Source organism: Gordionus sp. m RMFG-2023, chromosome 3 (assembly GCF_954871325.1).
Source record: "Gordionus sp. m RMFG-2023 chromosome 3, tfGorSpeb1-WG-v2, whole genome shotgun sequence".
NCBI classification, from domain to species: Eukaryota; Metazoa; Nematomorpha; class Gordioida; order Chordodea; family Parachordodidae; genus Gordionus; species Gordionus sp. m RMFG-2023.
In genome coordinates, this window is record NC_088777.1 from 6,831,009 (window position 1) to 6,891,323 (window position 60,315).

Consider the following 60,315-nt stretch of genomic DNA (forward strand, 5'->3'; position numbering starts at 1 on the left):
ATTTTTAATGATTATAACTGGGTAGAGAGATTCGAACCGATATATAGGAAAGAAACTTTTCTAATTGTTTGAATCTTAATTTTAATAAAACCTTTATACGCTGAACTAACCGAACCTTTTGTTTTATATATGAAAATTAAAACTCAGACAATAATATTTGATAACTTTCAATTTACTTTTCTCTTTTTTTAAAATTAATATTATAATGATATTTTTTTTCAAATTTTTAGTCTAATCTAATATTTTTAAATAATAAATTTATAATGTAAATCGAATAATAATAAATTTATAATATAGATAAATATTTAACCTAAAAAAATCTTTATAATTTTCTAAGCCCTTAATCGAACCTGAACCTTTCTATATAAGGTTTACGGATTCTTGATTATAACCAATCAATGTTTATTGTAATTTCTATCCTATATTATGATGCTTGAAATCATCTTGATGGAGGTTATAACTAGTGGCTCAATTAATGTGGAAAATATTTTGAAATATTTTTCAAAATAACATCCATCAAATTTACAATTGAATATGGGCCTGGAAGGTCAACAATTTATCAAATTTTTTGTCATTTAGACACTGTTGGGAATAATCTCTATCAAACAACTCAATATCTAACTAGACCTATATAATTTTATAAAAGAATCCTACTCCAGCAAAGTTTTGAAAATTTAATGATTTTGTAATTGTTCCTTTTATCAAAGACTTTCAAATAACGAGTTAGAAAAATAATCGAGATCTGTTTTGGATATAAAAATATTTTAAGAAAGTTAAACTCTCTAATTGCGATATGAATGCTACGCTTATACTGACCTAAATTTAGTCTTATTTTACATAAAATAAAGATTTCACAATTCATAAATTTGATAAAACAGCTTCCATGGAAATCTCTAATTATCTATATTTAGTGGTCAAAATATAATCAATTAAAATTATATATATTATATATATTTTTTTTAAATTACTAAAACACTTTTTCCCTATAATATTAAATTTTTAAAATGATAATTTTTAATTTAAAATATAATTAAAATGGTATGCCAATAGACGTAGTCTTAGGAAATAATAAAATAAATATTTTGAATTATAATATGTCGTATTAGGATATGGATTTCATAGTATTGAAATATCTCAATTTTGTAATTTTTTGTAGATTTTAACGGAAGAATAGATTAGATTGCAAATGTATTATTACAGCATTTGCTATGAATATCAGACAATTTTGTTGTAAAATTTATTTTTCATTTATATAAAAAAAATGAGTGTAAATTAAAAAGTAGTTCTGAAGTTCGGGACAAAATTTTCTGAAATTACAGCCTGGGACTCTAAAGATGCTGGAATTAATTTTTAACCAATCTGTGAAATCAAATTAAAAAATCGCCCTCAATATTTAAAATTGTGAGATCAAATCTCCAAGGAATTCCATATCCCAATTCCCAATACGACCTATATAAAGTAATCCTATTATTGCATCGCTTGAAAATCCATTTTTTTTAAAAAATAAATAAAATTTGAATTTGGTTTTATTAAACACAATCATATTGATATTTAGTAATTAAAGATATTAGCAATTAAAATATTACTAGCAAAAAAATTTAATATCATATTGGTCTTTAGCACTATGGTCAAAAAGCCCAATTTCGGTATCTATAAAAATGGCCCTATTAAAATTTTAGCCAAAATAATATTATGTAAGGTTGGAGGTATTACTCATAGATGGCAAACAAGGTTTGGACCTCTACATGGCAAATCTCGAGACTTACTCAATATTATTTTGAAAAATATTTTAATCAGGTCGTTTTTAAAAATCGAGCCAAATCGGGACTTTAACAACACTAAAAATGAAATAGGATATATATAAGAAAAAATTAATACTCACTCAAGGAGGTTCCTATGTAAAATAATATTTGAAATAAAATATTCGACTACATCGTAATTGTAATAAGGGGAATTTTTTATTATATATATTCATTAGATATTGTAGAGCCAATAAGACTGAGTAGGGGAGACCAGTGATTGTGTTATCCTAGGCCAGGTTTTGAAACTACTAAACTTAGATATTTGAAATTTATGCCATAAATATATTTCAATACGTCACTTCAATGGTTTTTTTAAAAAATATAAAACTTTAGGTATGATTCTAATAAATTACTTATTAACATTTATTTTTAAAATTAAAGTTTCCTTGTTATTTTTATATGTAGCTTTCTAAAATTACTCCGCGAAATCTTTATTTAAATGTATATTCATTTTATATAAAAAAAATACCTTTATTTTTCTATTTGCAATTTAAATTTAGTCATTTAAAGAACAGATTTGATTCACTCTTCGATATATTGGATGGTTATGTGAAAAGAAGGCTGTAAAATCTTAAGTTAATTTAAGGCGCTTAATTGCTTTAATTACCTGTAATTTATAATAAATGGACCGATATATATTCTTTAAAACATCAAAAAGATTTCAAGTGGTTAAGTTTCAGGGAATACGATGGGAGATGCATTATATTTTGGTTAATTTTGAATAGGCACGAGTGCGATGGAAAAAAGCATTGTTATGAGTGGATTGCATGACAAAATATAACAATTCATTCAGGTACTTTCGAGAGAGAAAGTTTAACTAATGGCCTCTTACCCCTAAGGTACCCCATCTATAGTGCAAAACAAAGTGTAAATTGAACCCTATTTTATTTAAAAGGAATTTTTGAAATTTTGAAATGGCATGTTAATCATTTTTAAGCACTGAAAGAATCTAATCATTAATGTTAGATGTTACAAACCTGAACTATAACACGCATCGCAAATGACCAAAAGGTACCCTGAGTTATTTTCATTTTTCTTAAACTTTCATTTTTTAAATTATATATTAATAAAAAACTAAAGGTTTTTTTTCTTAAATATTAATTTCTACCGTAATATGTAGGAAAAATAAAACTCTTAGATATTTTGGGAAATTTGCTTTATATATTTTTTATAGCATCTAAATTTTTTATGAATGCTAAAAACCCTGGTCTCCCCTATACCATAAAGAACAAATAAAATCAATAATGTACCACTATAATTTTATTTAAGAAGTTACGAATTAAGCTAGGAAAAAATTTATTTTTTAACAGTTTTTATAAAGCTCTTAATGATATAATATTGCAAAACAAAGCGAAATAATGAATCACTTTGCTTAGGATGATAATTTCCTGAAATGTATTAGAAAAATAAAATTGATTATCTAAGAATTATTTATTTAAAAAATTATAACTTAGAACTTTAAGGAGGAAAAAAATAAATTATAGAGTTATAATATAATTTGAAATAACAAAATGAGTCTAAAATGCTTTATAGATTAAGAATAATCAACTGTAAATTTAGAAATAAAAAACGAATTAATTGTATATAAATAGATAGTAAAATAAGTACAAATTTTTCTATATGAATGAGAAAGAGATTATCGCGAAAGAAAGAGAAAAGATAATTTTTTGACTTGGATGAAAATCTTTCCAGGAATCATCTGTTTTAACAAAGATGGTTTACCCAATTCTTTTATTAAGATAGGGAAATTTTTTAATAAGTAAATAAAGAAGAGTTAGCTATCCGGTTGTGGTTGTAAGCAATGATTAATAATTATACTTAAATATAATTGGAACTTATATTGAAAATGGTATAATTGGATGAACAAGGAAATCGACATTCGAGATTTTAATGTAGGGAAATAAGTTAAATAATAGGCCCCCAAGAGAAGCGAAGAGAATATTATAGTCAAATTGCTGAGTAGAATGTATATATTGCTGAAGAACAAATACAGTAATAAATTATACCAATATTTGTCTCTAGAAAATCCGATTTGCCTTCTAAGAATCAAAATCGGGGATAATATATTGACGAATAAATTGTTTAAAACATAATTTCTATCCGGCAAAGTTATCCATTAGTATAAAAAAAAACTATTTAAACGAATATATATGTTTTAAAACTTTTATTTTAAATTTGCTTTAAAGTAAATCGGTATTCTACTAACGAAGAGGCATTGGGTAGCATTTTTTTTGAAGTATTTTTTATTTAAAATTAGATAAAATTCTAGTCAATAGTTTTTGAAATTTAGTTTTAGGATATATAAATTTTTTTCATATTAAGATTACCTCTAGGCGCTTGAAAAAAAAAATCATTATTTGTGAGATAAAATGCATGTATAAGAATGTATAGTATCATGTTTGTAAAGTAAAATTGAAAGTATATTGTTTAGAATATTTGTCGTTTATCTTGTACTAATTTAATATTGTATCAGGTTGCTTAGTTCTTTTTTTCATGATTACCAAATTTGGTCTCTCGGTTTTTCTTTGCTATTTTGCACTTGAATCTAATTAACTCTCTCTCTATCTCTTTCCATTACACTGTTTACTTTTAAAAAAAGTTGACATAAATTTAAATCATTTTTTCTTTATAGAATAAATTTTAATTTTATATAAAATTATTCCTTATTATTACCTTATATTAAAAACCATTTGTTTTTTTTTTAACTTTTTTATGTTTTCAATTTTTGGAAAAGTATTAACTGCAACAATCCAATGGTTAAGTAACAATAATTCAAAAATCCGTTTTTTTCCGAATTTATAAATTATTATATTTAAATTTCTAAGGAAATGTTTGAAGTAAAAAACACTTGTTCAGATTGCTGAACTGAATATAGGTGTTGTTGAAGAATAACGCAGTTAATTTATTATATTAAAAATAGATTTGTCTTTAATTACGATTTAAGAGCTTAATGCGAGGATAATATATTGACGAATATATGGCCTAGAACCATGATTTAGGTGTGGGGGGGGGGAGGCAATCTTATCCATAAGTATGAAGTGTTGATTAAACTAATATTCATGATTTAAAGCATTTATATAAAATTTGTTTTATAGTGAATTATATTTTTCCTTTAAATTCATAGTTGAATTAAAACCAGTGTGGCAAATCAGTCAATTGACCGGTAAAATTCAGTCTCGTGACTATAGGATTATTAGACCTGGTCAGATATGGTCAAATACTCTAAAAAAATCTAAAGAAAAAAAAATATGTTTGGAAAACGAAAAAACGATAAATACATGTGATGTAATGTTGCTTATTTTGGAGCTTCAATATTAAGGAAAATATCTTATTAATAGTAAATTTAAAACATGTAATATAAAGAATTAGGCATTTTATAAGGTGATTATGATAAATATTTTGTGATATAATAAATTTTTAGAAGTAAAAGCTGCATAATTAATAGCAAAATATGTTATAAGCACTGACTTCCATAGGAAACTATCAGATTTTGGCCCCAGCGTTGGGTTTTGTTCACCTTGGCAAATAAAAAAAATGGCATTTCACCAACAATTCCTAGTACTTCTTCAGAAATAAATTGGTCGATTTGGGTTAATATTCATATGAAAAACAGAAATCGATTGAAGACCTCGACAACAGGAAAATTGATTTAAATATAAAAATGATAATATTTGATGAGGAGGGGGGAAGCACTATTAGATAAATTTTTTCCCAATAAATTTTATTGGAGATCTTTAGGTCCACTAATTGAGTCTTTTGGCTATATTAAATTTTTATAAAAATAATTTTGGGTTTTCGCTTTTTTAAAATTAAAATGGTTTTTTTCTAAAAATTTTGAATTATCGTCATTATTTTAAAAAGTAATTAATTTTTACTAATTTCGAATTCTTCCTTGTAATGGTATATTGTTATGTATTTTTGGGAAGAGGGGGTGGGGGTGGGGGTGGGGGTAGGTATTTGTAAAGGGTAAACTTTTATTAGCTCAAATATTTACGAGAACTGGCAAATTTGTGATGGAGAGAATGGGGGGGGGTTCCCTTTCCCCTAATGGTTATGCGCCTGGAACAAACTATACCACGGAGAGGTAAATATTAAATATAGAATGACAATGAATTTAAAAAAATATTATAATATCAATATTACAAATACATTTTTATACAAAATAAATTCAATATTGTCTTAAAAAATATTTGCATGAATATAATCATATTTGACCATTTGACGATATTTGATCAATCAAATATATAAATTGACCGAATCGTATATGACCGGTCAAATACATACCCCCTGATTAAAATTAAAGATTTTTAGGTTTAGAAAAAATGAATATACAATGATTTGTCATCCGCAGAAAGGATGTTAATAACACCTCAATTTTGACAAATCTCTATAGAAAACCACCAAAGAAGGATGAAATTTAGATACACGTATAGACAAACATAAAGAAAACGAAATCGAAAAAATTATAGAAATTTCAGAATAACCTGTATTAATAATTTGCTAATTTCGGAAAAGCGGATGCGACAATTAAGTAAAAATCAATATCAAAATTTAAATAAGTCCTTATTACAGCCGTTAGATTGTTGAAAATCGTAGACTAATTTAATTAATTAATTGGGACTGTTATGTTTGCATAAAGATTTTTCCACTAACGAAGATGTCATGTGTATCATCTTTGAAATGAAATAAACATATCAATAGTTTTAAAGATTAGTCTTTTAGACTTGAGATTCGATATTATTATATTTTTTTGTTCATCTATAATTTTTTATGTTTACTTGGAACCTCTTGAAATATAATAATTTGTTAAAATAATCCGTATAATATGCGTATAGTATCATATTTGAAAAAATAAAAAGAAAGTGATGCTTTAAGTATTTATTATTGTATTACTAATTTGATATTATGTTTGTAACTGGTTGCTGAGTTCTCTCTTTTTGGTGGTGAAAGATATTCATAGCTAGGTGACTAACCATCTCAATATATTATTGCATGAGTTGTCAAACGGCTCAATCACTTAATCCAGTTTTTAGACAAAATAATATTTTCCAAGCATAGAGATTTCGTTTATAGATGTCTAAACCTTTTATTATGATATCTCTGAACAAAATCTTCAGACTTGTAATATTTTGTTGAATAAGTTATTGGGTTGGCCGTTTTTAAAAGTTTAGCCGTTTAAAAACAAATCATTATCCATGTATAATTTATTTATTTATTAAACACTAATGTTCCAATTTTATTAAAATCAAACTTCCTATAATTAATCAAATTTGAAAACAAAACAGAAGCCGCAACTTTATTCCGTATTAGAATACTCCAGATATTAAATATATCATATAAAATTATAAATATGATTATTGAAATATTAAAATTTACAAATTAAAAAAAAAAACCAAATTTCAGGAAGTGAAAAACAAAACAAAAAAAAATATATCTAAATATTTTTTTAAAAAAAAAACCAGCACAATTTAGTGAAATAAGTCTAATCAATAAAATTTAAATGTGGAGAAAAAAAAGGAAATTCAGAGAATAAATAAATAATGAATTAATTATAACCTATCCAACCATTATTCTTTTCAGCTAAAAATGTATAATAAGATTAATGACGTATAATACATACCTAGTTAATGATTTCATTAAAATACATTTTTGAAGTGTAGTTAAATATAAATTAGCTAGTGGTATGCCATTTTGGGTTCACATATAATAAATCTTATACATTGCAAGAAATGAAATTCTGAAGAAAAAATTTTTAAAGTGGCGTATCACCCTCCGATTTGTAATGGTACACAATTAAATGAATAAATCTATATGTGATTGATTAAGATAATAACTGCCCTATAAAAGAAATTTATTCATTTTTACATTGTGCTGATATTGTAAATGAATGATTTGTGGATTAAAATATATCAATGATCTGAATATATTATATAGTCAAAAGAAATAATTTTCTCGGTCTCTAAAAGCAACCGACAACTTCAATGAAATATCATATTGCGGATCGCTTTGAACCGGTTTTAATGACATTGTTGCATCTTAATACATCATTACTTAAGAAGAGTAAGGTCACATTAAAATAATAAAACATTACGTCTTCGTGTCCTAGGAAGGACTAAAAGAAATGTTATACAATATTTTAATAGATTAGAGTAAAAATAGAATCTCGATAATATATAATATTAAAAACTAATTTAATCTAAATAATACTTTCAATAAATCATTTTAATAATTTTTTTTTTTTCATATTTAAAATTGTAAGTTTAAATACTATTATCTTGGCATTCATTTGCTAGTAGTAATAATGAATAATCAATTAAATAAATATAATAGTATTGAGAATATTGCAAATGATAAGAACAAATAAGGAATAATCTATCTCAAAAAGGATTTTAATTATAATCACTGAATAAAATTCTTTAATTAGTGCTAGATAATGTGCTTATAAATCTCATTAAAAACTAATAATATATATATTCTTTAATTGTTCTTAAATTTTATAAAAACTTCTAAACGTAGTTTTTTTTCCTATATTTTTAAATGTTATTTATACTAGTCTATGGGTCAGAATAAAAATTTTTTTTAAAGAAATTACCATTACAATCATAATCTATAAAAAAATATTGGTTAAACTTTAAGATGATCTGAAAATATTATATAGTAAAAATTTTTCCAATAGTTAGATATTATAACTTAGAAAAATAATTAAATATTTTGAATAAGTTAAATATCTAATCCTTTCTTATTACTACTTAACAGTGGTCTGCGACCCATAGTCAGGGCCGAGTAGGCGTACTTCTGAAAATATTTTTGGGTCAGACCGGGAAAAAAAATAAACGGGCCGGGTTAAATTTGGCAAATTTATATCTATATTTGATGTGAATTCTTATATTTCATGGAAGCGGTAATTGTGTAGTATTTTTAATTTATACACTCCCCAAGATTATAAATAATTATTTATTTTGGTGTTCAATAGCATATATTCTGGTTAAGAATCTTATATATAAAATAATTAAAAATTCTTGTCGGACGGGGTCGGATAACATAAAAAAAATTGTCTGAGGCGCGCTTTACAAAAACCAAATTTCCACAGATCCGGACTTGAGAATATCATTTGCAGTCAACTGCATCATAACATGATTTTATATATATTTTTTTTTAAATTTGCATTTATTTCAATAATTATTAAGAATATTATAAAAAGATAACTATAATACAAATAAAATTAATTTAATATACCTAAATGACCATCTATTTAAAAAATATTTAAAAAAAAAATTAGATGTCTTTAGTTTCTAATTACTAATCTTGTAATGACTAGGTAATTAACGCTATTATTGAGCATAATGCATACAGTCCTGTATGTTATATCTACTATCATATCTCCATTCCATGCCATAGAAAAAGTATTTTAATATATTTTAAACAGATTTTATATGATTTTATAACATTTAGAACAATTGATTACTCTTAATCAAAAAATTTTAAAGAAACTTTTATTTGATACTCATATCAAATATTAATATTAAAAAATGTGTAAAAAAAATAAATCATTCCTTAGTACAAGAATTATTTATTACCAAAGACATACATTGGCTCACTCAATATGGTTCAGACTAAAATTTTATATATCTGATTATCTCATTGCGGTCCTCTAATGTAAAATATAAAAAACAAGTATACTATTTGAAAGATATCCATGAATGATTGGTAGAATAGTGATTAATAAAAAGTAATTAAATAACATAACTTTATTTATTATTAAAAAAAAAATTAATATAAAAATTTCTTTTTAATTTTATTAACAAAAGTATATTTCTAAATTATTTTTACAAAAGTTAAAAAATATTAAGGTCTTTATATAATTTTTATTGGTGGTTCATGTTTTTATCCATACATTTTAAATTAACCTTAAACTTGTACTATTTATTTGAATTTTATTTTTTACTAATAGCGATTGAGATATATGTATATTCGAGATTTTGTTTTTGTTATCTATCTTTTATAGTTGAACTTTAAATTTATAAATGTACTTCTTTAAAATCTTAATTAAAAGTTAAATTATTCCTCTGAATATTTTTTTTTAGTAAATATACATTTATAATATCAATTAATACGATTGAGGTAGGAATATTTCGAGATTTTGTTTTTGTTATATCTATCTTTTATAGTTGAACTTTAAACTTTTAAGTATACTTGTTTAAAATATTTAAAAATCAATTTGTTTTTCTGAATTTTCTTTTTAGTAATCAAGACATTTATATTAATTTATATTGGTATAAATATTAATAATATAATAATTTTAAAAAATTAACTAAAAACATAAAAAAATTTTTTTTTAAATACGAACGTTTAAAAATTATAATTGAACTTTATACTTATTTTAGTAGGTATTTATTGAACATCATTAAATTCTTTTTATAAACATTTTTACATTGGTAGATTTTAATAATAATATTTATAATTAATTTTAAAAAACTAATATCAAAGAAATATGACGCCGTTAAATTACTAACGCCCAAAATTTTAGAATCAGTGTGTAAAATGATAGCCAGCATTCCGCTGAGAAGGATAGGTAGTGATTTCTCTAAATATACCTTATCAAGGATGTCCAAATTGTAATAATGAGTTATAACATTTTGCGAGCATAGATTTTTTTATGGCTCTATTTAAAATATAGATATTGCCTAGATTTATAAAAATATTATTTTTAAATTTTATTTAAATAGAATAGCGGAAAACAAAATTTATTAAATATATTATTGAGTTCTAAAATTGTTATTTAAATTTAAATGGTATGCGATTTATTTTGTAATAATATGTTTGTATAGATACAAGTATAGGTTTGTAAATCTCAGAGTAATATTATTTCGCTTCACCTTAACAATTACATAAATCTGGTTAAATTTTTGTTCAATATTATCTATAGGTTTTCTAGGTTTTAATATAATATTAGCGATTCTCAACATAACTTCCACCAAATCCATATCATTATTTTTTTTAAAAATGTTGCATAAAAGTGTTGTCTAATAATAATTTCTTAATACATTTTAATGTAAAAAATAAATTTGGATGAAGAATTACATATTATAATTTCTGAAAAATGTTTTGGGTTATATACTTTATTAAATTATATTATTATTAGGTTTTTTTGGTTGATAAAATTTTCTTATATCCATCGGTTTAAGGTTCAAAAAGATGTAAGAAAATTATTAATAAAAAATAAAAAAATATTTAAATTATAACTTCTTAATAAAATTTAAAATCAATGTGATAAAGTCGCGCGTGATAAAATGTCTCTTGATAAAGTGTCGCGTAATAATCGCTAGGCGAATATAATTTATATATTAATTTAAATATATTATCAAAATATATTATAATTTTTCATTTAATTATTATTTTTTTTTAGATAAAAATATCAACTCATAACTCCGAAATTTTAATTTAACGAAATAATCCTGAATTAGTTATTCACACTATTGATTTGAAATAAGCAGTTTTTAACACGAACGCTATTCACTTATTGTTTAAAAAAAATCAATCCGATCGCCTTCCCATCCATGTTTCCGATTTATTTAAAAATCTTATTTAACCCTCCCGCTCAATGTTTAAAAAGTATTTTTAACAGCTAGTGTGACTCTTTATTTTTTTTTTATTATAGTGTATTTTCAATTAAACCTATAAAATATGCAATATTATCTAAAAAAATGATATTTAATAAATAGAAGTCTGTTCTGCTCATTTCACCCGAATTATATTTAAAATTTACCCGCCAATCCCCGCCCATTGTCTTAAAAATATTTTATGCTTAGATACAATATTTTTAGGAGATGTATCTCCTACTTACATTTTTGGAAATATAACAACTCTGGTATATGTAAATAAAATTATTATTTATAGAAACTATAAATGTATCTTGCTTAGATAATAATTCGATAATTCCCGGAAAACTTCTTAGCTTCTCACTATTTCAAAGGATAAGTATTTTTGTGTTAAATGCTAAACCAATTCTATTATTTGTTCCAAAATCGCTTTCCAATGCTTTTCTTTCATATTTTTTGAGTTGCTCCGTTCTCCATCGGTTATAATTAATTTTTTATAGTAACTTCTCGAATTCATTTTAATCTCTTATAGAATCAATACTTTTTTAAGAATGACCCCATTGGGTTTGAAAATTGATAATAAATCGTTTCCGTCTTTTTAAAAGAAATTTATTCTATCGGTAAATTTATAACGAACTTAAGTTTATATTATATGTCATTACATTTAATACAAATTTATAATCAAAATATATATACATATCTGCGTACTAATATTTTAATGATTTTTTTGAATTGGGATTTTATAAATGTCATACCTTTATATAAATTTAGAGCACACTTAATATACTCATAAAATATCTAGCTTTAGGCTTATTTTCTTGGAAAAGGGTATATATTTAACTTTAAAAGCTGTCATGTAATATACTTTTAAGTATTTCACATCATCAAGAGAGTTTATAAATTTTAAAATTTTATGTTACACAGAATAATACAATATTAATTATATATTTATCAACAATAATGCATATGAGATAAAGGTTTAATCAAAATTTATCTTATTGTAATTGTTTCAATAATGACATAATACAATATGTATCCTTTTTAATGCATCAATTTTAAAAATCGCAAATAATATTGATTTTTTGAAATACATTAAATATTTACTTTTAATTCATATTTATTTTATATTCTTAATAACTTATGATTTATATTTTTATTAGCAATGATTGTTCAAATGAAATTTAGCTAGGCCATTTTTGATAGTAAGCGTATGTCAAATATAATCTCAACTCAATTTATACTTATATTCATTTTAGTTTTACGAAGTTAAAAGGAAAAGTGCACACAGCTGTTTGAGGAGTTGTTTAGCTTATGGATGCGAAACATGAGCAATAAAAGTGACCCACAAAACCAAATTGGAAAGAGAGATTAGGAAGATTCGATGAAGTGTGGAGAAGAGATAAAAACTAATTTCGAGCAAGAATGGGTATAAAAGTGATTGGTAGTAGATGAAATAGACAAGGATGGTTTGAGCATGTGGAACATAAGGCAAAAGATGACTGGCTTAAAGAATTTACCTTAGTGGAAGTCGGAGGATTAAGATAAAATCTCGAATAAGACCTAAGATGACATGAATAAAAATGATAGAGGCGGGTATGAAAAAAATATACCTTATTGATGCTCAGGACCGTTAAAAATGAAAAAGAAAAATCAGAGGGAAACTGATTAACAAGCCTGAAAATGGCCATCAAACGAGAAATGAATAATTATAGGTTAAAGTATTTTTCATTTTTGTAAATACGTAGAGGATTTTTATTAGAAAACTGTGTTTCAGGTATTCATCTGTTATTAAAAAAGTTAAATAACAAGCTTGTCATATATTTTTCTAAAATATCTGAACCTTCTCTATATGTTTTCTATGACAATATAACTTAATATACATATTTAGATACATATGAATAATATTGAAATTTTTTATTACCAACTGCCTGTCAAAAGTTATTATTACTAATAATTTTATGTTAATTTTTTTATCAAGTCTAAGCTAAATATGTTTTTTTTGCAACAACCAAAATTTATAAGTTGTTTTAACAATAGCAAAACATAATTTATATTTTTATATATATTAAAAATCACTTATAATCTCATACAAATTTTGTTAGCAATAAAATAATATATTCTTAATTTATACAATTTATATGATGTGTAATATTGTTAATTATTACTAATGTTTATAATTTATAATTAAAGCAAATAGTATTTGCATTAAAAGTAATCGATCTTATTTCACTAATAAATTAATCTCTTATTTAGAATCAATAACTCATTTAAATAAAACTTATTGCTCAAGTCTTAAATTTTTTAGGAATGTATTAAACAATCTATATATGTTTGCTTTAATAGAATATCACCTATATTCCTAACACCGAGGGAAATCATTTATTTTACCACTTTTTTATAGGTTATATTTAATTTAACTAATAAAATAGTTAAAAAATAATTTTAAATTTTAATCTATAATAAAAATATATGCGATTTTAATCAAAGTGAACAATAATATTGCTAAATATAAATAAAAAGTAGAAAGAAACATAATTTTTAAGATAAGGCCAAAGGCTGGGGAAAAGGTCAAAAACCCGTTAACGGTGATTGTGGTTAAAGCCCTCTGTCTTTTAGAGGTATGGACTCCCCCTAAGAAAAATTCTTAGCTACGCCACTGGTACAAACATTTACTGATTATCTATTGATGGTTTATGCCAATTTTTGGTATATAAATCATGATGAAAATCTATAAATGTATAAAGTTATAGATATGGCTACATCATCTGATATTAAGTAAAAATGAAAAATTCATTCCTCGCTGTGATAGAGAAAAAAATTAATGGTTTCTATAGCATTTTATTTAATTTGTTGACAATTATTAATAGATTGATGGACTTTTTCTTCTACCATCATAAAAGTTAACAAAGAGAGTTTCTTATCGGTTCAAGAGACTAACCGTTATTTCGTTGACTCTAGATTATTTCAAAGGAGTATATTGTTCGCTTTATTAATCAATACGCTTAGTATGCTCAAATATCTTTCCTACTAAAATCTTTAATTTCTTAAATCAAGGACGAAGAAAGATATTTAATTTTATTAAATAAATATATTATAATTGTACAATAAAAATATTACTTTTTATTTATATAAATATATATATTTAAGGAATAATTTATTTAGAGATGCTGATGAATATTAATGTAATTCATAAAGTGTAGAAAATTCTGCTAAAAATAACAACCAATATTTTATCGATTTTTTTAATTCTGGCGATATATTTTGGTAAATATATTTTGTTACTCTTTTCAAATCTAAATTTTGCAATTGTTACTTTTTACATTTAAAACCCTACAACAATGAAAACTTTCTTTATAGTCTTTTCTGAGCACCTTGTGCAACAATTTAACAGATGTCAACTAATAAAAATGGCGTATAACCGGCTATTTGTATTTCCACGATGCTTCGAAATTTATTTAATAAATGAATAACCATCAGAACATAGGTGGCCGAAAGGGGGGGGAAGGGGTAAAGATCAATAAATACTCCCACTCCTAAATTCCCCTTAACCTCCTTCAATATACATCAAGAATTTGAAATATGAGCAAAAGTTATTAATTCTTAAAAATAACTATTATGATTAAAAAATGAGTGAAAACCCAAAAAATTTTTGTAAAAATGTATAAATTTTTCAACATTTATAATAATGCTAATATGGTGAAGAAATTAAAAAGATATCGATACAAAATTACTTTATTTTAAATTTATTTATTATAAGATATAACTAACTCACTATTAACCTAATAAATTCTATATATATATACTTTTCAAAAGTAAATAACAATCAATTTAACTATTAAATTAATATTATGTTAAGTGAAAGAAATAATATAACAAGTCCGTTAAGGTAAAATATAAGTTAATATAATTATATCAACATTCCCCCTTCTATTCTTTCTTCAATCTGTGTTCCTCGCAATCGTCGTGGAATCGCTTCCAATCGTTTGTTGTTTTTGTACCTATCTCTTCTATCCTTGACGTTCTATTCAAATCGTTATCATTAATTCGTCGTTTAGTATAGAATAATTTGTCGAATGTCAAATAAGAGTAATGGAATTGTAATATAGAATGTATTAGTAGAATATTGAAATGAATAGGAATTAAGAATGATAAAATTGGAATAATAAAATTCTATAATTGATATGCGATTCGCGTTTTAGTTTAGCGATTAAATTTATTCTTATATTTTGCGTTTTATATAATTTTTATATTGCATATCGATTTTTTTATGATTTAAAATGTGCAGGTAGAATATTATGCACACGTCATCTCTTTATTTTTCAGTTTAAATTTAACACCTTTGTTTTTTAATTTAAAAAGCATCTTAATATAAAAAATTTTCTTCAAATTATATTTTGTGAAAAATAATTTCTTTAAATATTTAGTAAATGATCTCTTTAATTCCTCTATGTGTGGTTTTTTGAAATTTAGACATATAGTTTTGATATTATTTTCTATTCCTTTTAATAATTTTATTCTTCACAAATTTTTTATCATTTTGTATATTAATTGAATCACCTATTTTTTTTAATACTAGTTTTACTTTTTTATTCTATGTGATTTACACATTATAATTTATAAGACTTAATACAGTCTTCATATAAAAATTTTATTAAAATTTTTAGTTACAATTTAAATTTTTATATATTAAAGTAAGAAATATGTCCCTTATATTTTTATTTTTAATTTCACAAAAAATTTTCCTGTTAAGCCTATTAACGTCTTTCCAATTTTGATAAGAGTCTGAATCAAAATCAGACTCAAAAAAATATGGTATTATGTTTAAATCGACTAACATATTTGTCTCAGTAATTTTATTGCAAGATTTATTTTGAGTTTTGTTATGATAGTTAATATTGTAACTATAAGTTTTGGATCGAAAATTATTATGTTTTTGATCTCACTTTGGATCATACATTTCTATTTTGATCTTTAAGTTATTTCATTATTTTTATATTATTGTACACATTTTTATCTCTAACCATCTTTTGGTTATAACTTTAGTGTCTTCTGCCTCACATACAGTTTTTATCATCTCATTAATTTTATCTAAATTTTTATTTTATAAATTTTTTATCCTTAGATTAACTAGCTTTATAGAATTCTAGAACTTTACTATTTTTGGATATATAATTTGAGCTTATCGATTGTAGTATTAGTTAATTTGGAAAATTCGATAATAATTTCATCATTTCTATCATTTTTAATATTAAAGAAATTCGGTCATAATTTCATCATTTCTATCATTGTTTTATTATTAAATTTATCATTTATCGGTTCGTTTATACACTTTTTTTATTTTTATAAATAAGAATTTCTCTTAGTTTAAATTAACGGTGTCCTTTTTGTTTTATATAAGATTTTTTTTAACGGCCTTGTACTTTGAACTATTTTTAAGATGACCTTTGAAGGTTAAGAAAATATTTATTTTATTTATTAAATAAGTTCAAGTTCATCGACCTTGTTCTTTAACTACTTTTAAGATTAATAAAATATTTATTTCGTTAATTTTATTTTACTTTTATTTATATGTATTATATATTATTTTATTATTTTTTAACAATGATTTATGACGATTAAAAAAAGATATCCTAATGGCCGAGATTGCCTTAAATATTAACTAACTTGATAAATCAAATAAATAAGATCAAGTAGACAAAGTTATGATGACTAAGAAGATATATCCGATAAGGTCCTTACTCGATCAAGATGGAAGAAACTTATCAAAACAAACCCCACAACTCATATCAATGATAAAGAAGAAGAAGATAAATCAAATAAATATTTGACTAAAAGAATGATAATAAGAATATCATAAAAATAATAAAATAATAAATATATGATTTATATATTTTTACCTTTCTTTTATTTTTATTGAGAAGCCAGTATGTTCATTTAATATATTTTTAGATAGAATCTGCTGACTGATTTATTGGATTTTATAGTTTTTTACGAAGTTAATTTAGATTTAATATTTAACATCTTTCTTTTAATTTATTATTTGTTCCTATCTATAAGTAGTGTTTCGACCCCCCATTGCAACCATGCTAATATGTTAGAATAATTATCAAGATATCGATACAAAATTACTTTATTTTAAATTTATTTATTATAAAATATAACTAACTCACTATTAACTTAATAAATTCTATATATATACTTTTCAAAAATAAATAACAATCAATAACAATTTTATTTATTACCTTATCACTATAATGTCAATTTATAAAATAATCACATTTGTTAGTATATCTTTTAAGGATAAATAATAATATATTTAAATAATATAAATAAATATATAGTAAATTAATATAATAAATTGAGCATATGATTTAAAAGAATTATGAGTTATCATAGTTTGCCCTTCAGTTTTTCTTTTTCCATCTGAATATTCCTCTCTTGTTCTTAATTGCTTTTCTCATCGCCGATTCTAAGATGAGGGTTTGGTTCTTTTGTTGACTTCCATCTGAATATCCCTCTCTTGTTCTTAATTGCTTTTCTCATCGCTGATTCTGTGATTAGGGGGTATCAGTCATTGAGAATATGAAGCTGAGGTAATTGGATTTTATTATATTGAGAGCTAATCTTTGGCGTAGGTAGTAACCCTCGTTGGGATCTTCGGTCCTAGTAGAGATTCGTTTCCCTAGCTCTTTAAAGAAGGCCAGAGCATGAGAGCCGAATGACGTTAGAGTCGTGGCGATTAGTGGAAGGAATGTGTAATTGGCCGGAAGCGGCGAATACTTAGCGAATTTATTCGTCTCGGCGTCTACTAGAGCATCTCTATTTATATTGGAAGGGGCAAGGGGATCGATGCATGAGAAATCCCAGGTTAGGAATTCCCCCCTCTTCCAAGAGATCATGGTAGAGCCATCGGGAATTGTAGAGTCTAGTAGGTTCGAGGGTTGATGGGATGCCGGCAGATTTTAGGGCCCTGGCAATAGTATCATTGCATTTTGAATGTCTAATGAATCTGCCTCTACAGCGCTTGCAGTGTAAAGAGTGACGGCCTTTGGAGTTGACCGGCGTTTGACAAAGGATGCAGTGATAGGGTATTACCATATCACAATTAAGTCTTAGACCGATGGCGTGACGTAGCTCATCATTGCTTAAGAGCTGGTCAAGGTTTCGCGATGGAAAAGCTTCGAGAAATTCATATCCGCTGTTTGCGGAAATGGAGAAGAGTAGAGAATGGTCCTCGGGTTGGCTTTTCGATTTAAGGTATGCAACGGAGTTGCCAACTAGAGGTTTATCCCTGTCCTTCTGCTGCCGATGAGGGAGGATCGACTAATGAAAGAGATTTCCATAGATCAATTGCCTGGGGAAGTAAAGGGTCGGGATGTTTTGTGAGTGAGTGTATGATGGGCTCGCAGGACCGGCGAGAGGATATGAACGCACTACAGAGAGTAGGGAAGGCGATCGTATGCCAATGCCGCCGGATTTGGTTGGCAAGGTAGCTTGTAGCCAAGATAGGTCTCCGAATTTGAGATTGAGTATATCCTCTGTGAGGTGTTTAATCTCTAGCTCGTGTGCAGCGAGGTTGACTTCGTATTGGAAGATACGTGACGATCGGAGTGTATATAGAATTTTTGGGATTAGGAGGTAGTTCTTTAATAGAAAGAACGCTTGGTGGGCTGGGAGGCGAGATAGTGTACCGCGCATAAGGGATATCTCTAGTAGAGTGTCGGCGAAGAACTTGACAAAGGACTCGTCTTTACCCACTGGAGATCCGAGATGTGTTAAGAAGTTCAATGGTGTATGATTGAACATAGGATCATAGTTAAGATCGATGATTCCAAGAGGACAATATTCGCTCTTGTCTTGATTGATTCGCAGTCCCAAACTGCTCTCGCTGGATTTTATAATTTCGACCGCCTTCATAACTTCGCTGGGTGAGCCGCCTAGTATACCATCGTCGATATACCAGTTATGAAGGTTTAGTTTACATTGGTCATTTATGCCTTGTATTAAGCTATTAATGCCCAGACAGAATAAAAAGGAGCCTAGAGGGTCACCTTGTTGTATTCCACTACTAGAAGGAATCAATCTATCCCCAAATTGAAGATGCGATGGACTAGCATAACAATCGAAGATGAATTGCGAGTATTCTGGGTAAAGGGTAAGGATGGGATTAAATAACGCTGTACGTTTTAAAGAGTTAAAAGCGTTTGAAAAATCTATCTTAATTAGGATATCGTCACTGGGGTCTGTTTGTAGATACATTCTGGTCATGTGTAGGGATACCTCACATCTATCTTTTACGTTGACTCCTAATTGATTAGGGCACAGGTGATTGGATACTGTGAACAATATTCTGCTCACTACTAGCTTTGCGGTTAATCGGCGCCAAGTGGTTCCAATAGCGATAGGGCGAATGTCTTTATTAGGTTCAAGGAGGGCGATGAGTTTAGCTCCATAAAGGAGTGGAATAATGGCGGGTGGTAAGCCTCCAGCAAGCATACGGTTGATGAGTTGAGTAATTTTTTCCAAAACGTCGCATTGTTGTGTGATATAAGGTGCGGTTAGATCCTGTAGGAATATTGGGCGAAACCCATCAACCCCCGGTGAAGAATCGCGTTTGAAGGAGAGAATAGCCTTTCTAACCTCGCTTGAGGTAAAAGTGGTTGCAATAAGAGGAGCTTCGGGGTAAGACGGTATTTCTTCCTTAAGATCGTGTGGGTGGTGTTTTAGGAGAAGAGCTTGATAAGTTGTTTGATCGTAGGGAGCTAGCTTATTGTCAGATGTTGGCAGTCGTATGGCGGATTTAACATTCAGGTTATCCAGCTTTTTAGATATAAGCTTGGCCTTGGTGAGTAGGTCATTTTTGTGATTTTTATTTTTATCAGTGTCATCACCTTTAAAAGATGTGGAAAAGTGATTGATGATTGATGGGTAAGGGGTAGATAGTAGCATCCTTGATTTGCTGTGTCAGAGATTTTTTGCTGGCAGGATCAGGAACTTGCAAGGTAGTAAAGGCAAATGACAGGGTGTCTAGCCAGTGTTTTATGGAAGAATAATTATTTATCAAGGAAGTCAAGTTCTTTGAGAGGTGTTTGGCAACTTGAAGTCTTGCTCCCTTAGGTATTCGTGAAATCACAAATGGTTTTGTTTTGGTGTGACTAAAAATATTTCTACATCTGTGGAGTCGGTTGGATTGAAAGTGAGAGCATTTTCGGCGGTTGAGGTGGGGACTATTGGGCTAGTAGGCACATCAGTCAACGTGGGAATGGTAACTATAGGTTGTGCGAGGGCAAGGGTAGAAAAGGCATTTAGGGTTCAAGGGATAGCTGGTGATAAGATGGGAAGCCCAGATTGAGGACATTTTATCTTCTGGTTTCGATGAGATGGCAAAAGCCCCAATTTGGTTACTTTAACGAGTTTATTACATAAAGGGCAGTTAGATTTGGTAGAAGCTGTGCTGAGGTCTGGTAAGCTCATGAATTTAAATTTTTTTATCAGTTTAAGAGTGAAAATGTTGGAAATTATTTTTATCTTCAAATATGGGTTTCTTGTGGGTTGGTATAATAAGGAAGTTTAATGAGTTTTTTTTTTTGATAAGATTTATTCAATATTTGAGGTTTGATTATGAAAGATGAATTACTCATAGTATAATTATGTACAAGTGATCATATAGAAGTCCCACTATCAATATCATTTTCTAGATAAATATTTGGTGAAATATTATTAACTGAATAAATGTTTGGCAATTTTTGATAAGATTTATTCAATATAATATTTGAGGTTTGATTATGGAAGATGATTTATTCATAGTATAATTATGTGCAAGTGATCATATAGAAATCCCACTTTCAATATCATTTAATTTCTGTATTTATTTGAATTCATATTAGTTTGCAGTCTAGCTTGTAATATTTAGTTCATGAAGGGGTTTTTGCAATGGTAAGCTGTAGAGTTCATATTCTTCTAATACAATGTAATTAACTATCAGTCATATTTTTGGGATAAATCATTGTCAAAGTTTTGTATCATAGCATAATGATGTGCAAGTGATTGTGTTAAAAGAAATAATATAACAAGTCCGTAAGTTTTTATAATTCAAATATATCAAATATATAAAATATTTAAAAATGTTATTTTTTTTAAGGTTAAGTTATCTTTACTGCCGACTTTAATTATTTTAGGCATAATTAGGATCAATGTTTTTCTCACACTTTTCTTTTTAGAAAATTCTTATCAAATGCTAGACCCTCTTAATCATATCGCATTTGTACAATATTAAATATTTTTTATTTGATCATTTGTAGGTTTGTAAAAGAAATTGTTTAGAATAAATTTTAACAAAGAAAAAATTATATTCCACAGATTGATATAAATTGAATGAAATAAAAATAACATATTATAGATTAGAGACTTTAAAAACAATCAATTTATTTGAAATATCGTTTCTTTGATATTTTTGTTATCAAATATTACTTAAATAAAATATTAAATTTTATAAGGTGCTTATAATATAAAATATATATAGATACCCTTATATAAACTAATTAAAATAGATAGTAAAAATCTACCACATTAACCATTGCCTTTAAGAATTATTATCCTAATTTGTTTATTAAAATTACATTTCCAAAATTTTATAATATAAGTGTAACATATTTACAAGTTGGAGTTTTATTTAAAAATATGGGTAGTAAAATGGCCTTAACTTGTTTATCTCTGTTTTTTTTTAAATTTTATTATAAACCTTCTTATTTATTTTATGGGTAAAGATTATTTATTTTAAATATAAAACTTAAAGAATATAATATCACGATAAAATATGTTTTTAAAATAAATTATAATGGATATCTCCTTTACACTTAATTCCTTTTATACTTATAGATCTTATGAAATTTCTTATTTTATTCATAACTCATGTTTCCATCTGGAATGGAACAGAATCTGTTAAGTTAATGTTTAAATTCATGATGAAGCTCGATAATCAGTATTACTTCTATTAAACTTAAAATTCTGATAAACATTGTATTAATAAATAATCCATAAATATTTTTAATCAAAGTCTTTATTAAAAAAATTTTAATGTTGGAAATCTAAATATAAAAGAGCCCATACATTGCTATAATTTAATCCCGCAAATGCAATAATCACAAACCATTTTTGTTTTAATTAGTATTTAAAGTTTAAGAGCCCATACATTGCTATAATTTAATCCCGCAATTGCAATAATCACAAACCATTTTTGTTTTAATTAGCATTTAAAATTTAAGAATATAATAATTAATATATTGTAATATCAAGATGTATAAATTATAAATTTTCATTGTTCAACACAATTTCTTCTTCTTTTGGTAATAATATTTTAGCTAAAAAATAAAATAATTACTTTAATAAAGTGAAAGTATATAATGGCTATTCACACCATTTCCCAAATGAGTCTAATTCATATTTTGAATAATTTATTTAAATATTCAGCATGCAGATTTTAAATTGTTCAAACTATATATCATTATAATTTAATTAATAAAGAAATTTCAAAATCCAATTATAATACTGTCAAATAAAATATTTACCTAAGAAGGAAAATTTTTTGATGAAACCTAATGAAAAAAATTTTTTTTAAAAATTAAATTTGATTAAATGTTTTTAATATAAACACACTAATATAATTAAAAATGAGACTAATAAAATATCATTCAGGATTGTTTAAAATATTCATTAACTTTTTAAAATTAATTTATAATTTTAAATGCCAAATATTTTTTGTATACCTTCAGGTTTCCTCTTCTTTATAATCATATCTGTTATTATATTTTAATAAAGAGAGAATGTATCAAAAGTTTTTTTTAACATGTAAATAAAAATAAGTTTTAAAAAATGTATTTGTTATACCTTTTTCCGCAATATGCTCTTCTCCGGACTTAGATATAGGGTCTATCAGATGCCAAGTATAAAAATATGAGAAAAAAATGAAACTTAAAAAATATACTGTCATCAAAAATATTTCTTTAAAATAAATTATAGATATCTCCTTTACACTTAATTCCTTTTATACTTATTCCTCATGAAAGATTAAGTTTCCTATTTATAATTAAAATCTCATTCTATCTAGAATGGAATAGTGTTAAGTTAATGTTTAAATTCACGATGAAGTTAGAGAATCAGTATGACTTCTATCAAACTTAAAATTCATGATATGCATTCTATTAATAATTAATCTGAAGATAAATGTAAAGATCTAATATGTTAAATTTATCATGAATTTTAATCAAAGTCTTAATTAAATAAATTTAATGTTGGAAGCCTAAATGCAAAATTGCCCATACATTGGTATAGTTTAATCCCGCAAATGCAATAATCACAAACCATTTTTGTTTTAATTAGTGTTTTGTGTTTAAATTCCTTTCCAAAATTTAAATATATTGTATTATCAAGATATAATAAAATAACATAAATATTTGTAAATTTTTAAGATATAATCATTTTATAATTTTAAATCATATAATCGAGACAAATATTTTTTGTATACCTTTAGGTTTACTCTTATTTATATTCATATCTATTATATTTTAATAAGAGAATGTATAAATTTTTTTTATATATAACAGATAATAAATAAAAATATGTTGTAAGAAATGTATGTTATACCTTTTTCCGTAGTAAGCTCTTCTCCGGACCCGAATATAGGATCTATCAGATGTCAAGTGTAAAAATATGATAAAAAAATTTAAAATAATTTTTTATATTTTAATGTTTAATATAATATATATATATACAAGTGTTTTTCAAATAAGGACTAATCCAGAATTCATCCATGGTGATGGAGAATCACTCAATTTACTATAAAGCGATTGTTAATTTTAAAAATTCTAATTATACCGAAAAAAAATTAGAGGGAAAGAGTAAGAAAAATATTTGAGAAAATTTTCCGAGAAAATTTCTAAATAAATATATTATAGTTTTTTTATATGAAATTTTTTTTAAAACTGTTTAAATTTCTAGAAGATGTATACTATATACTGAAATTTGTTTTCTACAAAACTAATCACATTTAAAAATCGCTCTTAGTAAATAGTAAAATTTGTAAATATCAAGGGAGAATTCAGAACTAATATCCATTCTAATTCCTTGTTTCATCGAAAATTTCTACATATCGATTGCCATTAAGAACAGTAATATAAAAAAAAAATAAAAATATTTTGAAAATGTTTTGTTTTAATTAAGCTTTCTTAAAAATAATAATTTATATTTTTTATTGATAAGAAATAATTTGTAATTTAAATAAAATATATATACCCATTGTGATAAATTCTATATATAATAAGTTATATAAAGCAATTAATTTTAATATATAGATTTTATCATGACATGATAATTTATGTAGTAATTTTATTTAATGTTTAAACTTAACACAGTCTACAATGACATAATTACTGGAGGTAAATTCCCTTCAAAAATCTTTACCTATCCCTCCTATAAAAATTTATCATCTTCGGCGGCTAAGGATATGAAATGTATCACCCCGCTAACGTTTTTAAATACAATGGATCTATAATAGAAGTAATTAATAAATTTTTACAGCAGAATATGTTATTTCATCTAAAAATTTTGATGACCTTTAATAAAATTACTACACCCTTATCTTAACCCACTTAGATGTCTAACCCTTACACTCTTCAGATTTGGTGTTAATCACCATACACCCCCCCCCTCCCTGAGTCCCCGAGTATGTAGACATATATTCGACATATTTGTTAGATGTATTTAATTATTAGAAGTTCTTGCAAAGGAATAATTTAATTACTATCTACCACTTATAACTAAAGAATGCTGGATTTTTTTAAAATTTATTAAAAACAGGAAAATCTAGCATAATTTTTTGAAGCAGATAAAGTTCGGAATTAAAATTTGGAATCTTTCGATGGTATTTCAACAAAAAATAGTAATAGGGAAATATAATAATAGGCAAAGACAATCCCTGGTCTAAATTCGCCGTTATACATTGAATAAATTATTGTTTATGAAGAACATAGCGCGTTTGAATTAAAAATTCTGGAAGTATAATACATAATCTCGCAACAATTGCATTCGATCAATAGAAGAAAAGATTGTTAAGCTGTTATTACAAGAAAAAAAAGAGCCTCTTTTAGCCGAGATTTTGATAATTAAATTATATGTCCTGATATTCAATAATTGCATTCAAATCAACATCTCAAAGTATCTTAAGGAGATTTAAATATTGATAGAGAAGGGATAAATAAAAATTTGTGATGGGGAAGGAGTAGTCTTTGAGGGGTAGATAGGGTAAATTTTTAAGGGATAGTGTATACATTCTTTAAAGGATTAATGTTATAATTGGTTTAGGAAGATGTAAAAGGGCCTGAGTCGAATTCAAATGAATGAAGAAAGATAATTTTTGTCAGAGTAAAGAAGGAAGAAGCTTAAGTATCAAAGAAATAATTATTTAATTTATTTTACTAGAATATAACAATATAAATTTCTCACCGTCATATTTTGGAGGTTGTGCATCCCCTATAAAATAAAAATAATAACTTTAGAAGTTTTATGATTTTTAAAAACAAAATGTATTAAATTAAAGATTTAGATAATCAATTATTATGTATGTTTACCATATAAAGCGTATTAATACTTACAATTTGGTCCTGTATATCGAGTTTAAATAATAAAAATTTATTATTTTTTTAAATTAAAGCCAATTACTAGATTTAAATTAACATATATGTTAAAATCTTTAAAAAAATGGAAAATTGTTAATAACTATAAAATCAATTTTTAATTTATCGTTTATTTATTTTAACCTTTAAGATTTTTAATTTTCTATTCAAAGTTTTGTTGGAAATTGTTACATTTTTTTGTTTTATCTATTTTGTTTATGTTTTTTTGTTATTTTTTTTTGTATTCTAAATTATTTTTATAAAAATTTAGTTTACATTATATATTTTATTATATTTGGAGTAGCGTTCTTTTAACTTAAAACCTGACTTAAACCTTTTTGTTATAATTAATTTTGTAGAATTTGTTTTATAGCTAGTACAAAATTTGGGAAACAAAAATACTAGTATTTCCAAAATTTTTAAGCCTATTTTTTATTATGTATTGTTAAGGTCAGGCGTTTATTCAAAGGGAAATTATATAATTACAAGATTCGCAAGTCTAGGCTTGCATCTAAACACTGGTTTCAATATTATTATTGATAATCCAAAAATTTTTCAGTGGATATATATATATATATCTAAAGGTTTATTAAAAGAATTTCAATCTTGTTATGAAAGAAGTAGATAATTCATAATTGCTTATTTTAAAATTATTTTGAAATTTTTTCCCAATATATTAAAATTACTGTAAATTTTACCAACAACACCAATGAATACATGCAAAAATGAAGATCTTTTTTCTTATTACCGTGAATAAATTGAAATAGTATCTTAAAATCGATTAATGCTCAAGCTTTGCTTAAATATCTCGAGATTTGATCCCCATTCAGAACAAATTATTGCAAAAATTATCGCAATCTCAAAGTTATTAAATTTATATTTGTGAATGATATTTTCTACGACGATTTTGAAAATGGGATTTTTACATAAAATGTATTTCAGATTGCATAGAGTATACCCTAATTTTAGATAATTTGACCATAAACTTTTGAACTGCATACTTTTAATTTTTATTAATTTTATAAATAAAGGGGTTTCCATATGAATTTTTAAAAAATACAGAGTTCATTTAGGAATTATCCGAAATCCATAAGGTAGATATTTCACGAGCTGATATCAATTTCTGGTAAAAATTAAATTTAATATATAAAATTGCATTAGTAAATTATTTAAAATGTAAGCGTTGTTATTAAAAAAATATATACGGAATCTTAAATAAACTATAAATATGATGCTAATTGCTCGATTAGATCAGATAAATTTGATGTATTTAGATATGCTGTGGATAGAGATAATTTTAATTTAAAAAAAAATTTAAATATATTTTTTGTTCGAAAGTAAAATAGAAATATTTTAGATAATCATTTAGAGATTTATGCAGAATGAAAATATTAAGAACTAGGTATTTAGCGATGTTTTTAATTGTTTTTTATTACAAGTTTACAAATATTTAATAATACAGATTATTTAAAGAAGTATTTTCAATATATTATTTAATGAAAAATTATTTATATTATAAATAACAAACTCACTTGAAAATCGATACCTTCCTTTAACTGAAGATATATAAAAAATTTCAGCATTATTAACATCATTTGTTTCCATAAACATTAAATTAAATAACTTCTGGTAATAAATAACATGCAATACGATTTAAAATACTAAATATTTGGATAAAATGAATTCAATTATATAAAAATTATTAAAATTGTGTGAATTTGCGGCTATGAAGTAGAAATAAAAAATTGAAGAAAGGAAAGAGAAATTCTTTTTTGTGTTATATGTATAGTCAATATTTTGAGCTAAAAACTTTGAAAAAGAAAAATATGCTAGAGACAAGTTAGGAAATTGGTTAAAATGGAAAATAAGGGAATGCATTAATTTACGTGCTAGTAGGTTATATGTTTAAGACTTTTAAAGAGGAAATAAAAAAAAATTAGGATAATGAATCTTAAAGAGCTACTGAAGAACTTAAATTTAAGTTTTTTTAACTAAACCTAGGTCTTGTAAAGAATTTATTATAGATATTTATGAAGAGAACTATTCGATAATTGCATTCAAATTAACACTCAAATTATCTTTAATTTTTGCGTTATAATATGTATGATTTCAAAATCATGAATTCCCAGCTATAATCCAACATATCGGGAATAAATTGCTTTAAAAAAATAATAATTGAGGGTCCTGATATTATTTTGTCAAGTTTTAAAATATTTGATCTCAGATTTGATATAAATTAAAATCTAAAGAATTTTGAGGATATTTATTTACTTGTTATCATTAATAAAATACCATTCAATTTAAAAAAAATAAATGGCCCGTTTTAGAGTTTAAAAGATTTCTAAATGCGGAAATTTTTTTGAGTCTCTAGTATATTAATCAAATAAAAACATTTTGATTATAATTACTTAAGAGAAGCAAAAATTACTTAAAGGTCTATGAAAATAAGTGTAGGAGGAAGATGTTAGTTTGTTTTTGCCGTGGGAATTTGCACAAATCTTTAAATTGTAGTATGATAGGGTTAAAATTTAAGATGTGTTTGGTCGTTTTTTTATAACAGATCTACCATGGATTATGAAAGGTACAAAGTTGAAAATTATTTTATTATATTAAAGTATCCGCATATATTCAAATAAACGATTTTTTATTTACATTATTATAGTTGGTTTTTATTGTATAAATATACATTAATATTATATCGAACTAGATGTATATGTGTAATAAATTTATGGAGATTTAAATATTGATAGAGAGGATATAAAAAAATTTGTGATGAAGGAGTAGTTTTCGAGGATTAGAGCGGGTAAATTTTTAAGGGATAATGTATATATTGTTTAAGTTATAATTGGTTTAGGAAGATGTAAAAGCGTCAGATAGTTAAAAAGCCTGGGCCAAAATTTTTAGAGAAATTGAAATTCAAATGAATAGAGAAAGATAATTTGTTTGTAAGAGTAAATAAGAAAGAAAACTTAAGCATCACAAAAATATATTATTTAATTTATTTTTATTGGAATATATTTAGTGCAATATAAATTCTCACCCTTATTTTTTGGAGATTGTGCTTTCTTTAGATCCCCTATAAAATAAATAAAGTAACTTTAAACTTTGTATAAATTTTTAAAATAGGCAATGTATTAAATTAAAGATTTAGATAATCTTTTATATATTTAACATATAAATCGTATTAATACTTACAATTCGGCCCTATATATCGAGTTTGAATGAAAAAAAATAAAAGTTTGCATAAATTTTTAAAATATTCAATGTAAATTAAAGATTTAGATACTCTTTTATATTATATTTACCATATAAATCGTATTAATACTTACAAATCGGTTCTTTATATCGAGTTTGAATGAAAAAATTTAATTATTTTTTTAATTAAAACCAATTACTAGATTTAAATTAACAATTCAAAATTTTGTTAGAAAATTGTTACGTTTTCGTTTTATTTATTATGTTTTTTTGTTATTTTTTTTTGTATTCTAAATTATTTTCAAATAAAATTTTAGTATGCATCATATATTTTATTTTATTTGGAGTAGCGTCCTTTTAAACTTAAAACTACACAGACATTTTTGCGACTGTTATAATTTATTTAGTAGAATTTTATATTTATTTTATAGCCAGCACAAAACTTTGGGAAAAATAATATAAATATCTCATTTCAAAAATGTTTAGCACTATTTTTGATTATATATTGTAAATAGACGCGTATTCAGTGGCCTCCTCTTTCCCTCCCCACCCCCCATTGTAACAAAAAATTTTGAAAAAATATATAAGATTTTCATGAATAAATTGCAAAATATTCTATTTAAAATTGGTTATATTTTATTTTTAATTTTGGCAAAAAAGTAAAAATTAATTAAAATATTTCTTCGATAATGATATCTGACATTTAATCACTTGCTAAACAAAGATCAAAATTTATTAAACAGCAATAAGACCAATTTATTTTTTCAAATATAATATGGAATCAAGCGGTCGAGTCCGATGGACTCCAACCAATGATGGAACTGCCAATTTGACTTAAGAAAAATACATGTCTAAATTCGAACCCAGAATTAGCGGATTGTGATATGATTACGGAACCGACTAGACCACAGATGATTAACAAAATTATCAATTTTTTTTGTAAATAACGATAAAATACAACTCTGTCTAATATTTTAATAAAACACCTAAAATATTAATAAAATCTAATGCTATATATCATTATTACTTCCCTGTTTATTATATTTATGCCACAAAAACTTTGGATATATTTATAGATTTTTTTTTAAATATTAAAAATTGATGGCTACAAAAAAATTTTATTAACTAAAAAAAAGAAATTTAATTTATCTCCTTAACAAATAAGCAACATCTAGATATATGAAATTATTAGATGTACAAAACAAAGCGGATATTATTTATTAAAGTGTTGTTAAACGCCTCAATGCGAGAGTGGTTAAAATATATTAAAGAAAAGAATATCATGCAGGCCTCAAGATTTTAGTCACAGATGGCACATGTATGGATATCTATTAGTACTCGAGGCCTTTGTGACATTATTCTGACTAAAATATTATTTTTAAAAATCGGCTCAAATTGTATAGATGTTCTGATAAATGAAAGGGAAATTATAATATTCTAAACAAACAAATGGTTTCAATATTAATATGAACTCAATTGAGTATTATTGTAAAAAACTATTATTTTAATTTTTAATACATTTTTGACTCATATCAATGATAATTTATGACTCATCAGATGGCTCTATTCAATTTACAAATATTATTACTTATAAATACTGATTAACTCTTGATATTGAAAAAATTAAATATTCAGAAAAATATTTTTTAAAGGATATATGATTTAAAGGCTTATTAATTCCAGAATTTAAATCTTGACATGAAAAAAGTAAATGATCCTTGCCTACTTTTAAAATAATTTTGGAATTTTTTCCCAATATATTAAAATCAATGTATATTTTGACAATAACATCAATCAATACAAGCATAAATAATAATCTTTTTACTTATCACCGAGAATAAATAGAAATTGTATTTCAAAATCGATAAATGGACTAGCTTTACTTAATAAACATCAAGATTTGATCCCCATAGAACAAATTATTGCAAAAATTAGCGCAATGTCTAAATAGATTTAAATTCTATATATTTTGCCGATGACGATTGTGAAAAATATAATTTTTGCATAAATATTAGATAATTGGACGGTAAACGTTTGAATTCTATACTCATAATTTTTATTTTTTATAATAAAGGTGTTTCCATACAAATTTATAAAAAAATAGAGAAAAGTTCATATAAGAATTATCTGAAATTCATAGGGTAGATATTCCATAAGCTTATATCAATTTCTGGTAAAAAATTTAATGTATAAAATTTAATTAGTAAATTATTTAAAATTAGATGTTCCAAATTCTAGCGTTAGAATTCTGAAAACGTTGTTATTTTTAAGAAAACATACTCAATCATAAATCAACTATGATGTTGCTCGATTACTTTAGATATGTTGGATCAAAATAATTTTAATTTTTTTAAAAGATTCACATATATTTTTTTATATTTCTAATTATACTTTAAAAAATTGAAAGTAAAATATAAATTATATAATGTATATAGAGATTTATGCAGAGAATGCAAATATTTAGATCGAGGCATTTAGGGATGTTTTTAATTGTTTTTTTTATAAGTTTACGAATATTTAATAATACAGATATTTTAAGAAGTATATTCCTATATTATTTAGTAAAAAAATTAATTATATTATAAATCGCAAAAATGGCTCACTTGTAGGTTGTAACCAATTACCTGAAGAACATTTGGTATATAAAAATTCAATATTATTAAAATGATTTGTTTCAATTGTAAATTTTCTACTATGAAGTAGAACTAAAATTGAGGAAAGTAAGAGAAATTCTTTTTTAAATTATATGTTATAGCCAATACTTTAAGCTAAAAGCTTTTAAAAAGACTATGCTAGGAACCAGTTTGAAAATTGATTAAAATAGATATTTAAATCAAACAGAGGAATGAAGTTATTTATGTGGCAGTTGGGTATATGGTTAGGCACTTTTAAAGAGGAATTAAAAAAATAAATGAATCTTAAGAAAGAGCTGCTGAGTACATAAATTCAAGCTTTTTAACTTAACTTAGTTCTTGGTAAAAATTTTTTAATAGATAAAGAACTATATTGAAGAACAGGATCAGATAACAGAATTATATGCTTTTTTTAGCGATTTTAGATATGCAATAATTTCGATAAAAGAATAAAAAGAGCTGTGCCGTTAGACAACATTAAATAATCAAAGATGAATGTTTTCTGAATGAAAATTAATATATAAAGACTTGTTAATAAAAAGGTTTATAATTTATGCTAGATTTCAATTTTAACACGATTGGGAGAGGATTAAGATACAAGTTCGTAAAATTAAAGGGAACCATCCCTTATTGTATGGTGTAAAAAATAGAAAGATTAAATATTCTAGATGTAATTAATAGAGTTAAATGTCGGCTAGCCCTTTAGGTTGGATTAAATATCATTCATGAGCTCAGTGCAATTAGTTTTCATCCCAAGAAAGTTCGAAACCGTTAGTTTATTACAAAAGGCTATAAGATAGTTGAGAATCATAAATTATAAAATTTATATAAAAATTCTTTGATTGATTGAAAAATACTTTGTATTTAACAAAATGTTTTATAGTATAATATAAAAGTTACCAAAAAGGACTATAGAAAAAATAAATTTTATTTTATATAATAATAATAATAATAATACATAGTATATTTGGTGAATTTCATGACAGTCGACACAAAGCATGAATTTCAACTCGATCTATTCAGATTTTTTTAAAAATTTTCACAAGAATATGTTAAAAATAAGACTTTATCCCATCAACTCCAAACAGCAGCCGAGATATGTATCTCTAAATGTTTAAAAACTGGGAAATTTTGGCAAAATGCACTCTAACTGTATCTTTAGATATATTTCAGAGTTAATTTTTCTAATTTTTTACCTTAGATTATGCAAATTTTATCGTTAATGATTTATTCTTTTTAGTCATCTAAACATTTATTAGGTCTTCAGAGCGTTTATCTTCACATAAATTTAATTGTAATATATCTACTGCTTAAAAAAAAATTACGAATACTAGAACAAAATAAATATATAATACAAGTTAACAATAGCCTAACCCCCCCCCCCCTCCACCCACGCCATTTAATTTCTTATTTAAAATAATAAATAATTAAATATATAAAAGATTTTAGCTTAAATATATTACTATTTAATAATTTATCAAATATTTATTAAGAATTTTAAATATTAATTAATAATTAAGATGCCATATTCCCTAAATCTTAGCAGCCCAATTTAGTTTGCGCATTTATTAATCAATCCTATAGCTTTATTTAAAAAAAAATTGGAGAAAAAAAATGCCAAATTAAATTTACAATCATCGTCGGTTTTCTATTTAAGACTTTTGATATTCAATTTTTTTAAACAATATTTAACATTATGTTACTTTAAAGGCCTATCATTAGACTATATAAAAAAATTTAAATAAGACTTCTAGCTCAATTATATCCAAAGATAAGATTAAAGGAAGAGAATTTGCCTATAATGAACCATTTTTTCGAACTTTAGGAGGTATGTATTTCAGTCACTGTTTGGAGTTGGAAAAAGAATATATTTTTTCTTAGTTATATATTCACACTCTCTTATAAATTTTAGAAAAATGGTGTGAGGGTAGGATTATAACTCATGTCAATTTGTCATGAAATTCATCATATATGTTAGCTTCATGTTTTTCCACTCAATATGGTAATTTTTTTCTCAATAAATCTTTTATATCAAATAAAATCAGATTTTTTAAGGTTTAAAAAATGCGTTCAAAAAATAGAGTTAAATAAAAAATAACGCATTTTCGCCAAATGATAATATTAAGGTAATAAATAAATATATGTTATATTGTAAGAGTTTTTTTTAAATATATAGTTTTGATAAAATTCTCTCTTATTAATATTAAATATTTATTTAAATTAAATATATAAAAAATCTCGTGAAAAATCAGAACATTTATTCGCTTCATAAATGTTTCAATTTCCGTTAGAAATTTGTGCGAAGAAAAGATTAATCTAAAATATAAATGAAACATGTAGGGTAGAAACATATAAGTATTCAGTCTGAGCCTGTTTGAATATTTATATTGGGTAAAAAAAGAGTTTTGTATAACAATTACAAATGAAGATTTATCAAATTACTAAATAAAATTAATCCATAATTTTATGTAGAAAATGTTGAAAAATATAAAACAATTATCCAGGGTTAACACTATCCCCGGTCTAATATATATCTATTATGATTTATAAACTAATAAAAAAAATATATTTTATAATTGATTCATAATTATTTTGCAGAGCCAAAATTTTAATTAAAGCAATCTATCTAAAACTAAATATAAACGTGAAAATCATTTATATAATTGAAGTATCATAATTATAATTAATTCTTAAAGCGACAACTGGCAAGTTATCTTAACTAATAGTTCGAAATAACTTGAAAATTCTTACAAACAGCTTTTTCTTTATCTAAATATGAATATAAAATATTTTGATTATGACATAAATCTTTTAGTTATTTTAAAGAAATAATACTAGATTTTTATTTATAATAAATAGCATCTCTAATCAGGGATCCGAACCTGAACCGAACCGTTAAATCTCTAAAAACCGATATTTATTATCGAACCTAAACCAAACCTAAACTAAAAAAATATATTGCCGAACCTGAACAGAACAGCTAAAATACCTCTGAACCGGTTCGAGCCTCATGTTTTCTGCCTATATAATAATATGTAACTAGTATATGCGAAAATTTTAAATATATTCGAATTGTTTTAAAAATTATTATCAATCATTTAATTGATAAGTGTCAGTCAATTTTTATAAACTTAGTATATTACCATTTTACAGCATTTTTTTAAAATATTTTAAGTTAATAAATTATTATGCCTAGAGAAAATTAAATCCAATATATAAATTATTTACATATAGTATTATAAATGACACATCAGAATGTAATATTACTGATTGTCAAAAATATGAAAGGCCATCATAAATCTTGAACTGTCACATAAAAAGAAACCATCATCTGTATTCGAAAAAATTAATATAATATCACAACAAAAGCCTAATAAAATAAAAAAGTTTAAGAATGTCAAGCCAAAAGACGATAAAAGAAGCATTAATAGAACAAACAATATTAGTTAAACTAAATAAGAAAAATAATAATCAACGCTTGTACAGAGTTGGTCACTTTTAATGGCAGACTATTCAAATTAATCGATGACAGCGGTTTAAAAAAAATTCTTGATCCTATAATAGAAGACGTGGGTAAAATTAAAATTAATTCTTGAAATAGGTTTGGATCCCTGCCTCTAATCATGTTCAATATATCCTTTTAGTGATATTTTCCATACATAAACTTGTAAATATTAGGATATATTATACCTCGCTTTTCATAATGGCAAACGTTGTATAAGTCTGTAAAAGCTAAAAAAAATAATATATTTTAAGGAACATAAAAGTTAAGATGACATTTAGTATAATAAGAGTAAAATGAAAATAGGAGTAGGAACCAACGTGTACAGAGAGGGGTGAAGCCATTGGTATATTTGATATCCATATTTTAAAGGGGAATAGACACCAAAGACGAGGACACAATTTTACTTTATACATATCGGGCTAAATTTTATTTTATTATAAAGGTACCCGGAGCGAACAGAACCGTTATAGAGAAATGAACTTTTTAATATTTTGAATTATAAATAAAACCGTAATTAAACCTTCCAACCAATTTTAATTTTATGACCCTGTTGATCAGATTTGTTTTATAAAAAAATAATAATTTATAAAACAATATTCGATAACTTAAACATTACTTTCACCTAGGGAGTTTAATTTTTAGAAATTATCTGCATTATAAATGGCAATGTTAATAGATTTATATTTATGAATAAAAGAAAAAAAATATTAGATTAACGAAAAAAATTTGGAAAAATTGCATTATAAAGTTAATTTAAACGGTTAATGATGCTTACTACCAAGTGAATGTATGGAAATATTTTAAATACCAATCTAATTTGCTAAATACCGACCAAAATTTATTAAAATGTAATAAGACCCTTATTATTTAATATATTAATACGGAATCACGTGGTCGAGTCCGGCCTTTTATATATCATCCCCCCAAGGATGGAACCACCAAGTTAGAATAAGAAAAAAAACATAATCATTCCCGGGATTCGAACCCGGGAGCATAGGATAAGTAAGCTAAGCTCTTGCCTACTAGGCCATAGAGGCTATTCAAAAATAACGATTTTTCAAATATATATTATAAATATATTTGGTAGTGCCTATCCAAATGAAAAATGAACAAAATTCAAATTTGATAGATGGTACCTTAAGGTACCAAGCATCATTAACCATTAACCTATCAGAATCCAATCCTTTCGATATGTTCGTATCATGATTTTAACTAACTAATGTTTATTTGATATTTGTATTCTAATTTAAGATGCCTGAAATGATTTTGATTATATTTTATTGGATGGAGGTTATAAATGGTAGCACAATTATTGTTAAAAATATTTTAAAATACTTAAGATTTTTCTTAATAACATAATCAATTTATTAACAAATTGAATAATGGGATGGAAGGTCAACAATTTATTTTAAAGAGGTTGGAGTAGTTTTGGAATGAATTTGCTTCTAACAAAATTTCTATCACTGATATGAATAATCTGTATCAAAAGAGACTCTTTAAGAATATAAAACTTGATATCAAACTAATATCCCATAAAAATTAATAACAATAATATTTTGAATTTAATTTTATGGTTGTCATTTCTCTCCGAGACTTTCAAATCGGGGCCAGAAAATAATTTTTTAAAACTAATTTAAAAAAAAATAAAACTCTTTAATCATGTCATGGGTGCTACGCTAAGCTTATTTTGAGTTAAATTTATTCTTATTCTACATAAAATCAAAGTATTACAATTCATAAATTTGATAAAACAGCTCCCATGCAAATCTCTTTATATATTTTAATTCAATGAGGGATTAATGTATATTATTTATAAATTACTCTTGCAGCTACTGCCTAGAATAAAATTTTATTTAATTTTAAAATGATAATTTTTAATTTAATATAATTAGAAAATGATATGCCAATACAATACAGACATATTATTAGAAAATAAAAAATAATTATTTTAAGTTATAATATGTCGTAATGGAATATGAATATCATGGGGATTCATTTTAGATTATTTATTGAGGGTGATTTTTAAATTTGAATCAATTGGATCTGATAGTAAGTGTATACAGCATGTATAAATACTGTAAATTAAGAAAATTTTATTGTAAAATTTTATGATTCACTTATATAGAAAAATAATCCACATATAAATAGATTAAAATTAAAAACGGTTCTAGAATTCTGGGCACAATTGTAAGAAATTAAGTGTGGATACTATAAAAATGTTGGAATAAATTTCCGAACCTATCTGTAGGATCAAATTGAAAAATTGCTCTTAATAAATTATTTAAAATTGTGAGATTTCCGAATCCCCTGAATTTCTTCTAATAAGATATATATAGAGCAACCTTATTTCTACCAATTTGAAAACAAGGTTTTATTTTGCATGTTGTATTAATTTTAAGAATTAATAAATTTATTAACAAGCGAAATAGCAATAAAATTTTATATCTTATCGGTCTTTAGGTTAGGAAACAATAAAAAAATATAAGATCATTTAATCCTTACTAATGTGGTATCCTATGTAAATTAATATTATAAATAAATATTTCGATTATATTGTAATCCAGTTAAAGAAATGTTTTTTATTATAATAAGAAGTTGTGGAATAACACGATTGAGTAGGGGAAACATTGGATAGAGATATCCAATGGCAGGTATCTTCTCAAATACTAATAAACTTTGAAATATGAACATAAAGATATTTTGATAAATCGCTTCAATGGATCAAAATGTTTGGCAAAAATAAGCTCATGAAAAGTTTTAAAAATGCAAATTTTAATTTTAATAAGTCAGAAGTATTATTTTAATTTTTTATAATTTTTATTAATAATTTTTTTTTATAAATTACTTATATCATCTTAATCATAATATATAATCACAATTTTATCATTTATAAAAATGTTTGTTGACAACAATATTTGTAGTAATTTAATAATTGGAAATTAAATATAAAGACATGGAACAGCTTTGGCGGGATGCATATCAGCCATTTAAAAGCAGGAATTTATTTTTAAAAAAAAATTGAACCATACTTATAAAAACACTGCCACGAGTTTGTCTAATAATGTTAATATAAAGATAGTTGATTTACATTTTGTAATGTGTTAACAAGAAGTTCTTGCCAGTGATATACAGTATATTATAATTAAAATAAATTGACGTTTAATTTAATTTTTCTCCAGATAAAATTACTCTTACTTGCAAAAATTATTCAAAAAACTCATTTACGATTTATTCACAAAAATTTCAAACTTATAAAAAATTAAAACAATATTCTATTTTCTTACTCTTTAAAATTTTTTTTGTGACATTTTTTTGTTATAAAATAAGTGTTTATCGACAAATTGGAAGACTTTTTAAATATGTTAAAATATTCATAGTTTCATTTTTGGTAAAATTTAATGCTGTAGAATAAATAATCATTATAATTTTTTGACTAATTTTTATATTCTTTATTTTCTAAAATTTACGATTTTTATTTATATTAATAATGATAGTTTAAAAAAAGGACTGTGATAAAAATTAAAATGTATAAAATCATGTAAAAATTTTCAGTAAATATTTATTAAAATTTAGGAACATATCCTTATTCTTTCTATATTTTGTATGGTATGTGAATAGAAGACAGTAAAATAATAAATAGGAAAAATCAAATATAAGAATAAATAGTTTATACTGCTTCTTTAAAAAAAACCAATTTTTTATATGAGCTACAGATGAATAATGTTGGAGATGAAAGGATATTTCGATAATGTTGAGTAAACAAGTGCGATGGATAGAAGCATTAACTAATATTAGGAGTGAATTGATGGCCAAAGGAATAATAATTTATCGAGGTGCATCTTCCATTTTATGGCTATAAACGCTCCATTGATAATTATTTTTTTTCATTTGAGGAAGGACGCATAATCCTTTTACTCAAATGTGCATATCATTAATATAAAATGACGTGTAAGTGGAAAAGAAGACATTTTAAAGATCAAATTTAAGCAATTCCGTCCTTATGGTTCTTTTCTAACCCTTTTCCTGCTCCATCCAATTTAATTATCTGAAATTCCTATCACTTTTAAGATTGGGTGGTAAATTTCTTTTTTCTAACCTATATGATTTATTATTTAATCGGTCAAGAGATCATCATAATATTCTGTGAACGTAATCTACTTTAATCGTAGATTTTTATCTTCTGGATATAAATTGAAGTCATGTTGATTTTGGTTTTATACTTATCTGTTCATATAGAGTTTAAACCAGTTTTTGGCTATGGCAATTTTTCCTAACTTAAATTGCAATTTTTTTGGTAATTGGACAGGTACCAAAATTAAAAGTTAGAACTATTTTATCGTGAATGGATGAAGAAATTTTTAAAATGAATTTAGGTGAGTTGAAACGGAACTAGAATTAATTTGAGAATAATTTATATAGAAATGTTATCATTGGTAATTGATATTTAAAGTTGATTAAGGAGGGAATGATAAAAGGAATTTGTTTTTTCGTGTGAAGAACTAAAAATCATATGTCATTAATTTAATGTTATATGTTATATATATAAGATAGGGGAAGTGAAATTATTCATTGTTAAGAAATGTAAGTTTTAAAATAGATTTTATAAGTTTAAAAAAACATTTATTAGGGATTTATAAATTTTAATTTTTAATAATTATTGCAAATATATTAATTTTATCAAGAGGGCAAAGTAATTAAAACGTCAATATGTTTAATTAAATCATCATAATATTCTATATAATATTAAAATCTTGAATATCTATGATGTATTTCCATTTATTTGATAAACAATTTTAAAAAAGTAGCACCGTAACACTCTCAGCGAAATCTAACAGGTATCCTGAATTTTTATTTTTCTTAAAATTTCATTTTTTACATATTTTATATTAATAAATATTGTTTTTTTTTATTAAATATTAATTTCTATCGTAGAGATGTATGTAAAGAATAAACCTATTTTTACATTTTCAAAAATATAATTTATCTATTTCTTGCGTTTTAATTTTTTTACCATAAAGAGCTAATAAAACTTAAAAATATTATTCACTGAATGAATTAGAAAACAAAAAAAAATAGATTTTAAACAGTTTTATTACAATGCAACTAAATATATATAAATACATAAAAATCTATCATATTTAGTTTGTTGAATGAATTCGTGGCGAAGTATAAAAAAATAGAATTTTTTAGTAAATTTCACCGCAAATTTGGGTTGTGAATTAGCAAACTTTAATTGATATAATAATATAAAAAAGTAAAATAATCACTTTGATCATCTGAATTTCCTTTAACTAATTAGATAGAAAAAAAATTATTAATAGGAATATTTTTAGATTTATTAAAACTTTGGTTAATTTAGTTAAAAAAAATTATAGAAATTCATAATAAATTGAAATAACAAGTGTCCAAATACATGGATTAAGAATGATTGACTAGAAGATTAGCTAAAAAAGGGATTCATACACATAAATAATAATATATAATATCAGTATAAATTAAGTAATCGAGAAAGAAAAGGGAGAAAAATATAAATTTTTTGACAAGTGTTGAAATATTTCCAGGCATTATATGTTTTAACAAAAATGCCCAATGCTTTTTAATGCATTCAAAAGTAACATCGATGTAGCCATTGATTAGTCATTGTAACTAAATATGTTTGAAACTTAAATTAATATTAAAATGTTGCGGATAAACAAAGAAATCGGCATTAAAGATAGGGATTCTAGAGTTTAGAATATGATTTGCCATCTAAGAGCTAAAATCATGGATAATAAGGACAATATATTGGCGAATAAATGGTCTTTGCATGATTTCTTGGCCGACAGTGTTACACGTAAACAAGACGAACTTAAACGAATATTTGTGATTTCAAACATTTATTTTTAATTTGTTTTAGAGTGAAACAATGTTTAAAAAAGGCATGTTATGTAAAAAGCAATTTCAAAATTTTTAATAAGGAAAGATTTACATCCAATAAGGTGAGGCGTGGAAAGGACGTTAATAACATCTCAATTGTAACAAAATTCTAAAAAAAACCAAGGATTGAACTGTCTTATCTTCACAAATAGAGACAAACATATTGTTGTATTATAGTTTTATTATCTGTATTATATATATATTAATTGACGTTAAAAATAATATATATGTTTAAAAAATGCACTTATTTACATTTAAAATAAATTATTATTATTTTATTTTAGTTTTTTGTATTTAAAAATTTTATAAAATTAAATAAAATTTTTTTTTAAACTGTCTAAATATCTAAGTCAGCAATAAAACATATCAAAATCTATATGAAGATCTTAATAGATGAATTCAGAATAACCAATAAGAGATATTTGCATAATCGAAATCCGCACAATTAAATTAAAATCATTAGTTAACTCAAATATGTTGCTGTTACAGATAACATTTGTAATAGAAAGATTAGATTAATTTAAATAATTAATTTCGACTGTTAGACTTAAAATTATTTTTCTAATAACGAAGATGCCTGTGTAGCATCTTAAATATATTTCTTAATAAGTGATAAATTTGATTGATTTGAAATTGTTTTATTTTCTTCTTAAAACACGGATATATAATTTTAATTGCAGGGACTTGATTAAAAATTAAATGCATGTATGTGAATATATATAATATGCAAGTTTCAATGTTTAAAATATAAAATGAAAGTGTTGCTTTAAATATTTGTGTGTTGTGTTCTCTATTTTTATGAATTTCATAGCTGGGTATCTCAAAATATGTGTTCCAAAAAATTCAGACTGCTTTTTAAGATCTCTTTTGGAACCATATATATTTTATATAATAAATTGAAAATGACTTAAAAATTTATTGATTGATTGCTGAAATAAGTATTCTCATAGGCATATAGAGGATTTCCCTAAAGGGATGGGGAAAGCACGTTTAGCTGGTTTCCTTTCTCCTTAAAAAAAATTGGGTGTCTTTAAGTCCAGATATCGTGGCCTTTGACTATATTATATTTTAATAAAATATATTTTGGATTTTTACATTTATTTTTATAAAAATGTTTTAATAATGTTTGAATCATAGCCGGATGCAACTGATTGGCACAGTGCATATTAGCCATTTTAACAGGAATTATTTTGAATTAAAAAAATCAACTGTATTTATAAGAAAATTAAAGACCACCAGTTTATCTTGGGTCATAAATGATAATATTCAAATGACTTATCTTTTGTATTATGACAGTGAGTGACAAAAAATTTTTTCGGGTAACATATATAATATAGAAAAATCTGATAATATTAACATATTTGACAATTATTTAATTAGCAATATTTTTTATAAATTTTTTTTAAAATATCTAAATATAAAGAAATGCTATTACATGCACCGCATAAGGTTTAATGGTGTTTTTCATAATTCTTAGATTTTCACTTTTTTAAATTTTATATTGATAAAAAAAAGATAAATTTTATTCTTAAATTTTAATTTCTACCATAGTGATATATGTAAAGAATAAAACTATCATTAAACATAGATAAATTTACTCTTTTTTTTATAGCACTTTAATTGTTTATTCCCTTACTATGAATAAATTTCTAAGAGAAAAATTAAAATTACGCGTCACCAACCGTTTTACAAGTTACGAATATTTATGATACAAATATTTTAAGAATTATTTTCTTATTTTGGATAATAAAAAATTAATAATATTATAACTAGCAAAAATTGACTCACATGAAGGTCGAAACCATCCTTGACCTGAAGAACATTTGTTAGATAAAATTATCAGTATTATTAACATCATTTGTTCCAATAGACATTAAATAAATTTAAAACTTCTGGATATAAAATGAATGCAATATGAATAAAAATTTTAAATATTTAGATAAAATGAATTCAGTTATACAAAAAAATTAAAAATAGTGTGAATTTAGCTATGAAGAAGAAATTAAAAACTAAAAGAAAGATAAATCCATCCTTGAATTATATGTTATAGCTGATATATTAAGCTAAAAGCTTTGAAAAAGACTAATATGCTAAGGACCAGTTTCGAAATCGATTAAAAGTAAATTAAACAGAGGAATGAATTTATTTACTTAAGAGTAAGGAAATGTTTATCGACTTTAAAAGAGGAAATAAAAAAAATTAGGATTATGAATCCTAAGAAAGAGTTACTGAATAACTTAGTTTTTTAATTGCAGTTCTTGTAAAGAATTTTATGTAGAAATTTATAAAAAGAACTATAATAAATGAAAGCGAAGAACAGGATCAGATCCCAGAGTTAAATGCTTTTTTAGCCATTAGATAAGCGATCTATTTCATAAAAGAATAAAATAGTTATGTGCTGTATTATACTATTAGAAAATATTGGATAATCAAAGAAGAATGATTTCTATAGATAATCAACTACGACTGATACTTGCAACTTTAACACGATTAGGAGAGGATTATACAAGTTAGTGAAATTAAAGGGGGACCATTCTTAATCATATGGTGAGAAGAATAGAAGAAATTAAATATTCGTGATGCAATTAATAGAGTTTCAAGTCGTCTATTCCTTGGGCATGATCAAATATCCTCCTGAGCTAAGTGCAGTTAGTATACATCCCAAGAATGTTCTAAAACTTTAGTTTATTACAAAAAGCTGTTAGATTGGTGAAAATCATAAATTGGATAAAAATTATTAAAAATTTTTTGATGACTGAAAGCTTCATTGAATTTTACAAAATGTTTTATAGTATAATATAGAAGTTACCTTGCATGACTATACAAATAATAAATTGTATTTTATATAATAATAATAATATATATGGTAAATTCAATCAAGTCAATATGAACTTCACATGAATTTCAACCCGATCCTCTCAGTTTATTTTAAAATTTTTATAGTTAGTTTATATTAAGAAAAAATAAAATTTTAGCCTCCTGACTCCAACATCCGAGATATCAGTCTGTAAGTTTCGAAATTTGAACAAAATGCAATCCCTTCAACTATATCTTTAGATATTTTCGAAGTTACTTTTTAAATTTTTTATCTCAAATAATACAATTTTATCGTTAATGATTTATTCTATTTAGTCATCTAAAGGTTTCTTATGCCTTCACGACTTTTATCTTCTTACAAATTAAATTGATTGTAATAAATCTACTGTTTAAAAAAAATATAATTAGGAATACTAGAATTATATAAATATATAATATAAGTTAAAAATTAAAATTTTAAAATATATAAAAGATTCTAGCTAAAATATATCACAATTAATGATTTATCAAATATTTATTAAGAATTTTTATAATTGATTAATAATTTAAATGCCATCTTCTGGGCTCATCCCAATTTAATATGCACATTTATTAATCAATCTATATATATAAAATAAGAGAAAAAAAATGCTGAATTAATTTTACTATCATTGTCGGTATCTAGTTTTTGATACTCCAATTTTTTAAATAATATTTTACATTATCTTACCTCTAATGCCTATCATTAGGTTATATAAGAAATTTAAATGACACATCTAATTAAATTATATAAAAATATAAGATTAAAAGGGGAGTATTTCTTTAAAAGACCCATTTTTTCGAACTTTAGAAAATTGTATCTCAGTCGCTGTTTGAAGTTGGAGGCTAAAATATTTTTCTTTTTTAATATTCAAACTCTTGTAAGATTTTAGAAAAAATTGAGAGAGTCGGGTTAAAACTCATGTCGATTATGAAATGTATGATATATTTTAACATACATGTGTTTTTTTCAGTCAATATGGCATTTTTTTTATCAACTTAATAATTATTTTAAAGGCGTTTTTAAAATTTTTAAAATATTATTTTGATGAAAATGTATTCATTGTTATGAACTTTTAAAATTAATTAATTTTTGTATAGATTATTTCTATATTTTAAATTATTTCTATATTTTAAATTATTTATGGCATAATTGTTTGAAAATTATAGGGTAGGTAATCCATGTTTAAATTTTATATCCAATAAAAGTATAAAAAACGCGTTCAAAAAATTAGTTAAAGTTGAAAAGTAACGCATTGCGTCAACATATATAATATAATAGTAATAAATAAATATTTGTCATTGTAGGATTTTATTTTAAATATTGTTTTGATAAAATTCAAATATAAATTAAATATTTAAAATTAAATATATAAAAAATCTCATGTTTAATCATTGTAACATTTATTCTCTTCCAAAATGTTTTAATTTCCTTTAGAAAATCATTTAGTACGTAGAAAAGAATAATATCAAGTCCTAAAAATAAATAAACATACGGGGCAGAAACATATAGGTATTCGGCATGAGACTGGTTGCAATAATTTTTTTATAAAATTAGTAAAGAAAATAAATCCATAACTTTATATATAAAAAATTGAAATTGATAAAATAATTACTCAGGGTTAACTATGTCTAATTTGATTTAACTTACAAAAATAACTATGTCTTATTACTGATTTATAATTATTAAAATTCAACCAAATTTTTTTAGCCATCTATCAAGAACTAAATATAAATATAAACTTGAAAATCATTTATTTTAAAGCGACAACTGGCAAGTTATGAAAATTCATAGTTCGAAATAACTTGGAAATACTTACCACTATATGTTTTTTCTAAATATGAATATAAAATACTTTGATGATAACATACTTAAATCTAATAATTAATTTATTTTATATTTATAATAAAAAGCCATTTTTTAATCATGTTCAATATATAATTTTACGAAATTTTCCAAATATAAACTTTAAATATTGGAATTAATATTATACCTCGCTTTTCATAACGACAAAAATCGTTTCCGTCATTATTAGCTTTTAAAAAAATAATATATTTTAAGAAATATAAAAGCTAGATTGACATTTTTATAATAATAGAATATAATAAGAATAGGAGCAGGAATCAGTGTGTATAGGGGGCTGAGGCTATTAATATATAAATACATATTTTAAGGTGGAATAGACATTCAAGAGAGGCAGACTTTATACATGTACTAAATTTTAAATTATTATAAAGGTACCTGGAAGGAATAGAACCGTTAAAGAGAAATGAACCTTTATAATATTTTGAATTATATAGCTTACTGTAACCAAACCTTATGACAAAGATAAAAGGAGTGAACTAACCAATTATAATTGTTTTGACTCAATTTAAACACGATTTGTTAATTATATAAATTATAATTTAGACAACAATTTGATAACCTAGAATTTAATTTTCTATAAAAAGTTTCAATTAATTTTATTATGGAACTTTTCAAAATTTTTTGCTAATCTAATATTTTTTTAGTTTCTTCATAAATATTGATCTAATAATATTACAATTTATATTATAGATTAATATTCTAAAACCTAAAATTATCTTTGTATTTTTATCAGAATCTAATCCTATTGATAATGACTAACTAATATTTATTTTATATATTATTCTAAATTGCCTGAAATGATTTTGAATATATTTTATTGGATGGAGTTATAAATGATGGCTCATATTAATTAAATACTATCATAAGATTTTTCTTAATGACATCATCAATTTATTTACAAATTGAATAATGGCTGAAAGGTCAACAATTTATTTTAGGAAGGTTAAAGTAAGTTTAGCAAGGAGTTTGCTTCTAAAAAATTTTCTATCATGTAAAAACTGATAGGAATAATATATATATTTAAAGAGTCTCTTTAAGAATGTAAAACATAATATCTAAATAAGACCTATAAAAATTAATAAAGAAGATAATGTCGTCAACTACAATAACATGTTGAGCTTAATATTTTTAACAGACTTGCAAATCGGGGCCAGAAAATTATTTTTTTGAAACCTATTTGAAAAAAATAAAACTCTTTAATCGTGTAATTGGTACGAAGTAGTGCGGCCCGAAATTTTTTTTAAAAAGTTTTGCCCGGCCCGAACCCGAAATTTTTTTAAAAAAGTTTTGCCGACTCGGCCCGAACCCAAAATTTTTTTAAAATAATTTACCCACCCGGCCCGGCCCGAATTTATTTAAATATAGAAATTAATTTTTATAATTACTCAAAATAAAAGACATATATTATATGTCGTTTAATCTCAATAAATAAAATCAAATATTTTTATTTTACATAAAAAATTCAATATAAAATTGATAAATTTAGAAATATTTAAAAAAAATTCCAAAACCCGACTCGACCCGGCCCGAATTTTTTAAAAATATTAGGCCCGGCCCGAACCTGATTAGTTTAAATAAAATTAGGCCCGAGCCCGGACTCGGGCCGGGTACGGGCCGGGCCTAACTTAGCAGATCTCTAGTACGAAGCTATGCTTATTTTGAGCTAAATTTAGTCTTATTCTACATAAAATCAAGATATCATAATTCATAAATTTGATAAAACTGCTCTCATGCATATCTCTATATACCTTTACGGTCAAAACAAATTTAATTCAATGAAAGATTTATGTTTTTTTTAAAAAATTACAATCGCAGCGTATGTCTAGAATAAAATTTTATTTTTTAAAATGATAATTTTTAATTTGATATAATTAAAATGGTATGTCAATAGACATATTATTAGAGAATAAAATATAATTTATTTATGTTATAATATGTCTTAATGGGATATGAATTTCTTGGGAATTCACATTTCTCAATTTTAAGTAATTTATTGAGGGTGATTTTTAAATATAAAGCAATTTGATTTGATCGTTAGACAGCATGTATAAATTCTGTAAATTAAGAAAATTATATTGTAAAATTTTATGTTTTTCACTTATAACTAGAGTTCAGTACAAAATTGTATGAAATTAAGTGTGGATGCTATAAAGATGTTGAAATAAATTTTCGACAAACCCCTAGGATCAAATTGAAATATAGCTCTCAATAAATTATTTTAAATTGAGAGATTTCCGAATTCCTTTGAATTTCTTATTCAAATACCACATATATAAACCAACCTTTTATTTCTATCAAATTTGAAAACAATTTTTTATTTAGCATTATTGTTTAATCATATTGTTTTTAATTATTTATAAGCAAGCAAAATATAACGCAATAAAATTTATTATCATAAGGTCTTTATCTTTGAAAACAATAAAAATATATAAAATTCAATTAATTCTTACAAAGGTTATCTATATAAATTAATATTAAATAAATATTTTGATTTCATCGTACATGTTTCACAAAAAGTTCATGAAAATTTTTAAAAATTCAAATTTAAATTTTAATAAGTCAGAAGTAATTTTTAAATTTTTATTAATAAATATTTTTTATAAAAGTTACCCTTAAATATAAGCTGAATGATAATGTGGTCTCAATTTTATCATTTACATAAATATTGAACAATATTTATAGTAATTTGATATATTTTGATTAAATATGTAGATCTGGGGCAGGCTTAAAAAAATTTAATACACAAAAACAATGCCACGAGTTTGTCTATAATGATATTATAAAGATAGTTAGTTTATTTTTTGTATTATAAGACTAAAAGTCAACAAATTCTTGCATGTGATATATAGTGATTATTAACGTTTAAATTAATTTCCATTCAGATAAAATTATTTTACCTGAGAAAATTATTCAAAAAACTAATTTACATTTATTCAAAAAAAATTTAAACTAAAAAAAATTCTTTTGAGATGCATTATATTTTAATCAGATGCAATAGAGAGACCCATTGTCCAATTTTATGAGTGAATTGATGGCAAAATTAATAATAATTTATCTAGATTGTTAAAGGCTCTAAAGGCTCCAACGATAATTGTTTTTCCCATTTGAGGGAGGAATTTAACCCTTTTACTCAAGGGTGATCGTGTAAAACGAAATGTAAATTTAACCCTGTTTTAACTAAAAAGATTTGAAACATTTATTTTAAATTTGTTTTAAAGTAAAACAAAGAAGGCCTATTGAATAATTTTCAAAATTTTTAATAAAAAAAAATTATAAGCAATAAATGGTAAGGCGCGGAGATGAAGTTAAAAACATTTGAATTGTATCAGAATTTTAAAGAAAAGAAAACCATGAAAAAAGGATTGAACTGTCTTATCTACACCAATAAAGATAAACATATTGAAATCTATTGATAATTATGAAGATCTTAATAAATTAATTCAGAAAACCAGTATGAAAAATTTGGATAATCGCATAAAAGGGGTAGTTTTAAAATGAACTTCAAGTTTGAAATTATATTACTTTTTCTTCTTTAAAACAAAGATATATAATTTTTATTAAGGTTACTTGCAGCAGTGACTTGATAAAAATAATGCATGTAAGTGAATATGTATAATATGCAAGTATCAATATTTGAATAAAATGCAAGTAATGTTAATATATGTGATTGATCTTGAAATTTAATATTTTGTTAAGTTGCTGAGTTCTCTTTTTTTTGTGGGGTTAGATATTTATAGCTGCATGAATAACCTTCTGAGAATATGTGTAAACTCTATTCTAATTGTACTCTTCTAAATAATTCAGACTATTTTTCAAGAATATTTGAATACTTTTGATTTTATTTTTTATATATTTGTTTGTATAGTAAATTAAAAATAATTTAAAAATTTATAGCTAAATTGTCTGAAATAAGTAGGGTAAGTATTCTAATAGGCGTATTCAGGATTTTACTATAAGGGTGGTGAAAGCCCTATTAGGTGTGTTTCTTTCCACATTAAATAAAATTGAAGATCTTTAAGTCCACATATTGTAGTCCTTTGACTATATTAGATTTTTATAAAAATAATTTTCGGTTTTTATTTTTATTTCTATAAAAAAAATTTTTATAATGATTTTGAGCCGGCTGTAGCAGATTGGCACAGTGTATATGAGCCATTTTTGAACAGGGATTGTTTTGAATAAAAAAAACAACTATATTTATAAGAACATTTAAAGCCACTTATCTTTTGTAAATTTTATGACAGTTTTGAGTGACAACAAGTTTTTCTGGGAACATATATAATATTGATGAATTTGGCAATATTAAGATATTTGACAGTTAATTAGTTAGGATAAATAATTTTATAAAAATTTTTTTTAAAAGATCTAAATATAAAGAAGCACTATTGCATGACCGCATATGGGTGTTTTTCATAATTCTTAAATTTTCATTTTTTAAAATTTTATATTGTTAAATAAATAAGAGATAGTTTTTTATTTTAATTTCTTCCTTAGAGATATTTATATATATTATGAATAAAACTACGTTTAACAATTTTGGAAAATTTAGTTCATCTATCTTTTTAATATCATTTCAATTTTTTCCTTTTTATAAATGAAATTCTTAAACAAGATTTTAAATTAAGTCACCAACCGATTTTTTTTGTACTCAGTTATTTAAATGAATTTTAGCTTGTATTATATGTCATTAATATAACAGATAAGCTCAACAAAAGAAAACTTCCTATTGTAGTAAATAGCGATTTATTTTTATTTTATAAATTAAATACAATATATTATATTCTCAAAATATTTTCCATTTTTATAAATTATTTTTAACTTTCTTTAATAAACATTTAAAGTCTGGACACTTTATAACCGTAACGGTCTTCTACATTCAGAACGAAATAATAAACCAAATACAATATAGTTACTTTATCTGCAATCTATCCGTAACTATTATAAAATGCTTACATTGACGTATTATTCATTTCTTTACATTTAAAATACATTCTAAAGCATCGTTGAATACAAATGAGATAATTATATAACACAACACTTTGGGTTTTCCATATAAAAATTAAATACATAAATAAAACTTTCTTTTTTTTATTTATAAGGGAAAATTAAAAAATAGTGTGTGATGATTTGCATTGATTAGTATTAGATGTCATTTATTATGATTGCAATCAAATAAGATATTATTATTAGATTCTATTTTATATAAATTATATATTAAAAAATTTGTAAAATAATTATTCTGGTATATGAATTCTTTACTCTCAGAAACCTACAGTGGCTAACTTTAATCGATTAATAATATTACATTTAAAATATTTTTTAATTTGCTTTCATCTAATATACATTAATATTTCAAAAAAAACAATCGAGACCGCATAAATCTTAGACCGATAAATTTATAATATAATGAGTTGTAAATATAATTATTCTCTAATTTTATCAATTTCAAAACGTCCACTGTAGTTCAGACTAAAATTTAAAATCCGATCATTTAATTGCGGCTATCTAACATAAAAATAAACGGAAAGTACCATATTCAGATCCAAGAATGATTGGTAGAATAGTGATTAATAAAGAGTATGACATAACTTTATTATTATAATTAAAAAAATTAATTTATAATATTATTATCAAAAGTATATTTCTAAAATATTTTTATAAAACTTAAAATATAATATGGTTTTTATATATTATTTTATTGGAGGTTCATGTTTTTGTTATCTATATATTTTAAATTGACCTTAAACTTTTTATATGAAAATATATGTGCACTTATTTATTTAAATTTTATTTTTTTTATTAATGGCGATTGAGATATGTATATTTATTTTGTTTTTGTTATCAATCTTATATAGCTGAACTATAAACTTATAAGTGTACTTGTTTAAAATCTTAATTAAAAGTTAACTTATTCATCTGAATTTTCTTTTTTTTAATAATTTAGACATTTTTTAATATAATTTAAACGATTGAGATACATATATTCTAGATTTTGTTATTGTTATCTATCTCTTAAATTTAAACTTTAAACTTAGAAATGTACTTGTTTATATTATAATTATAAGTCATGTTTATCTAAATTTTATAATTCTAGACATTTATTAATATCAATTTAGACGATAAAGAAATTTATATTCGAGATTTTGTTTTTGTTATCTATCTCTTAAAGTTAAACTTTAAACTTAAAAGTGTACTTGTTTAAAGTAACTAAAAGTAAAGTTGTTTATCTTAATTTTTTTTTTAGTAATCAAGATATTTATAATATCAATATAAAATATCAAAATAAGTTTAAAGTTAAATTATAAAACATAATAAAAAAACCAAAGACAATAACCACAAGTACTATTTTGTTTAAATAGCTGTATTGAGTTCCAGATTGTTATTTTACAAATCTGCGTATTTATATACGACTATAAATTTAAGCGATATATAATGTATTAAATCTCAATTGTATCCACATTGAAACAATTTTCTTATCTGGATACAAATGGGGGTTTTTTTAATCTCAAATATTATTTCGCTTACGCATCAGCAATATCATAAATTTCGTCAAATTTTCGTTCCAATTCTCAATTTTATAACCTCCGTCAATTCCATATTTTATTTTTTTGAAAAATGTTGCATAAAATCTTTGTATAATAATTATTTACTAATTAATTCCAATGCAAAAAAAATTAAGGAGAATCAGTTATTATAATTTCTAAAACTTATATTAGTTTTGTATATTTTTAATATTAAATTATAATACCATTAGGTATTTTTTTTTGATAAAATTTTCTTATATCCATCGTAAAAAAATGTAAGAAAATTATTAAACAATAAGAAATTTTTAAATCAATTTTGATTTCTTGCTAAAATTAAAATCATCGTAATAAAATGTCGTCGCGATAAAGTGTCGCTAGGTGAATATAAAAACATATATATATTTTTAAATATATTATTAAAATCTAAACAATTAAAATTTATCATTAAATTATATATTATAGATTAAAATATCAACTCATTATTTATTTTTAATTCCGAAATTTAAATTTAATAAAAGAATCCTAAATTAAGCACTATTCACAATCTCGGTCTGCAATGGGCAATTTTTAACCCAAAAACCAAATCACCCATTGTATACAATTGCCTGCCCGTCCATAGTATGCCAATTTATCTAAAAATTTTATTTAACCCTTTCGCCTGCACAATTTTTTAAAAATTATTTTAATAGCTAGTTTGACTCTTTATTTTTTTATTTCAATGTATTTCCAATTAAACCTATAAAACATGCAATATTATGAGTTAATTGAAGTCTGTTCTGCTCATTTCGACGGAATAATATTTAAAATTCACCCACCAATTACCCACTCATTGTCTTAAAAATAATTTATGCTTAGATACCGAATATATTTAAACGATGTATTCGCATCTAGATTCATTTATTGACAATGTGTCTATATCTGGATATATTTGTATATCTTATAACAACTCTGTTATTAATTAAAATTATATTTTTATATTAGATAATAGTAATATCGGATTATAATTCGATGATTCCCAAATAATTTATTAGCTTCTCTACACTTCAAATGATAGGTAATTTTGTACTTTATGTTATATAACTTCAATAATTTGTTCCAAAAGCGCATTCCTTTTCTCCCATATTCTTTTAGTTGTAGATATTCTCTTGGTTACTTAATATTTATTAGTCAATTCTCAAATTCAATTTAGTCTCTTATAGTATCAACATTCTTTTAAGGTTTATGACCCAATTGGGTTTGAAAATCGATAATTTTTGAATACTTGTTTCTGCCTTTTTAAAAGTTATTTTGCCCCCATAATAAAACCTAGATTGATTGAATATAATCCAACGATGATCTAGCAATTTCTTGTTACTTTTACACAATTTCCTTAAATAATGCCATTTAAGCAATGCTTGCCTTAATGTTTATAGGGAATTTAAAATTATGGTCATATCTAGAACCCATTGGAGCTACCAGCGGATAGCCACTTAGGGGTTTTGGGGTTTTGATAACTCCCCAGACCAAAAACTTTAAAATGCAAATTATACATTAAAAGGTTCAAAGATTACTAGGATATTATTTTAATATAGGATTTATATCAATTATTTAGTATAAAGTTATTTTTTTATTAAAGTTTTTGATAATAATTTTCTTAATTTTAATTAGATATTATTGATATCTATTCTGAAAAAATATATTTGTTATTTTTTTATTGAATATATGATTCTAAGGTAATAATCTTAAATAGAGATGCATAAACTAAATTCTTATTATATTTTTTTAATATTATTATGACAATTATGATATGTGTTTTAATTTTGATAAATTTTCATCAACAAAATCAAATTAAAGTCTATCTAAACTTATGTGCCTGTTTGGCGGTTGTCATAATATTTATCAAAATTAATTATAATTTATTTATATTACAGTGAAATTTTAAAACCTGAACTTTTATTTATAATATTTATTTTTATTTTATACTCTTTTAATCAATTTTTTAAAAAATCTCTTGTATAAAAGCTTAAAACCTCTCTAACTGTTGAAAGGTAAAATAGTTTGATATTGTATCAAATTTTGTTTAAAACAGATTTTTATCTATAATTTTTAATCAATGTAGGCCTTTATAAACTAGTTTGAAGGTTTTCACATACAAATTTATTATTTATTCGTATTATTTTTTTAAACATCAATAATGATATAAATATATTAATTTCTGTTATTAAATTAAAATAAGGTATTCAATGAATTTAAGGAAATTATGATAATAGAATCATTACATAACTATTCATGATCATTATTATAGATATGAATATTTAGCAAATCATATATTACATTTATACCAGAATATCTAGAATAATTACAAACTTAGCTAATATGACAGATATTTTGTTATTGAAATATTTTTACAATTTATCAATATTTATTAAAATATAAATAATTACATATCAAATAAATATCTTACATTTATTACATGGTTATGCGGAATGACATTTAATAGGATTTCAATTCTTATCAATAAATTTTTTATCTTTATCCTTATTTTCTAAATGCATCGTTAATACAATCTTGTAATACATGTATCATTTAGAATATTCATTGCATTTAATGTAAATTTAATAACAAAAAATATATACTATCTGTTGAACCAGCGTCTACATGGCAGAAAATTTGATGGAAGCAAACCCCTCCAAAATCTACCCATACCCACCTAAAAAAAATCCAGCGGCCTTCGGCCGCGAAATTTACAGACCTACGATAGTATAGTGATTTTATTTAAAAAATCTTATCTGCTACCATTTATAACCTTACAACATAATTCTATTTACAATCTTTCAAGCCTATTTAGGGAAAAAAATTTAAAAATTTGTAAGTGATAATGAACTTTTATTTAAATAATGCAATCTTTTCATAATTTGGTATTCACTTTATTTTCATAAAATATATATAAGTGAATTAAATGAGATAACATATTAATATTTCTATGAAAAAGATCTAAAATATTGTAAAAAATATAAGACGAATAAATTTAAAGAGGTATATTTAGCTTGATTCCACATAATTAAAAACATGTATTGTAAATAGAGCTATTATATAAAATATTAGAATAAAATGAATTATAGTATATTTTGCATTGAAATTATAAAATGTTAAATTAAATATACATTATTTAAAAGCCTATATATTCGCTGTGAAAAAGATACATTAATTATTTTATTAATAATTTGGATAACCTTATTGATGTTAAAGCAAATTGTGTTATAATATCATCAATTGTAAATTTTTCAAAAACATCAATTTCGCTGGATATTAACAGTAAATTTTCCAAAAATGGGTCCGAAATTTTATTCCGCATTTGAGTTTGGTTAATTTTTACTTTACTCATGGCTCTTTCGGCTGAACAGGAAGTTGTAGGAAGGGTTAATAAATATTTATATAATTAATTTAAATTTGAATAAGAATTTAATTGATTTAAAAGTCGGTATGGTAATATAAAAGAAAATTTTATCCATTTTTTTATTTTGGTCATGATTTCGCTGTTGATATTTTCTTTGGTAATTTGATCGTTTGCAATACCTTTAATTATATACAATTACAAATAAAATATCAATAAATTACTTTCATCAATATATAACGCGTCATTCTTTTTAACTTTTAAAAGATCTTCGCAAAAAATGATTGATTGAGACTCCAAATATAAAGAGCGAAAATCATTATATTCATCAACAATGTTTTGGGCATCCAATTGATAAGTATCACAAATTTCGGATATTTGCCATCCTTTTATTTTTTCATTATCCATAATTCTAGCGGGAGTAAAAATGGATATCTGTGATAAAAAATTTAAACAATCATAATTAAATCGATCATTTAGGTGATTAATTATTGCATTTAGAACAGGGAAAAATATTTCCGTTCTATATCTATAATAATAAATAATAATTTAAATTTTTTTAATTTATTCAACTTGTTTTTTTTTTGTTCAACATAATTATTGAATTCTGTTTGATCCAATTTGAATCAGTTATTACATTATTCTTTTTCAAAAAACTAATAGATAAGGAATGTAATTTTAAAAATATATTGTCTCCATTAGATATATTTTTAAATTATTTATAGAAATAGTAACTAATATTAACCTTTTAGTTTTTGTAATTTATTTTTTGTATGTTGTATTAATTTGGTTACCAAAGCCAAATCATTACCAACTGCCTGCATTTCAATACAAGCCTCATGTGTACATTTCAATATTTCTTTCAAAATAAAAAGACTTAATATAAAATTTTCATCTTTAATTCTTGATAATAACCCATCGGCAATGGAAGAGGTGCTTGGGTCATTAGAATCTTTTAATTCAACTAATGATGCTAAAATATGTTCATAAACATCTAAAAAGATTTCTACAGATTTGTAGGATGATGACCAATTTCTGAAAATATATAAGTTTCAAGTTTCATTAAAAATATTTTATTTACCTTGTTGTGTTTTTAATTCTTTTAAGAAATTTCTTGGACTTTCTCATTTGATATTTAACAAATACACCTTGACGTCGAACTCCATTCATAAAATTATATAACTCATCTAATATTCCCATTGCCTTTTTCATTTCAATTTTGCATCCACAAACATGAGCAACTACTAAATTTAGCCGATGTGCATGGCACCAAATATAGATGGCTTTTGGAGCCTCTTTCAATATTAAAGCCTGCATTCCTTTGTATACTCCTCTCATATTCCCTGCACCATCCATACTTTGTCCAACCAAATAATCAAGAGGAAGACCAAGATCATTAAACTTAGAAAAAACATGTTTCTTTATATTTTCCCCAGTGGTTTCTGATGTTGTAAAAACATGTATGATCCTTTCTACAGGATGTGGATGCAGATCATCTTCTATATACCGTACAAGCAAAGCTATGCATTCTTTTTTAGACACATCATATGTTCCATCTAATATGATGCTATAGGCACGATTCTCTTTAATTGTTTGAATAATGCTTTTTGTTATTTTTATCATAATAATTTCAGTTATTTTTTTCACGTGGCCATATGACAGTAAATTTATATAAGGTCTCGAAATTTTATCTGATGTTATCCATGTATGCACGTAAAGTTGGAACCGTTTTTGCCATTAATTTTATGAGACACATAAAATTACCTTCATTCGAATTAGAACCCCAAAAGGCTATATTACATTTTATAAGGTACATAATGGCATTGATAATATTATGAACTATATTACGATTTTCCATGATTATATCAAGCTTATTTGATAGCAAATGATCTTGAATGCGTTTATTTGCAAGCCAAGTCATGTTTGCATATTCACAATCTTTATGAAGAGAAGATGCTTCGTGTCTCTCTAAGTCACGCTTTATGTTTTTCCAATTATTTACCCCATGTTGAGTCCAAAAAGTATTGGACTTAGGGCCACCAAACATAATACAATATAGACAAAAGACTTTGTCTAAAGTAGTGCTATAAGATAGCCAATTTCTGGGGTTGAGGGAACCATCTATATTAACCTTTCTATAATAGGTTATATTCATGCTCCTGTTTAAAAAGTAAAAAAAAATATATTGGTATAGAAATAATGGATGGGTAAAAATTAATGAAAATAAATATTATTTAAAACCTCTTGTTAGTAACAGGATATTGAAATTTATTTGTACATGGCTGACAAGGGCCTACAGCAATTATGATTATCAAAATATTTGTCATCCTAAATAATATAAAGTGAAAAGGGTCATTTGGTTCCTTTTTTTTGTATAGCTGAATAAGACTTGGACTTTGAATATCCTCATAATTTATTCCCTTCAAAAGTCATTATATAAATTTTATTTAAATATAATGCCTCATGCAAAGTAAGTGCCTCACTAGAACTGGGGATTGGATGAGGAGATAATACAATTTGTGAATCTTCAATATTGGAGATTTGCTATAAATAAAGAGTATAATTTGTTTACTTATGAAAATCTATTTTTAATATAATTTCAGCCAAATGGTCATTTTATTCTTAGCTACATTATAATTAAGTTAATCAATAAATGTTGGAAATATTTAAATGTCCTAATTTATTTTCTTCAAAAGTTATCATATAATTCGTATTTAAATTAAATACCTCATCATGCAAAGTAAGCGCCTCACTGGAACTGGGGATTGGATGAGAAGATAACAATTTGTGAATCTTCAATATTGGAGATTTGCTATAAAGAGTATAATTTGTTTACTTATGAAAAACTATATTTTTAATAAAATTTTAGTCAAATGGTCATTTTATTCTTAACTACATTATAATTAAGTTTTTAATAAATGTTTTAATTCTACATGAATACATGATTGAGAAAACAGGTATTAAAAATATTATGAAGTCCAACATAAAGTTATCAGGTTACAATGGAAAGATGATACAAGTAATAGGTAAAGCACAAGTGAATGTAGAATACAAAGGGAATTCACATATTTTGAACGCAATAATCATAAACATCAATATGACTTTGTTAGATCATGTAAAAACATTTTTAAAATATACTTGAAAGATTCATAGGCATGATAGATGCAGATTAATATAAAACTGCGATCACATGAAGAAATCATAAAACAATATTATAATGACTATAAAAATAAAAACAATGTTAAGTATAAATAAAATTGTGAAATTCATGATGAAAGTATATTATCTAAAGAAATTCTAATAGCTAAATAAAGCAATGATAATAAACATACCTAATATAACACATAATGTAAATAAAGGGGATGAAACTCACACAGATAACATTTTGAAAATAGTTGATTCCAAATCATATTTTATAAGATTTATATTTAAAAAAAGTAAAAGAATTTGAAGTCTTAATTCAATTAAAGATGAAAAGATTTAAATTTAAAAATTCCTAGAAATTAACATTACCTTATTTTACTACATTATATTAACTTAATAAGTTTTTTTAATACTTTGGTTTTAAATTATTATTATTAACTTATTAAACATATTGTTAAATTGAACTTTATAAAGTATATATAGATATAAAAATAGTGTAATAAACAGTTAAAAAACATTAAATAATAATATATATAATTTATTTTCTCTATACCCTGACTACTTTAATATTAATATTATTCTGGTAAAATTTTAAATCAGTTTCTATTAATTCACAAATTTATAGTTACAATAATAAATAAAAATATTACTTTTTGGAAGTAAGATGTTATTGTCTTTTTTTGCAACTGGGTTTCAACTCCATTTGTGATATTATATGGAATATCACAATTTAAAGATACCCAATTATTATTATCTCTTTTGATGGCTACCTTTGTAAATTTCATATCAGCTGGCTTGACATGAGGATGTTTATGTTTATAATGTTGATGTATCTTGTCACTTCTTATTTTAGAAGTTTTGCAATTTTTAATATTGCACTTAACTTTAAATATGGTTTTGTTACTTGGCATCTAGAAAGAAATAATTATTATAATATAATTTTTTACATATTATGTTTTTTATTATTCTTTGCTTGCTGATATATGTTTTCATGCATGACTCAAAAAATTACCTAAAATTTATCCTGCTAAAATCTATAAATTTATTAAAAAACATAATATAAATATATTAACCTCTAAGAAAAGTACCAAATAGGAAATGTGTAAATATTAACTTGATAAAATGCTAAATGAAAATCGTTGACAAAGAAAATTTATATTATTTATTGACAAATATCTTTACTTTAATTGACATTTTTCAGAAAATCAAACGATAACCATCATAATCGTATCAATTAATGGATTAAAAAAAGA

At 24.1% G+C, this 60,315-nt stretch overlaps 2 protein-coding genes across 7 annotated transcripts; both read right to left on the bottom strand.

Annotated features, from left to right (window-relative positions):
• Nucleotides 1-18,724: 18,724 nt before the first annotated feature.
• On the bottom strand, nucleotides 18,725-20,350 carry LOC135926672 (uncharacterized). Its single transcript, XM_065462601.1, has one exon. The coding sequence runs from the start codon at nucleotides 20,348-20,350 to the stop codon at nucleotides 18,725-18,727; it is 1,626 nt and encodes a 541-aa protein (XP_065318673.1).
• A 2,282-nt stretch (nucleotides 20,351-22,632) lies between these two features.
• LOC135926549 (uncharacterized) lies at nucleotides 22,633-51,661 on the bottom strand. Of its 6 annotated transcripts, XM_065462462.1 has the most exons (8): nucleotides 51,553-51,631; nucleotides 46,149-46,190; nucleotides 35,589-35,630; nucleotides 24,044-24,085; nucleotides 23,288-23,329; nucleotides 23,167-23,196; nucleotides 22,969-22,995; nucleotides 22,654-22,761 (listed from the first exon to the last, which is right to left on the bottom strand). In XM_065462462.1, exons 1-8 carry the CDS (start codon nucleotides 51,605-51,607, stop codon nucleotides 22,706-22,708), a joined length of 336 nt encoding a protein of 111 aa, XP_065318534.1. In that variant the 5' UTR covers nucleotides 51,608-51,631; the 3' UTR covers nucleotides 22,654-22,705. The 6 variants fall into 6 exon arrangements, with proteins under 6 accessions (XP_065318535.1, XP_065318534.1, XP_065318538.1 ...); XM_065462463.1 differs by lacking the exon at nucleotides 22,969-22,995 and having other exon boundaries at nucleotides 22,633-22,761; XM_065462466.1 differs by lacking the exons at nucleotides 35,589-35,630; nucleotides 46,149-46,190 and adding an exon at nucleotides 25,901-25,927 and having other exon boundaries at nucleotides 51,553-51,661.
• Nucleotides 51,662-60,315: the final 8,654 nt, after the last annotated feature.

Bases quoted from the DNA above. Each gene is read 5' to 3' on its own strand.
- LOC135926672 (XM_065462601.1), bottom strand. From the start codon at position 20,350: ATGCTACTATCTACCCCTTACCCATCAATCATCAATCACTTTTCCACA.
- LOC135926549 (XM_065462462.1), bottom strand. From the start codon at position 51,607: ATGTCATACTCTTTATTAATCACTATTCTACCAATCATTCTTGGATCT. The intron at 35,631-46,148 runs GTATAATATTAA...TATTTTTTTTAG, and splicing joins TTGTCGTTATGAAAAGCGAG to CTTTTACAGACTTATACAAC. The intron at 22,996-23,166 runs GTATACAAAAAA...TTTTTTCATTAG, and splicing joins AAAGAAGAGGAAACCTGAAG to GTTTCATCAAAAAATTTTCC.